The following is a 68,802-nucleotide window of genomic DNA, read 5'->3' as shown; positions in this document are numbered from 1 at the left end:
GGACATTGGGATGGAGGGGTGAGGTCCCGCTGAGGAGTCAGTCGAGGTGTCCGATTATCCGCCTCACGAACTGGGATGTGTTTTGAAATGAGAATGAGAAATGATGAGAAAAGATTCTAAAACAATGAGAAATGATGAGAAACGATTCTAAAACAATGAGAAATGATGAGAAACTATTCTAAAACAATGAGAAATGATGAGAAATGATTCTGGCTCAAGACAGGATCTAATCAAAACAACTGTTTGGTTAACAAAAATTACCAAAAAAAAGCATCTCTTACCAGCCTGGTTGACAGCTTTATGAGTCATTTCCTGATGTTTGTCCAATGATACATTTACATTTACATCATTTAGCAGACGCTCTTATCCAGAGCGACTTACAAATTGGTGCATTCAACTTATTTTTTAGGGGGGGTATAAGGATTACTTTTATACTTTTCCAGGTATTCCTTAAAGAGGTAGGGTTTCAAGTGTGGTCCTCTGTAGCTCAATTGGTAGAGCACGGCGCTTGTAACGCCAAGGTAGTGGGTTCGATCCCCGGGACCACCCATACACAAAAAAAAATGTATGCACGCATGACTGTAAGTCGCTTTGGATAAAAGCGTCTGCTAAATGGCATATTATTATTATTATTATATTATTATTATTATTATAAGTGTCTCCGGAAGGTGGTCAGTGACTCCGCTGTCCTGGCGTCGTGGGGGAGCTTGTTCCACCATTGGGGTGCCAGAGCAGCGAATAGCTTTGACTGGGCTGAGCGGGAACTGTGCTTCCGTAGAGGTAGGGGAGCTAGCAGGCCAGAGGTGGATGAACGTAGTGCCCTCGTTTCGGTGTAGGGTCTGATCAGAGCCTGAAGGTAAAGAGGTGCCGTTCCCCTCACAGCTCCGTAGGCAAGCACCATGGTCTTGTAGTAGATGCAAGCCTCAACTGGAAGCCAGTGGAGTGTGCGGAGGAGCGGGGTGACATGAGAGAACTTGGGAAGGTTGAACACCAGACGGGCTGCAGCGTTCTGGATAAGTTGTAGGGGTTTAATGGCACAGGCAGGGAGCCCAGCCAACAGCGAGTTGCAGTAATCTAGACGGGAGATGACAAGTGCCTGGATTAGGACCTGTGCAGCTTTCTGTGTAAGGTAGGGTCGTACTCTGCAAATGTTGTAGAGCATGAACCTGCAGGATCGGATCACCGCTTTGATGTTAGCGGAGAACGACAGGGTGTTGTCCAGGGTCACGCCAAGGTTATTTGCACTCTGGGAGGAGGACACAATGGAGTTGTCAACCGTGATGGCGAGATCATGGAGCGGGCAGTCCTTCACCGGGAGGAAGAGCAGCTCCGTCTTGCCGAGGTTCAGCTTGAGGTGGGGATCCGACATCCACACTGATATGTCTGCCAGACATGCAGAGATGCGATTTGCCACCTGGTTATCAGAAGGGGGAAAGGAGAAAATGAATACAGCATAGTATCAGCAGTACAGTACATACTGTATAAAATAGTTAGAATTCCAGTCAGAGGTCTTAGTCATTGATGATGAGGTAATTGATGTATCATTGTTGTGAGGAGTGTGAATAGGAGTTAGCCATAGCTGACAATACTGCCTGGAGGGCCTGGCTCATAGCTGCACCCTTCTCTTCCTGTTTGACTCAGCCCTGACTATAGACACTGGTTCAGGTGTAAGAGATAAGTCAAATTACTCAACAGTTGATTGACCAATCATTTACGAATGGTCGCTTGGATTACATACACTGTACACAATGTACATTTATCCGGCTATAACTGCCACTTAGGAATGTGTTGACCAAGAAATTGTGTGATGATACATCAAATGTTGTGCAATGGCAGTTGGAAGATAGAAAAACAATATGTCAAGATATCCTGTAACTGAATAGCCATACTGTATGTAGTACATGTGAGCCTGATTTATGAAATGTTTGGCCTTTATCCATAATGCCTTGGGGTCCTATCCAATAAAAAGAGGCTACCAGGTTTGTGGTTCAAAGTTAAGCTCACTTGTGAGAGAGCATACATGTATACTGTATACATGGATTTTGTTGTTGTATGGATTTGTAGAGTACATATGGATTTTTTCAAACATAACACAAATGGTGTCAATTACTTATTCTTAAAACCATGTTTGACAGAGTAGTCTAACCATTTAAAAGTATAATGTATACATTGAATAACCTAGCAGGCAAATTTGACACGTTTTCAATCGCATGTTCTGCGCTATAGTCTTGAAGAACCACTGATGTGTCATCAGTCGTCTGTGACTGTTACCTGAGAACCGCTTCAGTTCAAAGGAGCTCCTGGTGCAGGTGTGGGATCAGAGCCCTGACTGTACCCCACCCCAGCCCCTCCAGCCTTCCTACTTCACAGGCTCTCTCTCTTCAAATGGGCCTGGGGATCAGACAACAGGTTGGAGTGGTGAATGGGAGCTTTCCTAGAAGTTCACTCCTTGTCTTCTAAGAGTTTGAATGATCTGCCATGAGATATATGATCTGAATACCAATATTCTGTCCTCAGGTATACAGGTGCACTTCTGACTTATTCTATTTGAATAATTCAAGTCTTTGACTCACCTCTGAACTCCCAGGTTGGTTTACTTCCCACACTGTAAATCTTGTAAGGCTCACTCATCTGAGTCTGTTCTTCCACTTCCTGTCTTGTCATACAGTTTCATTGGGTCGTGGCAGGTGTGTCCTACTGTCTTGCCGTGTGATTCAGGAGGATATCATCGCTTGAGAACAACCAGCTGTGAACCGACTGAATCTGGCTTCTCTCACTCTCATTTGTTTGTCTCTGAAGCCGAGGGCGGCCCGCTGGTGACTTTGATAGACTGGAATGCTGCTCACCCACACACACACACACACGTTCACACTGTCACACACTCCCACGCACATACACTCATCACACACACACACTGTCTGTCACACACACATCTGATATCCAATGTGAAATGTTTACGATCCACCCACTACTCCATACATGCTCTCTTGTCAATAAACTATTTCCTGTCCATAAGTATGTGAGAAGTTGCCATATAGTAAATACTGTATACGTCTGTTAATAGGCCTACACGTGGTTATCCTACCATAGAATATCTGTATGGCTGTGTTGCTATGATCTTATAATCTATATGTTAATGTTTGCAAAGGGTCATGGCACAGCCGTAAGAGATAAGGTAGACTGCATCAATGAAAATATATCACTCCCTCTGAAAAATGCCCGCTTCTCAGCCAATATATTTTTTTGCCTCCTGAGTGTAGGACAGGCTGTTTGTCTGATTATGAAAACCTGTTTCTTACTGTCCTGCAAACACTGTGGACAACCAGCATATGGATAGGTAGCCTATAGCCTCAGATCTTCAATAGGATCAGCGTTTCGCCATTGTGTGTGTGTGTGTGTGTGTGTGTTTGTTCAGTGACGTAAATGTCTTCTGTCTGTTATCTCTCCCAGACTCCTCCACACTGTAAAAAATATACAGTGCATTCGGAAAGTATTCAGACCCCTTGACTTTTTCCACATTTTGTTACATTACAGCCTTATTCTAAAATTGATTAAATAATTTTTTCCCTCATCAATCTACACACAATACCTCATAATAACAAAGCGAAAACAGGTTTTTAGAAATGTTTGCAAATGTATTAAAAATTAAAAACAGAAATACCTTACTTACATAAGTATTCAGACCCTTTGCTATGAGACTCGAAATTGAGCTCGGGTGCATCCTGTTTCCATTGATCATCCTTGAGATGTTTCTACAACTTGATTGGAGTCCACTTGTGGTAAATTCAATTGATTGGACATGATTTGGAAAGGCACACACCTGTCTATATAAGGTCCCACAGTTGACAGTGCATGTCAGAGCAAAAACCCAGCCATGAGGTCGAAGGAATTGTCCGTAGAGCTCTGAGACAGGATTGTGTCGAGGCACAGATCTGGGAAAGGGTACAAAAAAATTTCTGCAGCATTGAAGGTCCCCAAAAACACAGTGGCCTCCATCATTCTTAAATGGAAAAAAGTTTGGAACCACCAAGACTCTTCCTAGTGCTGGCCACCCGGCCAAACTGAGCAATCGGGGGAGAAGGGCCTTGATCAGGGAGGTGACCAAGAACCTGATGGTCACTCAGACAGAGCTCCAGAGTTCCTCTGTGGAGATGGTAGAACCTTCCACAAGGACAACCATCTCTGCAGCACTCCACCAATCAGGCATTTATGGTAAAGTGGCCAGACGGAAGCCGCTCCTCAGTAAAATGCACATGACAGCCCCTATTGGAGTTTGCCAAAAGCCACCGAAAGGACTCTCAGACCATGAGAAACAAGATTCTCTGGTCTGATGAAACCAAGATTGAACTCTTTGGCCTGAATGCGTCATGTCTGGAGGAAACCTGGTACCATCCCTACGGTTAAGCATGGTGGTGATGTTTTTTAGTGGCAGGGACTGGGAGACTAGTCAGGATCGAGGGAAAGATGAACGAAGCAAAGTACAGAGAGATCCTTGATGAAAACCTGCTCCAGAGCGCACAGGACCTCAGACTGGGGTGAAGGTTCACCTTCCAACAGGACAACGACCCTAAGCTCACAGCCAAGACAACACAGGAGTGGCTTCGAGACAAGCCTCTGAATGTCCTTGAGTGGCCCAGCCAGTGCCCGGACTTGAACCTGATCGAACATCTCTGGAGAGACCTGAAAATAGCTGTGCAGCGACGCTCCCATCCAACCTGACAGAGCTTGAGAGGATCTGGAGGGAAGAATGGGAGAAAATCCCCAAATACAGGTGTGCCAAGCATGTAGTGTCATACCCAAGAAGACTAGAGGCTGTAATCGCTGCCAAAGTACTGAGTAAAGGGTCTGAATACTTCTGTAAATGTGATATTTCCGTTTTGTTTTGTTTATTTACAACATTTTCTAAAAACCAGTTTTTGCTTTGTCATTATGGGGTATTGTGTGTAGATTGATGAGGGAATCAATTTTAGAATAAGGCTGTAACATAATAAAATGTGGAAAAAGCCAAGGAGTTTGAATACTTTCCGAATGCACTGTATATTTGTTTACTCAGCTATTCGGTCCAAGTGTTACCTGAACAAAAAGTTGTTGGCCCAAACTTAGGCAAAATTCAGTCAACTTGTTCAGTCAACTTGTCATATGTTAATCATATGAGATTGGGATTTGAACTCACAACCTTTTGGTTCACTGCATTCTAATCTTCCTGCTACGCCACCATGTCTGCGTCAATGACTGATTTCACCTGTACTGCTACACTTTGCACTTCAAAGTAAATCTCAGCTCTGTTAAAAGTACACTCAAGAAAAACGATTTGATTTATCATAGTGATTAAGGAATAACATTAAAACAGAGTAATATGCCCCACCAACATTAGACAGCTATACAGAAAAACCAAAAATTGCTGAAATAAGTCAATCAAATCAATGATGAGAGAATAGTCTGATTAATTGATCATTGACACAGACATGGTGCCATAACAGGAAGATCGGAATCCCATGAACCTGTCACGAACGTCAGGGAGAGACCAAGGCGCAGCGTTGAATGCGTACATATTTATTAATAGAATGATCACACGATCAAAACAACGGACGATAACGTGATGTCTACGGTTTAACACAAACCAAACAAGAACAAGAAACCACAAACACAAAGTGAAAGACAGACAGTTAAATATGGCTCCCAATCAGAGACAACCAGCTGACACTCGTTGCCTCTGATTGGGAGTCACTCAGGCCAACATAGAAATACAAACATAGAATTACACACCCTGGCTCAACATAACAGTGTCCCCAGAGCCAGGGCGTGACAGAACCAAGAGGTTGTGAGGACATGTTGAATTATAATTACTGTATAAATGAACATGCACAACATAATAATGTATGTCAACCTGTGTCAAATATTTACATTGAAAACATTGTAAGTTAAAATCAATATTTGTGTGTGTGTAACCAGTTGCACAGCCTTTTTTAGTTAAGATGCCCAAATAATAATTTATAGTTAAATGAACATACACTACATGACCAGAAGTATGTGGAAACCTGCTTGTCGAACATCTCATTCCAAAATCATGGGCATTAATGTGGATTTGGTCCCCCCTTTGCTGCTATAATAGCCTCCACTCTTATGGGAAGGCTTTCCACTAGCTGTTGGAACATTGCTGCAGGGATTTGCTTCCATTCAGCCACAAGAGCATTAGTGAGGTCGGGCACTGATGTTGGGCAATTAGGCCTGGCTTGCAGTCGGCATTCCAATTCCTCCCAAAGGTGTTTGATGGGGTTGAGGTCAGGGCTCTGTGCAGGCCAGTCAAGTTCTTCCACATTGGTCTCGACAAACCATTTCTGTATGGACCTCGCTTTGTGCACGGGGGCATTGTCATGCTGAAACAGGAAAGGTCCTTCCCCAAACTGTTGCCACAAAGTTGGAAGCACAGAATCGCCTAGAATGTAATTGTATGCTGTAGTGTTAAGATTTCCCTTCACTGGAACTAAGGGGCCTAGCCCGAACCATGAAAAACAGCCCCAGACCATTATTCCTCCTCCACCAAACTTTACAGTTGGCACTATGCATTGGGGCAGGTAGCGTTCTCCTGGCATCCGACAAACCCAGATTCGTCCGTCGGACTCCCAGATGGTGAAGCGTGATTCATCACTCCAGAGAACGCATTTCCACTGCTCCAGAGTCCAATGGCGGCGTGCTTTACACCCCTCCAGCCGATGCTTGGCATTGCGCATGGTGATCTTACATGACCAGAAGACACGGCCATGGAAACCCATTTAATTGCTTCCAGAGGCAGTTTAGAACTCGTTAGTGAGTGTTGCAACCGAGGACAGACAATTTTTACGCGCTACACACTTCAGCAATCGGCGGTCCCGATGAAATGTATTTGTCAACTGATGCTATCTGCCATCTGCAAACAGTAACAGTGGTGGTTATCACTGACCTATAGGATAGCTGATGACAGCACACATTATGTAATTATAAGCCGGCAACACAACCTACCTCTCTTTATAGACGTCAAGCACAGTCTGTGATATGATATCATTAGGCTACCTCAACTGTCAGTCAGCTGTAGCTATACTCAGAGGGTTTTTGCCTAAGTTTTCTCAAATTGGAGCTAGGTTTGGGCCAACTATTTTTTGGTTTGTTCAGGTAACACTTGGACCGAAAAGTTGAGTAAAAACAAAAAAGGCTGTGGAACCAGTTACTTAATAATAATTAGTTGTAACAACTAGATTTTATTTTACAGTGCAGCAGACAGTGGTGCTTGTCTCTCATCCTCCCCTCTCTCTCTCAGCCCCCCTCTCTGGGCCAGGAATAGGCTGACTCAGCATGCTGTGATGTGACTGAGTCGTGATGTTAAGGACTGCACCTGTGGGTACAGGTTCATATTAAAACGCTTCGGCCTCAACAAGACTAGTGAGTATAATTACAACACCCTGTTTTTAAGAAAATAAGGGGCATCGGGTTTATTGAATCACACAATTGTGTTTCAAACAACATTGGAATTTTCTTTTTTACAGTGTGCTCCCATACTTTATTGTTTTCATGTAAAGTGTGTTGCGATATTAGATAGGCCTACACTTTAAATAAAGTTTGATTGGATTTGATTTGATACTTATACAACACATGAATGAATATAAATAAGTATTTAGCCTAATGTATACTGACTACACTGCAACTTACTGCATCAAATCTACTTATGGACTTCATGTAAGGGTTTATTGACAAGTTTGCACACAAACTGACATCTACACATACCACATGAACAATGAGGCACTTGTATGCATGTATAATGATTATTTTGCCAAATAACCTTTTCTTTATTTGTATTCAGGTGAGCTTGTAACCATGCACTGTGTTTTCCTGCACTGGTTGCCAAGAGATGTTTTCCTCTTTGAATGTTTTTTTCTTGTCGTCAGAGGAAGGTTACACCCCTGAAATCTCTATACTTCATTTACTTTTTTTAAAGGTCGTAACTCAGTTGAATATGATTTATAATGTCCGTGTTCTTAAAGGGATAAAAGTCCTTACCCTTGTTTAGACTACCATAGAGGCACTCCCACAGAGACCCTACCAATCCCGTGCAGCAATTTAAACCTTTGCGCAAGCACATTCTTTCCGATAGTGGAGAACGAATTAGGCAGCAGGTCTGGGAAAGGAACTCGCATGTGAGGAGGAATTCCGCGGCTACCTTAAATCACATGCTGACATATCAAGAACCATACTCTCCACCCATATCCGAGAGGGCTAGGATAAGAGGTGTCTCATCTCCCGGTGCGCAAACATCACACGGGCATTTTAAGACACTCAAGTGGTAAGCAAGAGGAGTAGGCTACAGAGCGGTCCTTACTACAGTGAAGACTCACAGATTTGTCTGAGAATTTACTGTCACAGTGGATGCTAGCATATCTTTACTGGATATACCTCAGTGTTTCTCAGTTTGGGAAGATTTACATTCCATATCTGTGGAAACGTATTAGAAAAACAAAAGCTTTATCGCGAAGCTTTAAAGTTCTCTCCACAATAATTGGTAAGTTCCTTTCCAACTTTGGAATCATGTCAAACCTATAGTCATAATTCATATTTGTACAATGTGGTAAATGATGATTCTAGAGTTTTAATAACTTTGACTTTAAAGGGGCAATCTGTAGTTGCTACATCAATTTTTTTTATGTATAAATTAATGATATGTACCCATTGGTTCTTGAGGAATATAACTTATAAATGCCCCATGAGCTCAGTTCAACGGTCCTACCCCATCAGAACCCAAAATATAAGATTGTTTTTCTTCAATGTCTTTAAACACAGTAAATGTAAACAAACACTATATAGCTTCAAAACATAGTTCAAACTAGAATTGTGACATCATGGATGGTCAGTCCTTGAATCCAGAGCTCTGTCTATGAATTTAAAATTGGTTATATTTCTCCAGCCTCGTCACTCAGCTTTTTACCGCAACAGGTGCTGGGATTGGCTTTGTTAATGTTTCAACTGCTGATTGCCTCTTTAAGGTTAGGTTAGAAATTTGAGGTAGGTTACCTTTGGAAATGTATAAGCAAAACAAGTATTTTTGTTATGGTTATAAAAGGCCACCTGAAGCACACTTTTGTTCTGCCAGATTTCAAGAGTTTCGAAATTATACAACTACATGTAGGCTATGCAAGATTAAATTGATACGTCACCTGATGTTATCTGCCATCTGCAGACAGGAACAGTGGTGGTTATCCCTGACCTACAGGATAGCTGATGACAGCACCCATTATGTCATTATAAGCAACACAACCTACCTTTCTTTATAGACGTCAAGCGCAGAGTCTGTGATATGATATCATTTGGCTACACCGACTCTCAGTCAGCTGTAGCTATACTCAGAGGGTCATTGCGGGTAGGCTATCTTACTTTATTCTCATTATAAATGTGTTATAAACACCTTCAACAATAAATAGACATGGTGTGCAATGTGTGCTTCAACATTTCTTAAACACATGTAGCATTGAAAACATAATCAGATCAATATTCAGTGCTTGTGGATTAGATGTTCTAACCAGATTATAGCGCCAACAACCTGTTAGAGCAGATGTATAGGCCGTCTAGGCCATATGAGTCAACAGGGTTGGGATTCACCTGTCAAATTCAGGCTCCCAAAGTGTCCACATTGACCACTGGAGGGCGAGCGAGTATCTGGTTTTATTCAACGCCAATAATACGTTTTGTCGACATTTGCCCTACATAGAATACATATTTCTCCCTTTACTATGTAAGTTACGGTATGTAAGTAGTCAAAGCGGCCCGTTTGAACCTTTTCTCTTATGGCCATGTAGCCCAAGACTCCGCCAAAGTTAGATTTTCGAGGAGGATAAATGGAGAACGCACTTCTCTGAAGTAACCTGATGTCTGTGATATTTAGCAGTTGACATGCAAAACTGTCGCCCAAGTAGGGTATGTGAATTTATGTTGCAGAAAAAATGGCATGGGCTTTCAGAGAAGTCCATGGATTAACATATGGATAGTTTCTAAACAGTTGGCAATGCGCAATTACCGGTAGACCTATGCACCGAATATCTGGTGGATCTGAGTAGCCAATATGGGCTCTTTTTCTTGTAAAGCTGATTGTAGGGAATGCATGACGTAGTAGGCGAGCCCTGTATGCCACCAATGTCCATATTCTTTCCCGAGAACATCTGAAATATCTGATGACAAACCGCACAACCGCACTTCCTGAAGAGAATACCCCGTCTAATGTGTTATTTGCATACCGCGGGCGATTACCTCCTAATGGATTTGGATGCAGCAGAGGTTAGAAGGAAGGAGATGACGTCAGCACTGTACTATTAATGATGACGATGATAGCCAACATGTGAAACCTGAGATTGCGCAACATTGAATGTACATAACATAGTTATAGGATATGGACAACGTGGCAATTTACATGCATTGTGCAACCTACATGCATTGTTGCCATTGTAGTCTGCATAACCTATAATAAAACATAATCTTACATTTAAAGTCCTACCCACATAAAGCATCTATGTAAGAACATTACGTAGTATATTTTCATTACAGCAGTCTTTGGTATTGGATTTTTAATTCCACCACATATAGGGCTATATTTTGACTGTAATATATTATGAATGGCCTAAAGTTGCCTGAGTGGGCTGGAACTATCATATTATTGCGTGACGCTACAAGGCCTAGCCCCCTTCAATCCGATTGGTTTTTGTGACCAAAATGGTGTGGGAGAGTTAAAACGAGGCATCTGTCCTCCACGTGGGTGTGTATCTACTTTTGCCATTGGTTTAGATCAACAGCGTCCTAAATGACTTCTCTTGTGATTGGGTAGAATGTCTGCTGAATGTAGGCGTGTTTTTGTCGTGGTGGAAGTGAGCTACTTTGTGACAATGCTCAGTGTAGATGTTTCGTTGGAGCTGCCGGGGTCATGGGTGCGCAACAGAGAGCTTTACTGTATTAATCTTCTGAGGCTTTTTTTTTATTCTGTAGGTCTTGTGTTTGGCTTCAATGCAGTTTTCATTCCCATGCATTTAAAACAATAAGGACAGAAAGGCATAGCCTATATTGCGCATTTTCTCTCAGAAAGGCAATAGTTCTAATTGATGGTCCTTGGCATATTTCCTGTGATACTTGTATCGCTGCCTGGCAATCATCCACCTCTGTAGCATTTAAAAATCTGGAACATTTGGAGTGGAAGTTGGAACCTCTCTTGAGCAAGCCGCATACACAAGAAAAGCGCAACAAAGCCTTTCTCTATTAGACTCGTTCTGGGAATATTATCATGATATAATCAGAAGAGGGAAGACTGGTTTATTCAGAGTCGGTATACAGTGAAAGAAAGACACCAGGAGAGAGATCCTCTTTCTCTCTTTTGAATGCAAGCAGTTTCTCTCTCTGAAAACAAGGGACACTGCGTAAAGGGTCTGCTCTTTCTCTCCAACCCCGCTCCACTCGCCTTGTCTCCCCCCTGACCACAGGCTATCGAATGGACCAACATCCTAGCGCCCGGAGCTGCACCAGCCGCGGGGCTCCGTCCTGCGAGGCCGTCCCGAGTGAACCCTCCATGAATTTGTACATCCATTCCACAACCGGCACACGCTTCGAGCTCTCTCTTCCCCTGGAGGAGACTGTGGAAGGACTGAAGAGAAGACTTTCTCAGAGACTCAAAGTACCAAAAGAAAGACTCACCCTTCTACATAAAGAAACGTGAGTACATCTATAAACATCAGTATATCCTACGGTCAAATGTTATGTGCATGCATGCTATAGTAGACTACATTGTACATACATTTGCTCTGTACAAATAACTGATTTCTATTGATTTCTATATTTTGCATTTGTTTAAACTGTAACACATTGTGGAGATCAAGAATGACATAGGTTGCATATCAGCACTATATTCAAGCTAAGTAGTTATTGACCATTAAACCCGGCCAGTGCGGCAAGTATGGATTTACGCATGGGAGACGCACATCGGTCAGTCAAGGTTTGGAGCAGTATTAATGAGGGAGTCGTGGGGGACATTGCATTGACTCCTTCAGCGTTCATTATACATACCATACCATTTAATGATTCAATATATTATACAAATGATTAACAGCTGAGATGGATGCATTTAATGACTGAAATGCATACGAGCAACGGTGCATGTTTACTTTATTTATCCAGCTGCCGTCTGTCGGAACATTGGATTTGATCTTAAATATATACTCAATTATATAGAGGCTTTGGGTTTAGAATCGAATTGATGTTATACGTAAGTGGGGTGCACAATTGTATTCCATGGTTGGGGTTATGGGAAGATTAGGTGAGGGCGAAGCATAAGGAATCCCTTGAATTCCTCCTCTTTCATGATCTATGGTTACACCCAGCTTTATACAATCTCCTCTCATACTAGGGAACGCACTTTAATCATGTTTACATATCTTGCACTACTCATCTGATATGTATATACTGTATTCTATAATATTCTACTGTATCTTAGTCCATGCCGCTCTGTCATTGCTTGTCCAGATATGTATATATTCTTAAATTCCATTCATTGCTTAGATTTGTGTGTATTGGGTATATGTTGTGAAATTGTTAGATATTACTTGTTAGATATTACTGCACTGTCGGAGCTAGAAGCACAATCATTTCGCTACACCCGCAATAACATCTGCTAAATACGTGTATGTGACAAATAGCATTTGATTTGATATGTATTGGTTTCTGCTCAAGTTGTATTATAAGGAACTCCCCTGGAGACAATTGGGAGAGAACGTATTTGCCATTTTGAATAGGGGAGTGCTCGAGAACAATGGGGATAGTTTAACAATGCTTTACAGTCGTGTGTTGCACTGTAATTTGTTTTTTATTTGAAGCAAACTGAAACTGTAATAGCCGGTTTTCAATTGAGTCGGATTTTCGTGCGTTAAATGACAATGGGGGGAGGGGAGTTGGTATGTTAAGGGTGTCTTTGTACTTCCAAATCAACCAGTCGCATTGTTTTTTTCTTTTAAATAACAACCATCCCACGGCTCCCCGTGTAATCGCCTCCAAATCACATCATCCCTTAAAACCCGAGAACCTTTTTTTAATCCTCTCTCCAAATGCCTGACGTTAGGCGCTGCTGACTGCCTTTGTTCAGCTGGAGGTTTGATATTTAGTTCACACTGTACAGTACAGTAGGTTTCTCACAACGCTTCCACTAGCTTCGCGTTTTTTCCACCTCTCTTTTTTAACATGATGAGGTCATGAAAATTACCATTCAGAATGACAAATGACATGGCTATCCAGTAAATAGGCGTAGGCCTACAAGTTCCTAAACGCATTAGTTGTATCAAAAGAAACAAATACCATGTTATGTCGAAACATTTAAATGCAAATGAGCACTTTACGGTTACATACCATTTCAATGTGTTGGAAAGTCTTTCCAGTAACCGTCATCAGAGAGCACACATAAACGGGTCGCATTGCCGCATTGCATGCTCATGGTTCTCCAATAGTGAAAATGAATGGACCAAACCATGCTTTTTAGGGGAGTCAAATAGCAGGCTATTAATTAAAAGATTTTGAACAAATGAAACACTTAGGCCTGTTTCATGTGAATAAACACACATTATTCATAATTTCAAATGGAACATGCAATGTTTATGGAGAGGTCATAACCCTCAACTGTCAGATTTTGTTGTCCTCGAAAAAGTTGTCATGACCTCCTGTCCAACATTATGAGAGAAAATAGTACTCTCCTTCAGGCAATGGCAGTGGTGCCAAATATCCACTGTAAACAGTTGTCAAGCCCCACTTCCTGAAATTGAAATAATGTATGACAGCAGATCAATATGTGAGCTCTCCTTCAAGCAGACTTTCATACAGATTGTTTTTCTAAATACATTTGGAAGTCTCCCCTAACTGTAAAAAGGTTGGAGCTTCTGAAATGTGAATAGACTAATGTCAGTTAGTCAGTTAAAATGTCAGTTTGACTGTGAACTAATATGGTTAATTGTTTCTCCCGTTCAGGCGTTTGAGTTCAGGAAAACTCCAGGACCTAGGGATCTCTGATGGGAGCAAGTTAACCCTTGTACCTACAGTTGAAGCAGGCTTAATGGTAAGGATAATCATACACCTCATCTGTGTGTGTTTTGTTATACGCCCTGGGGGGTTGTTTGGGTTCAAGATAATAAGTGTTAATAGCATCAGACAGATTAATGTAGGTAATTAAGTCTGTGTTGATCTCCTCTCAGTCATCTTTGAATGCACAAGGCTCAGCCTTTCTCCTTTGTCTACTAAGGCTTACCAGTAAATAAGGTTTTTCTTCTTCCCCTTTCTTTGAAGTCTCAAGCATCAAGACCAGAACAGTCAGTGATGCAAGCTTTGGAGAGTTTAACAGAAACTCAGGTAAGAACTCTCTCAAATAATGGTATTTAAGTGACCTTCATGAGAAGACCGTTCAGTATACCTGCTTTGGAGATCATCCAATTATTATATAATTGCTTTGACATACCCCTGGTTTACCTTAAACAGGGTTGCCCCTGAAAAGAAGAAGTGCATGAGACCTGTTTGCATGTGAAGCTGGAGCAGTTTAGAGAAGAGCTCAGATAAGAGACAGGCTGCTGCTACACCAGCCTCTTACCATTTTTAATATTAGCCTCTTAAGCAAGCAAGCCCAGGCAAACTCCACCCAACATGGGCCTGATTGAGAGTGATGTCAGACCCCCCCCTCTGTGCAAAGCCCTGACTGGCTCTCCCTATTGGCTCTCCCCTCACCACAGAGACTCAGAGAGCTGTTTCCAGGAAGCCAACACAGATACACTCAATTCATAAATAGAGATTAAATTGACAGATAAGCATTTCGGTCAATATTAGCCTATAGTTCTTGGAAGCATAGAATGGATACATGAGAACAAAGTGGCCAAGAACTCGATGTACCTCTCTGGAACTGTTGAAATACAGTATGAATATGAGTCACTGGGTTGGTCTGAGTCACTGATATGATCAATACTGAAAGTAAAGTGATAAGATCTGATCTCACCTCCTCAACCTCAGAGAGAGAGAGAGTCGATGGCACTAACAACAGCGATGACGTATTGACTCAGCAGCTGACTGACTCAAGGTGTGCTATGTCTCTGTGATGCACGTAATAGTTGCCGTAAAAATATGTCACTGATGTTAGATACGACCTTAATAAAATGGACTAGTTGCACACTTATATTTTTGAGGTTTTGTGTGACATTGAAGTAGCAAGTTTTCTCAAGTAACATCAAGATGATAAAGATTGAGAACATAAAGTCTTCTAGCAGGACTGCTGGTAAAATAAAAAAATTCAAACACGTCAAAACCTCAGTGTGGCTTCTCTCCCGATTCTATTTTTACACTGGAAATCCTGGCGTTATTGTGCGTGTGATCTCAGCGCCTAGCCTGCCTGCGCACAGCACAGCGGTGACGACAGATGAGTGAGTGTGTTTGTGTGTGTGCGTGGGGGTTGGTTGGGCTGGAAGCAAGCCTTTATCATCATGCGTTACGACTTTGCCGGGTGGCCCACACTGACTGCTGTTTCCACTAGGCAAGGCTTTCTCATACTTCAACAGTGCCAACCTCAAACAGTCTGTGCCCTGACTTCCCACAGCTCTTTATTCAAGGGCTGTTGGCCTCGCCTCTCACGGGGCAGGCAGGAAGCAGGAAAGGGCATGTACAGTAGTTAGGCCCTACCATAATTACGAGTCACATTGGTAGGACTTCCTTCTTCATCAAGCCTGCCTCTTGTTTCTCAAGACTTTACTATAAGAACGTGAGATGGTGGAACAATTCATGTCTCCTGGTGAGTCATTCAATGGGCTCATATGCACAGCCAACAGTAAAAGAAAAAACCCAGTATAAAACAGATTTAATGTGTTTTTTTTATCTGGGAGAATTGATTCCCACTTTATAATTCATGAGGTGGAATGGGACGATATAGATTGGGGCGAGATTACAGACACCGGGTAAGATTAGAAAATAGGAACATAAGACCTTTCCTATTTGTTTCCTCCTCCAACTTGGAGGCTATCAAAAATCAATCAATGCACTTAGCTCTTAAATGTGTCTGATAGGTTAACAGATACCCTATGATTCCCAAAATAGCCATAGCAATAAGATGTGGTGGCTAGTGGCTGGCTAGTAACATTAGGAAAAGTGGTAGGTTAAACATCCCCCTCCCTCGCCCTCCTCCCTACCCCCAAATATGTGTAGTCTGGTCGGGATTGGAGATCAGGTTTTGTACCAGGAAGTTCAGTGTGTTCATAGAAGCCCAGCTAATAACGGTTTCTAGTATTCTCCTGCTTCATACTGGGATTCAGAGGAGTACTCCGCACCCTGGCTTCCAGGGAGAGATCTATTTCGGACTTTAATGGAGTGGGAGAGAAAGTGTTTCATGGAAAGGGAGGACCGGCAATTATACTTTTTTCCCCTGTTCTCTCTCTCTCTCTCTCTCTCTCTCTCTCTCTCTCTCTCTCTCTCTCTCTCTCTCTCTCTCTCTCTCTCTCTCTCTCTCTCTCTCTCTCTCTCTCTCTCTCTCTCTCTCTCTCTCTCTCTCTCTCTCTCTCTCTCTCTCTCTCCTTTCTGTTTAACAACTTGTCCACAGCCCTATCATTTGAATCTGCTGTGGTTTGCAAGTCTTGTTCTCTGCCTAATGCCTGCCCGCTGCCTGCGGTAGGCTCCTGCTGTATTCAGACCATGATAGAATATGCTGGCCTCTATCAAGGGCACTGGCTCCCTTAATTCCTCTGCTTGGCTTTCCCAGGCGAATTTTCTCCTGACATCTAAGCTGCATTAAGCCACCACCTCCTGACAGTCCATCAAGACTGGGCTGGTTTTCTCCCTCTGTCTGCCAGAGATAGGTTTAGGTTTAGGTTGAGCCTGAGAGTGTGTTTGTCTGTGCAGCAGGCTGTATTTAAGAGGCTTGCTTCTGATGATGGAAGAATGAAATCCCCTTTCGAGCTTGGACTCAGAGGGATGTAGCTACTGGTCTATTCGTGAGAAATATGGTAGCTAGCTAGGGAGATGAAGAGGGATGCTTACCGTGGTTGAGTATAATCAATATCGTCAACTGTTATTGAATGATGATGTTTTGATTTGAAAAAGACAGATTATCCATTGTACATAGCTCATGGATGCTTGTGTGAAACCAAGCCACCTAACCTAACCATCCCCCATGCACTGCACTGCCCTCCCCTTCCCCCACCTCTCCCTTTGTTCCACATTTTAAAGAATAAACCCCAGTCCAATCCACAAAACCTACCTAGCTGACCAACCCTCCAATACAAAACAATGACTGAGAGTCAATCTTTAGGTTAAGGTCTCCCCAATGACTGTTTTCCACATCGGCTGGAGCCAATTAAGTGAAACAGCGCTATGACGCCGTTTCAAAATCAATGTATAGCCCAGCTGGAAGGATAGAGGAAGGACAGCAGGGAGGAGAAGATTGACATATTTTCCAGGAGGAAGAACACAGATTGTATTTGGGGAGGCTGTATGTTGGCCAGGTCCCTGAGGAGTACACTGTTACATTTCTGTTGGACCTTTTCTCACTTCCTTCCCTCCTTCTCCCAACACCCTCCTCCACCAGCCTCCGCTGGGCTCTGAATAAGACTCAGCATTGTCATTGTGTCTGAAAACAGACAGATGCTAATAGTGGGATCTAACAATCTGTAGAGGATCACCTCTGGGTCACCCCTCTTGTCATTTCCACCAGCTCCCCTCCTCCAGGGAGCTTGGCGGGCCAGGCCAGGCAGGGGGGATGCAGGGACGGAAAGGCAGGGAGAGGAGGGAGCCATAGATGGCTTTGGTGAGTCACTGCGATTCGTTTTAAAGGCGTTGCGGCGTGTTGTGTACAGGTTGTTCTGAACCACTGAGGGAGGATGTTTGGAAGGACAGGCGTGACTCAAAGATGAGGGGAAGAGTAGAGGGAGGGAGGGATGGAGGGAGGGGGAGAGGAGAAAAGGTCACCTCTGAGGTAGAGGAGTAGAGAAGTGTTGTGAGTGCTGGGGGTGGCGCTCTGATAAGGCTTTGTCTTGTCATAGGGTTGTAACTATATGGTCCGTTCATGGTCATGTGCTTAGCTGCACCTGCACCATATAGTCATATTTTCCAAGTTATTTTCTAGATAAGGTATTCTGTTCATGTGTTAGAAGTACATCATAAACTGTGTGTGTGTGAAGCATCCGTCCGTGTGTGCCTGGCACACTGCTCAAAGCGATTGGTCAATATGTTTCTTTTTCCAGAAAACTGCACTATACCCACCTTATCAAGATGGTAGTTAATCAGCCAGTCAGCCACTACTGGAAATCATTGTTCTGTAATTGTTTTGGGAGTGGAAGGAATTGAAAAATGACTGACTCGCCATGTCAATATGAGAGCATCTCCCCATCTATAAAACCTGCTATCTCCCTACTTCAAATCAAAGCGTTTTGCATACAGGCAGGAGTCTTGCCTTTTTGTAAATGAAGGCTACAGAAATAAATAATTTCGGAGCTGAATGTGTAAATGGAATTGTATATTGAAAGACTGAAATACAATAGTGAATAGAGGGACTATTTGTTTCCGTTCCCTATAAATCCTAGCCTGGGAACGCATGAATAAACTGGTGGAGTGTTTCTGCACCTTTGTAATCTCTTTCTGATACAGACAGGCACATAGAGGAGGGGTGCCAAGTTGTGTTTGAGAAACGGGGGAGATGGATTTGCAGATATTTTCTTTGTCCTATTGTTTCTGTGTGTGTTTGTATTTGAGAGTGAGAGACAGAGAGTGTGTGAGAGTGTGTGTGTCCTTCCAGTGAAAATAGAGTGTGTGTGTATTGTGTCGTGACTGTCATTGTTTTTCATCCGCTGGCCTCCTTTGTGCTTCAAGTGCTCCTGCAGCATGGTGATCGTGACTGACTGGGCTAGCGTGTGGGTGGCGGTGGAAGCCAGGAATATCACATCAGATAGAAAAATAGCCCAATGTCTAATGTAGGCTATTAGCACAACACGACTCTACAGGAGGTGTGGGTGGGTTTTGTTTTCTCACACCGCTCAAAGGCATCAGGCCTGCGGACTATGTTATGACCGCCTCGGCCTCAGCCTCCGCACCCCGCCCCCCGCCCCCCGCCCCCTTATGTACCCATTCTAAATGAGATGGGTTGAGATCAGTTGGGACTAGTGTAATTGTGATGTCATTTGCTATAATGGCATCACATATAGCTCCCGTTTTGTACTCACTCTGTGTAAATAGTACACACAAACTCTACCGGCTACTGCATCTCAGCACTGTGGAATAATAATGAACGGGGGATCCAATCTACTCCAAGTGTTGTTTTATTAATCTACGTTCCTTTAAATTTGGTGTCCTGTTGTAGAGCCAGCATGTGGTTAAGCCTGGCCCTCGTTCTCTCTCCCCCGCCCCCCTTATCACAGAGACTAGTCAGAACCTATTGATTCAGTTGCAATCAAAGACCTTGTGCATTGGTGTTGCACCATCTTTGATCGCCTAGAGAATGGAGAGTGTGTATGAGAGAGGGCCGCATCCGTGATAGCAGCAGGAGCTGTGATACGGCAAGGCGAGCGAATAGACTGGATTGCTTTGCCTCTGATGCCTTAGATCCTTCAAAGCCATTGTGCTTGGCTGGAAGCAGAGGTATTGTAGAGGGATGGAGGGATGGAGGGATGGAGAGGGGGATGGAGGGCTGGAACCAGGAACCATATCATTATGAACTTTGCCATTCTGTCTCTTTTTTTTTTTCACCCAGCTGATCAAATTCGCTGATGGCCAGCTGGCTGACGGTTTCTCATTCACCCTCTTCGCTTTATGTTTCCTATCGGGCACTATTACAGACGGTTATCTCTCCAATGATGGGTCCTTTGAAGACGGGGCTTGCTTTTATGATTTGTGGCATGATGCAAGTGCCATTGATTTTTTCTCCTCTTTTGAGAATCATGTTATTGCATCTTTACCCAGCGCCTGTCTGCACAAAGAACGTATCAATAGTTTCCCGGTGCGATCAAAACATTTGGGTCGATAGGCAGGTTAATAAGCTGGTTTCTGAACTCCACTTCTCGCCTTCACGTGTTTGTTTGATGGGTTGACCAGGAGCTACTCAGCTGCAATGCAGCTGAAGGAGAAGGGCGATTCCTTCGCTTGAACCCTCCCACAGATCCCTATCCTCTCTGGGCTCCGACGCAAATGCTGCTCAGTTGTTCATGAATGTCAGCTCAGTCCTGTTCCCAGCTCCCTCACTCACTCTCTCCCTCCTTTCCTCCGTCTCTCCTTCTCTCTCTCAGTACGCTTAGTGTGCAAAGGAAGAACGCCTGCAAATGAGTTCCTTGAACCACAGGGACCCCAATAAATAAAACTGTCAACCGCAGAGTTGAAAAAGAGAAAAGAAGCCAGAGTCACACTCACTGAATATTTCATCACCATCCACCACCACCACCATCTCCTCTCTGACACCCTACCCCCATCCCCCTTTCTCTACATCCTCTCTTTCTCCCTCATCCCTCATCCCCCCTCCCACCTCCCCGGTCTCTGCTTATCATATCCTCCTGTCACTGCATAGCAACCGAAGCCTGCTGCTACAGCTACACAAAATGACACCCCGGCCGCTACTCCCCCAACAACAAAAACAAAATGGCAGCTGGAGGTCAGGTTGAACTGAACAGAGAACCGGGTGTCGTTCATTGTTAAACACCCAGTTAGCGGATAGGCTATCATTGCCTTATCACAGCACTGTCTACGAAATGTACAGATCAGACGACGCTTTTGTCAGACAAATGTACACCTTGTTCTTATGGTTTGTCCTCGCTCTTCACTTCTGCATACCACTCTCACTGAGTCAGGATGATAGGAACAATGAAAAGGCCATTCCTGTCTGTTTAAACGTAACCCAGGCTCACTGCCATCCTCCACTACTAGAGTGGCTGTCTTCCAAGGGCTTTGGAATTTGTAAAGACACCAAGGACGAAGGACGGTGGAGGTTGAAGACTTAAAAACTCTGATAGATGCTCTTTGTCTGCTTGGTTCTAGAAACCCTATCTTTTTTTCGTCCCTGACATCAACATCATATGGACTTGTCTCCGGAGAGCAGCAAGGCCTGTACGGACAGGGATGTGCGGTAACCACTGAGGTTTTCTAGGTAGTGAAACTCTATCTGAGACATGGCTGCTTTTACATGATGGTTTCAACAGCCTCTCCTGCAGTATGTACCCCCTGGCTATAGCTGTTAGTGTTACCTCCCATCTCTCAGGAGACTGACCAATTTCAGGTGTTCCAGTCCACAGCCCCCGGCTCCACCCCTGGCTCCATCCCCGGCTCCTAACTGCCGCCTGTCCCATCTGTCTTCCCCTTTCAATCTGACACGGAGGGCAGAATGACTGATCAAACCCAGGCTGGAATTCCAAGCCCAGGGGCTTATTTGGGTTCCTCGCTTATTTCTGGAGGGGAAGAAAAGGCAGGGACCACAAAGATCTAAGAGTGAGAGATTTAAAGGGCAGGCTGAAAGTTCTGTAGTTCCTGCCATTGCTTAGGTCGTTTTAGTTTTGACCTAATGGGAACATTGTGGTGGGCGGTTGGCTGTGTGTGTGTGTGTGTAAGCAAATGTTTACAGAGGGGAGGTCGCCACACACACACTGTTACGTGTGTGAGACACACAGGCTGGGTCATGGGGTTTGGGTGAGAACTTCAGAATTTGCTTTATGAGTCAACCACTAAGACGCCAGAGCCAGGAGTGAGAAATGTACCGAGGGAGTGAGGGAGTGAGGGAAGGAGAAAAAAAATAGAGACTAAACAGGAGAGGGGAGATTGCATATCTGACTAATTTGAGGTTTGCCATGCAGGGTTGGGAGCTCAGTATGAATGCATCATGAATCTCATCTTGGTGTGTTTTTTTAATCATCCACACTAGTCTTTAAAGGGAGATGGAATGCCTCTCTATTCCTCACTCGTTCTCTATCCTTCCCTCCTCTCTCTCAACACAGCCACACTGATGTGTCATCCCCCCCCCATAGACAAGGCCATCTCTGCCCCCGCTTCACTCTACCCCTACCCCCACCCTAATCAAACACAGCTCTGTGACTCCCTCAAGGCCTTTGGCTTTGTGTGTGTGTGTGTTTCGTTCTCTTTTGTGTGCGTGACAGGGTTTTGAAAACTGCCTAGTCATTCTCCTGACAGCTGTCAGTGAGGGACACAATCAACCACCCCTCCTTCCGCTCAATCCCAATCTCCTCACTTCCCTCTCTCTTTTCGCCCTGTCCCCCTTGGTTGACTCACAGGTGACCTTTGTCCTCTGCTTTTCTATACCTGCCTTTACCAAGAACAGCACCATTATGGTTCAGTGCTTGTATTTATTTTAGGCGTCATCACCGTCATAGTCAGTCACTGTATTAACATGGCATGTGGTTAGGACTTGTGAATAATCTTGGGTTCATATTCCTATGTCAGTTCAATAGTCGTGCTGGTTCATTGTGAGATGCTGAGAGATCGAGGTGTTGTGTTGGCTGACGTCCCCCCACCCCCTTCGTCCTCCCTCCTCCCCCCTTCCTCGCTCCTTTCCTCCAATGTGTGTCAAAACCAACGTGCAAAGGTCACCGTGGCTGCAGAGAACCGGCGGTCGATAGAAAAATAAATAAGCAAAAGAAAGAGGGGGAAATGATGGAGGGCAGACCCTGGTGATTCAGAGGGTTAACAACAGGTCAGCACACACAAGCACACCCCAAAGGCTTATGGGTCTGGAGGGAGCGCTCTCTCTGTTCTCTGTTCTCTGTTCTCCCCTCTCCCTCTCCCTCTCCCTCTCCCTCTCCCTCTCCCTCTCCCTCTCCCTCTCCCTCTCCCTCTCCCTCTCCCTCTCCCTCTCCCTCTCCCTCTCCCTCTCACATAAGTGTCACATTGGGCTGAGAGCCTCTGGTACTCCAGTTTCTATTTGGGAGAACCTGAGACGTCATTACCTCAGTGTTCTGAGTGGCGAGTGGAGCTCTATGACCGTCAATGCTCTCCCTTCACCACCACCACTACCCCCCATGAGTGGCCAGAGCAATAGCATGGCCCTGGGCATGGGAGGGTGGGAGGGTGAGACAACAGGGAGATTGTTGCAGCAGTGTGGGACTAATGTGTCCTCCGTGCCAAGTGGTGACAAGTCTCTCTGTGGTGTGTGTCCTGGAGTGAGTGGGTCAGGGCCTCCATGCTTGGCTCCGGGGCCCATTCTCGGCGCTCCTAAAATGGGCAGCCCTTCCAGATCCGCTGAGGACCCCCGAACAATCGGGTATTATGAGTGTGTTAGGCTGCGGGGTGGGTGGGTCTGCATCCTGTATCGAAGGTCTGATTTTTCAGGCCCGGGGCCAGACAGAAGGGTGGCCTTTGTATGTCTGGTGAATAGTAATGATGTTCAGACTCTGGATTATAAGGATAGTGGGAACAGGAGTGTGTGTGGGGGGGGTGGGGGGGGGGGGTGCATGCCTGCGTGTGTGTGTGTGCCTGCGTCTGTCCGTGTGTGTTCTGTGAGTTTTCCAAAGGCTCCCTTCATCCCCTCCCAGCAAATGTAAATAGCCCAGTGTTTCAGTGTTCAGGGCAGTGATTGATTACAGGATGGGATAGTGTGTTGTATCAGCCTCTCTGCAGGGGGAATTCAATGCAGCTCAATGCACTGTTCTGTCTATTTGCTCTCACATCCATACATGTGCTTTTGTTAAACTGATTAACAAAGCCCCAAGCCTGGAAAACAATGATAAAGACCTTCTCTTTTGTCAGTTGGTGTGCACATGTACCTATATAAGGTATACTGGTATATATTTAGTTAGTATGCATTTCATGTACTGTATGTTGCATTAGCATTCGATGTATAATGTTTTTGTTGTCTATATTGTGAACTAGGTGACTCAACTCTCTTCTCCTCTTCCTCTCCAGGTCAGTGACTTCCTGTCCGGCCGCTCTCCTCTGACCCTGGCGCTGCGAGTGGGTGATCACATGATGTTCGTCCAGCTGCAGTTGGCAGCCCAGCAGTCTGGAGGGCAGCAGTTACAGCACAGGCACCTCATCGCCCGCGGGGGCGCAGAGGGCACCATGGGACAGTCCACAGGAGCGTCTGGAGGGTCCAGCAGCGGGCATCACCCCCGCGTCCCCACCCCCCACCACCACCACCCTCACCCCCATCCACATCCCCACCCCCAATCCCACTCCCATCTTCACCCCCACCTGTCCCGGCCCCACCCAGTGCCCTCCCCCTCCACCAGCTCAGCGGCCTTCCCCCCTGCCCCCACACACCAGCCCTCTCCTCCCATGTACCCCTCCTCCTCTTCCCCCTCTTCAAGTCACTGCAGCACCCCTCCTCCAGCTCCTCGTCCATCCCAGCTGCCCGGCAGTATGTTTAGTCACTCCCACCAGCCCTTCCTGGGCCGACCCAGCCCCAGCCCTGGCTCCGCCCCCCAAAGCACCCCCACTGCAGTCCCCTGCCCCGAGGTAAGATCCTTACCTACCAATCAACCTACCCACTGCTTTCTTAACATTGTCTTACTCACAGCATACCACGGTTACACAAAGGAGGGCCAGAACACAGCAGGAGAGATGAAATGATGAAAGAAAGAGATGGAATAAAGAGAGAGAGGAGTTAATGAGTTAGTCCTCATAGGTTGTTGTCTTGTTGCTCATCAGCCCCCTCGCTGGTAAGCAGGCCTCTCACTGCAGCCTGGAGCTAGGCTATCTATCAGTCTTTTTTTTAATGGCAGTTGATTTCCACCAACTTGGTTTGTTTTTTCTTCTTTCTCTCTTCGCCTGAACTCAACTCTGTGAGTTTTCATAAACAAAACCTGATGTGGGTTGGTGTAGTTTAGTTTGAGAGGCCACAGAGAACAGTGAAAAAAGGAAACGGTCATTTTTCTTCTTCACTCTGACATTTCTCCCTTCCTCTCCCTCTTCCTCCTCCTCCTCCTCCTCCTCCTCCTGTGGGTTCGACTGTCACTTTCCCAGTTTCACTTTCCCAGTTTCACTTTCCCAGTTTCACTTTCCCGGTTCACAGAGCAGAGAAGGGCATATAAAAGATCAGGGACAGGGTCTGATGTCAGGGACAGTAACACGAGCTCTCAGGACACAGCTCAGGTTCTTCTGATGTGTCTCTATACGAGGAACAACATGGTGTATATTAGGGTCCATAACATAGATGTTACAACACGAGTTTCAAGTCACTGCCTCATCATCACAATAACATAAACGGTGATAAACTGTTGTATTTCAGTAGCATGTTTTATATGACCCTGTATTACATGCATACATCTTACGGTCATAATTGAACTAATCACAATTGCTGTCGAGTGGCTTTATATTTCTTATCACTCACTGAAGGCAGAGTGTTGGTGTGTTTAAGGTTTGTCTCTAACGTTAGACTGTCTCCTCTCCTCTCCTCTCCTCTCCTCTCCTCTCCTCTCCTCTCCTCTCCTCTCCTCTCCTCTCCTCTCCTCTCCTCTCCTCTCCTCTCCTCTCCTCTCCTCTCCTCTCCTCTCCTCTCCTCTCCTCTCCTCTCCTCCACAGGCTAACTGCAGTGCTAAGAGCCCCAGTAATGGTACCAGTGCTTCAGCACGCTCCTCCTCCTCCTCCCGCAAACCAGGTGCCATTATCGAAAGCTTCGTCAACCACGCTCCTGGGGTCTTCTCAGGGACTTTTTCAGGTGAGTGAGGCCCAATGGCATTACACTAAGACTAAGGCACTAACTCTAAGACTATGGCTTAGCACTCTCAGTGGCTCAGCTTACTATTGTGTCTTACTGGGCTTGGTCTGGGGATGTTACATGTGGTTAGATTGGAGCTGAGGGGCGTTGTAACACTCTCTCCATCTCTCTCTTTCTCTCTCTCTCTCTCTCTCTCTCTCTCTCTCTCTCTCTCTCTCTCTCTCTCTCTCTCTCTATCTCTCGCTCTTTCTCGCTCTCTCTCTCTCTCGCTCTCTCTCTCTCCTTCCCTCCCTCCCTCCCTCCCTCCCTCTTTCCCTCCCTCAGGCACTTTGCATCCTAACTGTCAGGACGGCACCGGGCGGCCCAGGCGAGACATCGGCACCATCCTGCAGATCCTCAACGACCTCCTGAGTGCCACGCGCCACTACCAGGGTGTGCCCCCTTCCCTGACCCAGCTACGCTACCAGACCCAGTGTGGCTCGCCCTCGCCTGCCTCCCCATCACCTTCACCCCCTCCCTCACCCCCAGCCACCACCGCTGGCATTGCCGGCATCTCTGCCAAAGCTACCTCGGTGCCTGCCAGCAGCCCCATCTTACCCCCCCTCCACCCGATGGTGCAGTGTCAAAGCCAGATCCGCATGTGTAAGCCCCCTGGTGAGTAGTGATATCTGTCCCACACACTCATACACACACACATACACGCATGCTCATACACACACACACACACACACACAGACACACACACAAGGCCCTTCACTGTATTTGAGCCCCCGTGCAGCAGAGCAACAGATGTTGCTGCAGTTGTTGTTGTTGTTGTGGATGAGAGTGATTGAAATGACTATAGTCAAGAGCTTGTGAAGGAATTTAGATGAATCTCTTGTCTATTGTAGAGCCCATAAGAGGATTCATCAACAACTTTGTTTCTGCCGTTGTGTTTATATTAAAATACTGTTCAACCTATTATCCCATCATTTTTTGCCGGACTCGATAATTGTGGTCCTCTGTAGCTCAGCTGGTAGAGCACGGCGCTTGTAACGCCAAGGTAGTGGGTTCGATCCCCGGGACCACCCATACACAAAAATGTATGCACGCATGACTGTAAGTCGCTTTGGATAAAAGCGTCTGCTAAATGGCATATTATTATTATTATTACAATTGGATCAGATCCCAGTTCTGATCAACACGCTTATGATAAACAAGCTTTTTCTGCCTTGTGGTCAGATGAAGGCAACTCTCAGAATGACTTTTCAGATGCTTGCTCAAAAGGAAAGAGAACGAAAGGGAATACAGAGGTTGGCTAAGAGGTTCTTGTGCGGGTTGGAAGGGTGAAGGAGAGGAGTATGAGGGGGAGGAGAGGGAGACGTGGGGCCCTCCTTGGGAATGCAGCAGTTCCTCTCTAGGCCTGTTCCATAAGGCTCAGATTGTCAGGCAGACCCAGCAGCAGCAGTAGACCTAGTCTTTGTCTTTGTCTCTGTGCTGAGGGGATAGGTTTACCCCTCGGAGGGCTGGACTGGGGATTACTGCCCTCCACACAGAGGCTAGGAGAGATCCTCACCACTGATAACATTCACATGCGTGTGTCAGGTAGTCTTTGTGCGGAAACACATTGTCCCCACTCTGTTTTTGAAACCTTGCCAGAGGAAATTGAACTATTCTTCCATGAGCTGCTCTTGTTGCATGTTGAATAGTGTTGGATAGTGGGGGAGGATCTCTGAATGACCCTGATTAAAGTTTTATGGCGCCTCTTTGTTTGAAATAAAAACATGAATTCCATTGTCCATGGTAGACAAAGACTCATATCAGCACATGTATTGTAACTTGGCATTGCAATAGAATGGAGCACTTCATCGAAGCATGGACCGAAAGTTCACCCAACGTCCAGGGGACTCTGCAGTATCCAGTGAGCCCTTTTAAAATAAGTTGAAATAATAAGAGCTTATTTTCTTAACCCAGGAAGCCCCTTTCCCTCGTTCCTCCCCCCTCCCATTCCTCTACTCAGCCGTCATCCCCTGCTTTTTTTCTCTTTCTTTGTCCCATTCTCCCCGTCTCTCCCGTCAATGGACCGTCCCACTGCTTCCTCCATCGCTGTCCAAAACTAGCCTCATCTGTAAAAGCCATCTCTCTCTGGTCTCTTCCAAGCCTGCTCGCCATCAATGGCCGCCTGTGTCCACTCAGTCTTTAAATAGATAGATTTATACAGAAATGTGAGCGCTGAAAGAATGTGCATTGTGTTTGGAGGGCAGCGGGAGGATGAAAAAACAACACACACACTAAGCCTCCATTCATAAGATTGTTTTTTATATCCGGCAGTCTGCTAACTGCCCACAGATTAATTTGTGCCGTCACTGGAAAAACAGAAAGGCAAAATAAATGCCTTTTGAGTCTGACCGGCAACCAGCCGAACTTCCTTACCAATTAATGAGTTGGGGGTTTTCTGTATGGACGGAAGCTGTCTGTCTGTCTGGTTGGCTGGCTGTGTGACTGTGGAATGCTTGGTGAGGAACATTTTAGAAGGCAGGTGACTAAGTGTTCCGGTAAAACCCTGAGACAACGTATCTTATCAGCTGACACCTGGTGAAAGACTTGACAGCTTTTCTCTTCGCAGAAGCCCGCTTCCATTGGACTACAGGAATAACCTATGCTTACTTCTTAGTGCCTTCCCAGTCTGCTGTCTGTGTTACATTACCTTAGGTTGAGACAGCCTCATGAAAATGTCACATAGCTCTGCTATCTCCAGAGAGCCTTTACCCTTTCCCCTGCAAGTTCATGTGGAGAGAGGGGAGGAGAGGGTAGGAGAAGGCAGGGAATAAAAAGAGCTTCGAGCCATCCGGAGATAGCTGGAAAAGTCAGCCTAGCAAGCTGGTTTTGGTTGTGGCGTGGCAGCGTGGCTGGTTTTGGTGGTGGTGGTGACTGCTCAGTGCAGGGCTTTGTTAGGCCCAGGGGCCAGTGCCTTTTGTCTGAGGGCAGGGCTTAAGAAGGGGGTGTTAGGCTAATTGTTAGCTGAATTCCTTTGCTCAGTGGGACCCCGTAGACCCCCCCCCCCCCACCCCCCCAGGCTGTGCCATTGTAGGGCTGAGAGAGTAAGAAGGAGAGAAGGAAAAATAAAAATTGTGAAGGAAAGAGGGAGTGAGAGAGCCCTCCATGCCTTAGGATTAGACCTAGCTTTAAGACCCACTCCCACTGCAGCTGCTTGGTTCAACAGAGGGAGAAAATGAACAAAATGAGTCCTGAAAGAAGGAAAGGAGGGGGTAGATATCCTCTCCTCCCCCCCTGTCTCTTCCTCCCTCCGATCTACTCAGTATCTGTCAGGTCGGGTTAGTCTAGCTCAGACTCTGGCTGCGGGAGGTAGGGTGGAGCTGTGTGTGCACAGAGAGAAAGAGAGAGAGAGAGAGTGAAAGAGAGAAAGAGAGAGAGCGGGATTGGGTGGGAATGGCAAAATTCCTCTCCCAGCTTGTTTAATCCAGCCCAGAGCGAATGACCTTTGCGGTTGGTGTATTCTACTGGAAGACAAATCTGTGTTGAAATGTTAACGCTCTTTAGTCTGCCACTGCCTCACGTTAGAGTTGTCAACATGGCTAATTCTGAACACTGTTCTACTGTGGTAGCCCTTCATCAGGTCCTCCCCTAGTCTTTAACCTCTGTCTCAGTCTCTGGACTATGTCTCCTCTCCTCGTTTCTGACCTGTGTGTGTCAGTGTCAGCCTGACAGGTGCCCTGAGCCCTCCCCTGCTCCCCCTGTCTGTCGTGCTTCAGCGTGGTTGACCCACCAGGCCAGGGCACCAGGCTGCTATACATAATTCATTGGCCAGCGTTGCCCGCCTGTCAGCAAGCATGTAAGCAGCCACCCGGCGGCCAGTGACACACAGACACACTGCTGAGCAACAGTAACCGAGCCATCTAACCCCAGCCCCAGCCTATCTGCCGTGACCTATAGCAAAGCCAGCCAATCAACCACGTCAGGTGCCCTTTCATTGTCAAACGACAAGAAAGAGAGAGAGAGGGGGGGGGAATAAGAGAAAATGCAAATTGCGTCTAAAAGTAATTTAAGACCTCATTCCCCTGCAGGGTTGTCGATGCCCTTTCAACGCCTGTCATAACGGGGATGTTCGTTCGCTCCCTTTCACTGGTCTGACTCCTTCAGTTTGGCCCCTTCTTTTCCATTGGGTTGCCTTTCTACCTCTCTCTCTGTCTTCTTCCCTGGGCTCCAGATGGTTAGGATGGATGGCAGGACAAAGGCATGGCTGTGTGCTGTCTGTGTTTCCCAGGCCTGTGTTTACCCTCTGGGCTGTTCTCTGCTCTGCTGCTGGCCCAGGGCCCAGGACAACCAGGAAAGACATGTGGCTGTGTTGGATGATGGGCCTGTAGCTGCAGTGATTTATGGATGCCACAGGGATAAGGAGAGTAGAGGAGCACGGGGAAACTGCAAGGCCTCAGGGGGTTGGCTCTGTGTCACGCTTTGGAAAATGACTTTGGCTTTACTCAGAGAAGTAGGCCTGTATGAACAAAGTATTTTTTCAGTGTTACGCAAAATTATGTTTAATTGACTCTAGCATAGGTGGGGCTCCATATCACTGCATAGAAATGGAGGACAAGTATCAAGCCCCCTTCAGCTACTGCAGATCTTGGTGGGAGACCTTAAAAAGCACGGTTTTCCTGTATTTAAACCCAGGTTGTTTTCACTGTAGTTTGAGCCCTCACCCACTCCGCCTGATCCCCTGATGCTCAGAAAACACAGCTCTCCTTCCTTGAGATCACAATAATTATCAAGGCAAACAAACAAACAACAACAAACAACAACACTTGGACAACTGTTAATGAAGCAGAATCTTTAAGGGATCAATAGAGGAGAAGCTCCTTTAATCTCTTCTGCATCTTTCCTACCACTGCCCTCGTCCTTCTCTGCCTCCCTCGTTCCCTCCCTCTTTCCTCTCCCTCTTTGGCCGGGCTCTAGAACGCATTGATTATTCATAGATCAGTCTCTCTCTCTCTCTCTCTCTCTCTCTCTCTCTCTCTCTGCCTTGCAACATGGTGGTCAGTAGCTACTGAACCCAGCTGATATACCACCCCACCCCAACCTGCATGCAGTACTGTATGTAAAATAGCTTGTGTGTTTGTGGGGTGTTTGCAGTCATTCTCAGGCACAGTGGAGGGTGAGGAGTAGGGGGAGCCTCTCCGGTTGTTTGCCTGCTGGGTGGAGTTCAGGGATTCCTCAGGGGCTTTTGGGGGTAATCTCCATACCTTCACCCTATACACACATGCCAACACCCTCACACCCCTCCCTCTGTGGTTTGTTGGGGTTTGTCCACACAGAGTGCGATTAGAGGACAGGAGAAGGTTCAGAGAGAAGGAAATATTTGACTATGTACAGACTCAGTGAGCATAGCCTTGCTATTGAGAAAGGCCGCCGAAGGCAGACCTGGCTCTCAAGAGAAGACAGGCTATGTGCACACTGCCCACAAAATGAGGTGGAAACTGAGCTGCACTTCCTAACCTCCTGCCAAATGTATGACCATATTAGAGACACATATTTCCATCAGATTACACAGACCCACAAAGAATTCGAAAACAAATCCAATTTCGATTAACTCCCATATCTATTGGGGGAAATACCACAGTGTGCCATCACAGCAGCAAGATTTGCGACCTATTGCCACAAGAAAAGGGCAACCAGTGAAGAACAAACACCATTGTAAATGGGGGTGAGAAGAGGGAGAGAGGTAGAGAGAGAGGGAGGGTAAAGGGAGTAGTGTGATGCCAGGTGTACGTGGTTCTCATTGGTCTGCCCTGAGCAGCTGCACAGCAGGGGGGGGAGTTGGAGAGGGTTTTGTCCTCATGGCTCAGTCAGCTACGGCTCTGTGTCTGTGGTTCACTCCTGTCAATGCCTTTAGTCTTTGTAGGCTTTAACTGGGCCTGTGAAAGCCCTGAGTGTGTACTGAGGACACACTCCAGGGGAGGACGGGGACAGACAATAAAGTGCTGATGGAGGAGCAGCACAGGGTGCAGGAGGGTTGCGTGACTGGAGAGAGAGAGAGTACATGGAAAGAGAGAGGGAGGGAGGGAGGGAGTAAGAAAGAGAGGGAGGGACTACCCTCTGTCGTGTGTTCCTTGTTCTCTCTGCCCCTGACCTGTCCCTTGCCTAATATTTGCCTCTGGTGGTTTCCAAGAAAAGATGTGTTGTTACTTCCTCCTCTCTTTCATAGTGTGTCAGAGAGCAGTGTGTAAGGCCATAGAGGGACAGTAAGGAAGATGTGATTCCCCCTGCTCCCTGTTTGTGTTTCCTTCCTCCACCTCTATCTTTCTATCTCTCCATCCCTCCTTCCTTCCCTCCAGTGCTACTGCTCACATCAGCTCCAGCATCTATACAAGCAGGCTCGAAGCCAGGGCGCGCGTCTTTGTGTCCTAATAATAGTGCTGCTGTGTGGTTAATGACTGGCCAAACGCAAATGCGCACGCGCACACACACAGGTTAGGTCCTGCATCAAAAACATTCCCAGGGCCCCAGCCAAGCCAAAGGCCAGACGAATGCATCCAGGACCCCACACCACACTGCCCACCGCGAGTGTGTGTGTCTTAACGTGTGTGTGAGACTGGGTTAAAGTCAGTGCGCGCGGCAGCCAAACTCACATATACTTGACATTTAAAAGCAGGGAAAATGGCTGTAGTTTTTACACTCCACAGTATTAAAGTGTTGGAGACAGAGAGACGGTTGTGTGCCTGATGACTTGTAAAGAACCTCCGGAGTGTGTGTCACTGCATGGGCACATTGTAGGGCATGCGGGTCTGACTGTGTGTGTGTTTGTGTGTGTGTCCTATAATGAGGCCATGCCCCAGGCTCCAGTCCTTCCTCATTCAGCAGGGCTGGAGCTGTGTGACCCATGCCTGACCAGCTTTGAGGTGCAGGAGACAACCCCACTCTTGTCTGTGGCTTTAGACTAGAGAGAGAGGGAGAGAGATGTAGAGAGAGAGAGAGATGCAGAGAGATAAATAAAGGGCAGCGGAAGGAGAGCGAAATCCCCTTTCTCTCATAGAAAGAGAGCGAACGAGAGAGAGAGAACATAGAGGGGTTTCTTTCCTGTGTAGGGAGAGGAGGGGAGAGGAGGAGGGGCGCAGGGGGAACAAAGCCCCTGGCAGAATGTATAGCCGTTACATACAGGCAGCTGAACAATGCCCCTAATGCACAAGAACCCCCTTGTTACCCCCTATACACTAGGCAGGAGATATAGTCCTGTGGCATACGACCTCATATAGACACACGCTCTTATCTAGTGTGGAAAACATTGACTAACGTGCTGAATAGCCTAATCCTTGTTCTGTTTAATGCAGTTAGTTAGTATGCACTGCCAGGACTAGTGAATATTTATAGCCAGAGAATCGCTCTGCTCAATCCGATAAGCAAATGAAGGGAAGAGGTAAATTAAGCCCACACAGAGTCCGGAATTCATTCCGATGTGGGAAGCGGAGGAGGAGGAGGAGGAGGAGGAGGAGGAGAAGGAGGGAGGGCACAATCGATTTGTAAAAACGTCCACCTACATCAGATCCCTTACCCTCTCCTCCCCCATTCCCTTCCCCATCACCCGTAGGGTGGAATTCCACAGGCCGCGCCCCTCCCCTCCACCCTCCACCTCGCCTAGCCCTCTCTGGGGAGACTGGCCCATGAAGGGGGGAGGGGCTGGGGTTAGAGGGGTAGGGGGAGGCAGTGGGGGGTCGAGGGGGGTGCTGGGTCAATGAGCTGGAAGCAGGAAACTGAAGCCATAAAGAAGGAGAAGAAAAAGAAAAAAGCCCAGGCTCTCTTCGCTTACCATTTCCATTCGCTTGCATTTTCTATTGAAAGCCAATAGCAGTGTCCTCAGCTGGAGATGGATGGCTGCACTAGAGCTAAAGTTTAATCAATAGGTATTTTTAATTTGCCATCGATCCATGTTAAAAGCTACTGCTTCTGCTGCGGCTGCTCTGTGTGTTTGTGTGTCAGTGTGTACGTGCTTGTGTGTTTGTGTGTGTGTGTGTGTGTGTTTTCGAGAAAGAGGGAGAGATGGGCTGTGCCTTGGGTTATTGACATTCTAGCCCATTATTTCATTATTTCATTCCGAGACAGATACTAATGGAGCTAGCTAATTGATTGTGGTTGCCTTCCCTTCCTCCCCAGCTCCTGAATATATTTATAAATGAAATTAAGGTTGAGTTGGGTGGTGTGGGCAGGCATTCACAATGGAACCAAAGGCCTCTCCCTGGAGATCAGCCTCTGCTATAGGCACATCAACAGCTAGAAATGCACTTAGTCGCACAGCTCTGACAAAGACACTCATTTGGAATGCCAGCCGTAGTTATGTATCTACATATGATAGGCAGAAATTAGAAGGTATGTGCAGTAGTGTGTGTGTGTGTTCTCTCTGTGATTGTGAGAATTCAAGGAGACTGTCTGAATAGTTTTCTCCCAGACAGTGATAAGGGGATTGAGAAGAAGGACACAGGGCTAATATGACACAGTGGGTCATTTCATTACACACCCCAGACACTAACAAAAGTATGTGTGTACAGGAGTGTGTGTGTGTGTGTGTGTGTGTATGTCTCAGAGCCTTAGGAATGATCACAGCAGCATGTCTGTTTATCTCTCTCTGAATCCCAGCATCGTCACCACATCAGCCTGAGTTTATTTGTCCTCTGCTTGGCCTTAGATAACACAAAAAAAAAACACTAAACACACTGAACACAACTCTCTGTTCCCTCTCCTCCATAAAAATACAACCTTCTCTAATAACCTACCAAGGATGTATTTATGATTTCTTATTTTGACTGTGCTCTGTACGTCTTGCAAAGCAGGGTGTATAAAAAGGTCATGGAAAAATACGACTGTTTGAAAAATGCTGGTTTGATCGGTCTGTTCATTGACCTTCTGTTTTCCTCTCCTCCCTCCAGGTGACCGTGTGCGTCAGACAGAGAACCGTGCGACGCGCTGCAAGGTGGAGCGTCTGCAGCTCCTGATGCAGCAGAAGCGCCTTCGCAGGAAGGCGAGGCGGGACTCCAGAGCGCCCTACCACTGGCTGCCCAACCGCAAGGCGGGACGCAGCAACAGCAACAGCAGCGTGTCCAGCGAGGGATCCATGGACCTCGACTTCGACGACTCGGTGTGGAAGCCCGACGTAAAGGCCGACATGAAGACCGAGTTCGTCATGGCGTAAAGACAAAGACGAGGACACCGATTGGCTGGATAATGAAGAGGCAGCAGAGGACTCGGGTTAAGGAAGTTGGGGATGGTTTCAGAGGTGTAGAAACAGGGGAGTGTGGAGCATGAAAAACAAGAGAGAGGGAAGAAAGCTAGTCATCCTCTTCTCTCGCTGTGACAACCAACTGTCACACCAAAAGGCTCCCCGTTGACTTTCATCTTGTCATGTCCTCAACAGCCTCCTACCATTAGAAATAGAAAACAAAAACAACAACAGATCTTTGACGTTTGGACTGGGAACGGATATGTATGGACTTACAAGACTACAGTTATGCATATAGACTGCAAATATGTACTTCCTATGAGGAAAAACTAAAACCGAACTGAGCATAGCAGACTTGGATGGTGGTGGGGGTGGTGTTTTGGTCTTTTTTCTATTTTATTTTTCCAAGGAGAACTCTGGAGAGAGATTCACACTGGACTTGTGAGCAGGATTGTCGGTGGCTGGGACCGTGGTGTAACTACACACAGGACAAACAGACAGACAGACAACCCCTGGCCCCAGAGCCATCCCTGGACTACTCCAATGGACATTCTAGGTCTCCACTTCACCGACCAGAGTCGACTTTTACCTATAGGGTTATCTTTTTATTTTCATTTTGAAACGATTTATTATTTTATTTTTTCTAAACAAATATGTAGCATTGTTCAAAAAGCATTCAGGTTTTCATAAACAGTTTAAAAAGTAGTCGTTGATTTGCACATTTTTCATGGTTTTGGAACAACAGGTCAGAGTGTGCAGGAAGTGGGATATGAGGAGCAATGACTCATGGGAAATGGGGTTTTGACTAAAGTTCGTACTATTACATAAACAGCAACCTCAGTGACATACAGTAGGGTATTAATAGGAATGAATTAATGAATAAACAAAATAAATATTAATGGAGTGCTTCAGAAGATTTTAAATATATATGGAAACAAATCTATTTTTATTTCACTTTTTATCTGCTGTTTTTAAAAAACAGTAGCCAAGTATGGCTTGGGTCAAGCCATTCGTTAAATTGATTACTAACAAACATATTTATCCAATAATTCAGCATCTCATTCACTCATTAGGGTCATATAGCCACAAACAAATCATGGAGAAAAATCACATTGAACCCAACTACAGGCCTATTTCACTTAGGTGGGGATCTCACATTTGTGTGATATTTGGCAGGGGTTTATAAGCGTGTGCGTATGGGTGTTTGTGTGTGACAGTGTATATTCATTAAGATGGCTGATTCACCCCTTTCGTCACTCAAATAATCGAGGTTCAGTACAGAGAATACTCTCCATTTCTTACCATTCAGATGCTCTAGACATCTTTCCCATGTATTCCTTTTTGAACCAACATCACACTTTAACCAAGGCGTTTGTTCGAAAAATTTGATTATGTCAAGCTACTTTCTAATAATGGAAAAGAGTGGTGGAAGAAAGCTAAGAAATCCCAAGCAGGGAACCTGTCTCCAGTTTCATCAACCAGTGCCTCCACCAGTGGATTCCCTCACATATCAGATTAGGCCATTTACAGACTTACTAAAAGATTTGCTGCTACATGGGACTTTGATAGACAGGGGGAGAAAAGTGACTTTTCTTTGCATGCAAAAAGTGTGAATTATCCTGACCTTTTTATTGTTGGAAGAAAAAATATATACAAGAAACTGGTGCTTTGGAGAGGAGGTAAAAACATGAATTTGTGGAGAAATAATGCTTTTGTTGGTTAGGTTATTATTTTCTTAGAACAGCAGCACTGTCCTGCTCCAAGTATTCTCAAAGCAAACCAAAACAGAAAAAAATATGAATGGACTCATATCTTGCTCACCCTGAACTGAACATTCCCTGGACAGTGATGATCATGAGCAAAGAGCAACTGACTTTCCTCCCTGAACGCTGGTTCAACCAACACCGTTCTCCTCAACATGGAGACAAGGACCCAGGCAGCAACCAACCCTTAGCCCTCTCAGCCTAACTCAATAACATAGTGTTCAACAAGGTGCATGTTTGGGACTAACTAACAGAGAAAATCATTGGACCAGCGTACACATCATCACCGAACCCAAACTTCTATGTAAAACACACAACAATGTCTGACCCTACCCTACCATGATTGCACTCACAGAGTTTGCAGTGAGAGATTACCTGTTTGGTAAACCTTGTCTTTTTGTCAGTGGCCTTACCTTTCACTAAACGAGACACGTGGGGACTGGGGGACATGGTGGGGATGTTTCTTTCTTTCTTTACCTGTGTTTTGTCAAGACGCCATTGTCACTGAGGATTTGGGCATCTCTTGTTTGTGCTTTTAGCGGGTGGAGTCTCTATTATGTCAAGGCTTCTGTGCCTTAAAACGTTGCCCTTGCAGTGTGTGTCAGATTTAAGATGAACAAATTATTTCCATTGATGAATTAATTAATTAATATAAGAGGCTGTAACCACATGGGCGCTGTAGTTTTTAGGGGTAAGCAAGTTGAGGGAATTAATATCGATGTGTTTGTAATCTGTGTTTGTTCCTCAATCGGTCTTCCCATTTTCTCTCCATTGTGTTGCCATGTTTGTCGGTCTTCTTTGTCCAAACCCTCCACTCTGTCCTTCCTACCAACATTGACAAAGCAAAGTACCTGAGGTGGAAGTTTTGATTGCAGTGTGCTACTATGGCAACAAAGTGCCCTGACTCTGACTGGACAGGTGTCTTCTGAGGACGTGAGACCACATGACATGCACTTCCTGTCTCCTTGGACAAGACATTTCAAAGGACAATTTACCCCCCCCCCCCCCCTAAATTTAATTAGATTTTTTATATATGTATGAACTATACTCTGTGTGTGCCTCACTTATGTGTGAAATTAAATATAAAAAAAACATAAAAAGATGACATGGGATGAGATGATGGGACAAAAGAGGGTGTGGTGAGGGCATTTACAAAACAGTTTGTAGGTGGAGTTCTGATCACATCATTTAAGTTGCCTGTTCTTTCTTGTAGCCAACCATTGAAAAATAATAACAAGAGTCAAGAATACAATTTACAATGTCTAGCTATAGACCGGTGTAGCACATGTGTGACTGTATTAATTTATGAAACCAAAATGGTAACTGTGAATTATGTATTTCTTTGTGCATTTTTTTAAGTGGGAGAAGGTGGTTGAGACATAGCAACGACTAATGCATATGTCCTATTTAGTTTTTGGTGGAATATAACGGAAATCATGTTTCCCCTAAAAAACTTAAAAATATATACATATATTTTTTTTCTTAAGCAATACATTTCAGTGTGACTTGTGATAGAACATTTTTCTTTTTTAGGTAATAAATAAAAAACAAAATGAGTACACCCAATTGTCTGTGTCGGTGTTGTTCAAATCCATATAGAAGAATATTGAGTTTTAAGTATTGAGTGAAATGTACCGAATACGAGTTGTGTTTCATATGAAAGTCTATTTCATAAGGTTATCAGATACGAGTTACATTATGAAAAAGAAGAAGAGCTAGGAAGTGCATTGATAAAGTATTACTTTACCCATCATATACAATGGCAAAGATTTTAGCTAGAATACCAGCTGGCTCACTCTGCCACTTGGGAGAACGATAGACGAGAGAGAGCGAGGGGGGGAGAGAGAGAGAGAACCTCCCAAGTTCAGAGCTGAAAGAACAGACAGATGAGATCTCCTGGGCTGAGGATGAGAGGGAGAAGAAAAAAGAGAAAGGGGTGACAGATTGGAGAGAGATAAGGTAGAGCAGAGCAGTTGGTAAGCAAGTAGTACATGCGAAACGAGCTAGCTTTCTAATTCCTGCAGTTACAGTGTCAGGTTCTGAAGCACACACTCAGACTGGGGAAGGAAGGCTGCTCAGAACAGAACAGAACAGCATGTCTTGGATATGAGGAAATGCCTGAAAGACTTGCACTTGAAAGGACAAAGTTACTGTATGTCAAGGCATTGCTGCTCAGAATGTGTCAGGCTAATACTGCGTCACAGTCCCTGGATGGATGTTATTTACAGGCGAAAGCAGCAAAGCTGGGAAAATAGAAAACAGCTGTTTTGGAAGTGGTGTGTTGCTATAGTGATCTTGTAACGAGGTCTGCTAAATAATGGAAGAGAACAATTTAGAGCTACTAAAGTCTGTGGTGTACATATGTCGGATCTTCATTTGATCCAATTTGCTACGGCAGGAAAATAATCCTGCAGCAACAGGAAATGTGAATTATTGTGCGGACTATAATTCATGGACATTTTTCTAGGGGTTGATCGTTTTTTTGTAAGTGAAAATTACGTTTGAAATTTCAAAGTGGATATCAAATTCATTTTCAACGGGTGATCAAATTAAGATCCTACACCTGTACAGAAAAGAAGATAAGGGTAACATTTACAAGGAAGAAGCAATTTGTTTCATTTTAGCATTAAGTGGTAACGTGCTGTGTTTTCCTAGGAAGTTCTGAGTCCTTTAGCAATCACTAATAATCCACTTTGACCAAATATGTGGTCCTTCCTTCCGTAGGATTTAGGCCTTGGATGATCCACACACTTGTATCTCTGACGTGGTATCAGAGCGTGGGGCTTTTGTTATCCGATTAGAATGCAATAAATACCATCTGTGCCAACCTCCAGCCAGCAGATGTATAGCCTTGTTTACACCTTGATGTTGATCGTGAAGGTGGCTATGGACTAAGACTGTAGAGGTGAAACTCCTCACCCCTTTCTTTCCCCATGATGATAGATGCACCTAATCAAACCCTCCCACTCGCTGCCCTTCTCTACACAAGCATATACACAGCCTACAGCAGGAAATAAATCATTGACATGCCACTTTAATAAGGAATCCCACATGAAGGCAGAATATCGATGAAACTAAAGATTAGCCATTGATCAACCATTCGATTTAGGAATCAGTTCCCAGAACTAAACTCTCGATGGACCCTTTTAGTTGAGAGTAGGGATAGAACTTAGAAGATATTGTGAGGGAAACCTCTATCATATTCATAGAAGTAATTATTCCGATGATAGATATGCGAGTCCATTTGGGGAAGAAATGTAAGGAGACCCAGTAATGAACCCTGGGGTACTCCGGAGTTATTGATTTGGAATGTATGGATGATATTGTAATCCGGTAGAGTAGAATTGGAAGGATCAAACCTCTAGCAGGCAGACATTCCTTGATGCAGGTGTGTAAGACATTAGGTTTGCCTGTTACCATAACTGTTATAACTGTCTGTCTGTTCTGGCTTTTGATCAGTTAGAAGAAACCCATAGCTGTAAATGAACAAAAACACAGCTGAGAAAAAAGACGTTGACATACATTTGCTGAAAATATTGCAAACCCAATTGCACCCCCTGTACGTTTTATGTCTTTGCAGTTTGTGTATTCACCTGCCACTGTAGCTGTCTATTACCCTACTGTGTGTTGTACTAAATTAACCGAGAGAGAGCGAGAGCCGAGAGAGAGCGGAGATAGAGATAACTATTGGGTTCACACACTGGGTGCACAGTAATATTACAACCATGGGTTGATGAATTTCCCAGAAGAGGCCCTCTGTTTCTACTCTGACTTGGTAAACTTCTCTGCCTCCACACTGTGATGGCAGGCCTGGTGTCACTATCTGTGAGCGTGTGATTGTGAGTGTGTGAGTTGCTACTCTAGCGTGAAACTGAGCAGGAGGGAAGAGATAGAAAAGATTGTCTGTGTTCACTGAGACCACAAACTGAAAATCCTGTGGTTCAGGGATACAAGAGACTCTGTTTTGGGGTTTTCACGTTGTCTCAGATCAGTCAGCCTCAGCTGTATACCCAACATGTGACAGAGAAGAGCGCACCAACGGAAAAACATTGACATCTCACTTAACAACTATGCCCTTTTGTCGTTCAAGTGTAAAATGATAGGACATTACGTTACATCCTCTACACCATGTTGATAACTTTCTGTTTACGAAACCAGGCTTACTTTGAGATGATTGGATACATTTAGATGATAACCAAAATCATTTGATTCAACTCAACTGTTTACGAAGTCTTCCTTTGTGTCCGATGGTTACACAACTCTGTGAATATCGTGTTGCATAAGAATCATGTCCACGATCACAAAACTCTTGTGATCAGAGTCTGGGTAATGGACTGAACACATTGAAAGAGCGCTCTCCTGGACACAAACACACATTAGAGCGGAACTAAAATCCTCTCAGGCTGTAGTTCTCATGACTGCTGTCTGATGCTGCTGGGACTTAGTTGCCTTTTGTCCAGTTCTGTTGCCTTTTGTCCCCTGCCCACTTAAAAGAGAAGAATGGCGATCTGTTAGAAATATTACCTGGTGGATATTTATGCAGCTGTGAGCTGAGGGGACCTTTGATATCTTTCAGGCTCTCTTCCTGCAGTCATCCGTGATGCGCTGCACAGAACAGCACATGGAGAGTCAGTCGAACTGCGGGGGCAGCTGACCATTCACATCAACGAAGACTGACCCCTCAGAGCTGACCTTAACGCATGCCCTCCTGACCAGTGGGAAGTGACACAGGGGTCATGGTTAGAGTAGACCTAGTGTAAACAGGATGTTGACCAACACAACCATGTAGCGGCCGCTAGTCAACTGTCAATTGTCCATGGTGACAGGAGTGGTAAGGGAACATTGTACAGATATGTCCCTATGTCAGATTTCTAAGGATAGAAAGATAAAGGAAAGTTCAAACATTTCTGAGAAGGATCCACATCCGATTGTGCCATTGTCACTTTAAAAAATGGTATAGGAGCAATATACTGTGGGGGCCTTTTGTTTAATTATGCAATGTTCAAAAGTACCACAAAGTGAAGGTGAGCTTCTTATGATAATTTAGGTTAACATTTAGGTTTGACATTCTGGTCTGTGTGAATTCATCCAAGTCCCCACCTGCTAAAGGTGTTGTGGTCGCTCACAGCAGAAGTAGCTGGTGGCCTCTTCTGTGTGTCATGTGCTGAACACTGTATTTTGACGTGTTTCTTTCTCTTCTTCTTTCTAGTAAAGAGCAGGGATTGGCTTACAGTTGCTCCGGTGACCTTTAGCAGCTGTGGTGAGAAAGATGGCGAGCTGAGCTGAGCTTGTTTCACCTCGACTGGCCCTGATCTCATCCGCCCTCCTCTACGCTCCGCTCGCCTGGCTGCTACCACCTCTCGCCTACAAAGCCACAGCCAGTCACAGGGCGCATTTACAAATGAATAATCAGTGGCTAGCTGGCTGGCTGCTTGCCTATTGCTCATCATCACATTTACTGGCTGTGACTCGGGCCCTAACATGACCTACACACTAGCCCTCGACACTCCCACCACAGCGTGTTCAGTGTAGTCTGAACCTCCGTTAGACACTCAGGCTCCGTGCCTATTTAGGAAGCTGTCTAACTTAATGGTGATGTGTACTGCTGCTCCGAGCTGACCAGGTCTGCTGTACAAACCATGTGATTAATAGTGTGCTGCTCTTCTTAAAGGGCAGAGTGATGCAGGTGGCGTTTTGGTTGCCTTCCAACAGGTGCTATAGGGCAGCCAGAGTACAGTACTTTAGGCCGGCCTCGTTCACATAGTTCTTTCCCAGAAAGTACCCACCTCTTTCTCACCCCCATCATCAGTAAATGTGGCACTATGAGTTATGGAATGGCATTACAGTAGGGAGAAACAGCTGAGGTCATTAATACAGAGTGCAGCAGGGGGCTGGATGTAAAGGAACTGGCATGATTCCAACTTCCTGTCTGCCCCTCCCTCTCTGACGCCAGGGCAGGGATTCTGCAAACCAACCCAAAATACGTGGGATGGTCGGCCTAATAAAACAGCATACAGCTGCAAGAATACAATATCACAGCTTCTGCATTCTTAGATGCAGCATTGCCTCTTTACCAGGGTGTCTACCTCAAGGTAGTCTCTCAACAGAGCTCTTTGCTGTGTATACACTGCTTTCACATTCTCAAGGCTCGCCTCAGTGGAAAATATGATAAACCAACACATAGCTAAATCTCTGCACCCTGCTCAAAGGTCTTGCTTTAGGCGTTGGAGTACGAGAGAGAGAGAGAGAGAGAGAGAGAGAGAGAGAGAGAGAGAGAGAGAGAGAGAGAGAGAGAGGCAGAGAGAGAGCGAGAGAGAGGCAGAGAGAGAGAGAGAGAGAGAGAGAGAGAGAGAGAGAGAGAGAGAGAGAGAGAGAAGAGAGAGAGAGGCAGAAAGAGAGAGAGGCAGAGAGGCAGAGAGAGAGCGAGAACAGAGAGAGAGGACAGAGAGAGAGAACAGAGAGAGAGAGAGAGAGAGAGAGAGAGAGAGAGAGAGAGAGAGAGAGAGAGAGAGAGGCAGAAAGAGAGAGAGGCAGAGAGGCAGAGAGAGAGCGAGAACAGAGAGAGAGCGAGAACAGAGAGAGAGAACAGAGAGAGAGAGAGAGAGAGAGAGAGAGAGAGGCCTGTGTTAATGACATAATAGTTGTCTGCTCAGCAGTATCATGTTACCAGAGGAAGAGGAGGTGGCTGGGAAGACATATGGCCGTACGTAGTAGTCGAGTTGACGCAGATCTCTGGTGAACGTCACAGACAGGCACAGGGAATCTCACAACATTTAAGACACACACACCTACAGTGGGGAGAACAAGTATTTACTTACAAAGCATGTAGAGGTCTGTAATTTTTATCATAGGTACACTTCAACTGTGAGAGACGGAATCTAAAACAAAAATCCAGAAAATCATATTGTATGATTTTAAAGTAATTAATTTGCATTTTATTGCATGACATAAGTATTTGATACATCAGAAAAGCAGAACTTAATATTTGGTACAGAAACCTTTGTTTGCAATTACAGAGATCATACGTTTCCTGTAGGTCTTGACCAGGTTTGCACACACTGCAGGAGGGATTTTGGCCCACTCCAAAATGTTTCCGACATTTTCAGACAACTAAACAACTATTGATTTAGAACACCGGAGAGTTACCGCAAGTCGCAAAATGAACAGGAGCTGCCTCTACTATTCCAACACCATTACAACTTCAACATTTCAACATCATCAAATCACCTATGCGTAGTCTATTACAGTGACAACTAAAAGATTCCAAAAACTATTTAGTCCAATCATAGTAAGCTAATGTGACTGTCCATGGTCCTGATTTCTCTCTGTCTGTCTGTGTGTGTGTGTGTGTGTGCGTGCGTGCATGCATAAGTAGAAAAAACATGTTGACTCACCCTACTTGTAGAGAAACGCCAATGCCATCCTCCTCTCTTTCATGTTCCCGAAACAGTCTATGACGCTCTCATACAGTACACACTTTTCATTTTTGTTGTCCTAGGCTACCTGGCTAAAACGCATGCTCGCTAGCCTAACTTCATGGGCAACAATTAGCGAGCTAGTTAACATTAGCCTACTACATCTAGCTACATATTGAACTTCTATCCTCTCAGGACAGAGGCACAATGTATGAATTTATGGTTGGATCAGAATCACCGTTATAATCATTAGCCAGTACGGAGAATTAGGTAAGTCCAAATCCCTATCCACACCCTTTTAGGAAAGGGACAATTTGAGCTAGCTAGCTAGCCACCGGAAGACAACGACACAATTTTATTTTCTGTCAGTGATGTTTGGCTTTTGATGTGATGTGATTGGTGTGAAGCCAAATCCAAACTGGCTTCCCTTGACACTTTTTTTTTGGGAGTGCCAGTATCATTCACAGTTGTGCTCACTCAGTTTAGCTCAACGCTGATTGGCTATTATTGTATTTATAAAAATATAAAGGGAGGCCAAATGCTCACTGGCTTCCCTTGCATTGAACGCTACGGGTGGCAACAATATCATACTCTTTTTGACCAGACAGCATCAGATAGATGGGCTACACATGTAGAGACAGAGGGGGCGCTGTTTCGCTCGCTCGGATGCTTTCCCTGGTGAGATACATTCAGCCTCTTGCAAATTGAAGGACAATTATGAAACACAGAGAGACGAAAGATACATTATTTTATGTTTTTGTATTTTTTTCTTGGTACATGTTTTGGGGAAGCCTGTGGCATCCATGAATACACGTCACTGGTATGTACAGTTGAAGTCGGAAGTTTACATACACCTTAGCCAAATACATTTAAACTCAGATTTTCACAATGCCTGACATTTAATCCTAGTAAGAATTCCCTGTCCTAGGTCAGTTAGGATCACCACTTTATTTTAAGAATGTGAAATGTCAGAATAATAGTAGAGAGAATGATTTATTTCAGCTTTTATTTATTTCATCACATTCCCAGTGGGTCAGAAGTTTACAAACACTCAATTAGTATTTGGTAGCATTGCCTTTAAATTGTTTACCTTGGGTCAAATGTTTCAGGTAACCTTCCACAAGCTTCCCACAATAAGTTGGGTGAATTTTGGCCCATTCCTCCTGACAGAGCTGGTGTAACTGAGTCAGGTTTGTAGGCCTCCTTGCTCGCACATGCTTTTTCAATTTTGCTCCACAAATGTTCTATAGGTGTCACGAACGTTGAGAGACGGGTCGGACCAAGGTGCAGCGTGAAAAGCGTACATGTTTATTAACTCAAATAAACATACAACAAAACAAGAAAACAACGTAACGTGAAGTCCAAAGGGCTATACACATACCAGCCTAACAGGAACAAGATCCCACAATACACAGTAGGAAATGGGCTACATAAGTATCAGAGACAACGAGCGACAGCTGTCTCTGATTGGGAATCACACCCGGCCAAACCTAGAAACACAACCTAGCACTGCAACATAGAAAAATACTAACTAGAACATAAACATAGAATATATAACATAGAAACTCACGCCCTGACCAAACCAACTAAAGACAACAGGCCTCTCAAGGCCAGGGCGTGACAGCTGCTCTGGCTCCGGAGTGGAGCCGCTGACCGGAGCTGGACTGGGCACCAGTGGAGCGGACTAATCTGGCTCCGGAATGGAGCCGCTGACCGGAGCTGGACTGGACACCGGTGGAGCGGATTGCTCTGGCTCCGGAGTGGAGCCGCTGACCGGAGCTGGACTAGGCACCGGTGGAGCGGACTGCTCTGACTCCGGAGTGGAACGGATGGTGTTCTACGGCTTGCAAGCAACCCCCTTTTTCCTCCAAACATAACGATGGTCATTATGGCCAAACAATTCTATTTTTGTTTCATCAGACCAGAGGACATTTCTCCAAAAAGTATGATCTTTGTCCCCATGTGCAGTTGCAAACCGTAGTCTGGCTTTTTTTATGGCGGTTTTGGAGCAGTGTCTTCAGGTTATGTCGATATAGGACTCGTTTACTGTGGATATAGATAATTTTGTACCTGTTTCCTCCAGCATCTTCACAAGGTCCTTTGCTGTTGTTCTAGGATTGATTTGATCTAAGAGACAGAACGCGTCTCCTTCCTGAGCGGTATGACGGCTGTGTGGTCCCATGGTGTTTATACTTGCATACTATTGATTGTACAGATGTATGTGGATATCCATGACTACGTGTACGTATGTACTGTATGTGCATATATAAATACGATATTTTGTTGTTTTTGTTTGGCTACAGCAAATATAGTGTATTATAAGCCCATGTGGGCTGTGCATCCTGAAGATTCTTGACACCATAATAATCAAATTAAATTAAAAATCTAAAATCATATACTGTATCCTCACGGGTATGAAAGGAATTCATGTTCACCAGGAAGACAGACAGGGTTACGATAACCACAGCTATGTCCTTAACCTCGTTGATATAATTTAAGGAAAGCCCTGAGCTCATTGTTCATAAAACCCCTCATATTGTACTGTAAACACGTCTTAGTATCTCCTCTGGAGTGCACACACAAAAAATGTATGAACACAGGAAGCCCTACTCTGGCAGGAAGTGGGGAGTGCTGCCATGGCAACAAACTGAAACCGTAAGCAGCGAGGAAGGCTCGCCTTTCTCGCTTGCTTGACGTCATTTCTAGTACAGAGAGACTAAGAGGGAGCAGCTGCGGGAGACATAAAACAAACAAAGACTCTGAGGAACTTTTGAATGCTTACAGAAAATGATGAGAGCGCTGCCAAATGTTTTGACAGCTTTGTCCTTTAAGAAAATGGCTCTCTTGGCAAAGGCCATATGTTCACTATGTACTGTATGCAATCAGGACAGTGTTTAAGTACTGCAGTCTAAATAATGACAGCTATTGCTTAAGTGTAACAAATAGAAACATGTTCTTGTGTAAACACCATGATAGCAGAGAAATAATAACAATGCATTGTGATTTTCTCATGTCATTGTTTCAATGTATTGTTCAAGTAACCTCATAACTTTGTAACCCTGTTTTGATTTTGTCTTGTGATCTGTATTGAAAACACATATCCAGTCAGCCATTATTAAAATGGCTTGGATTCTAATTGTGTCAGTGACGCTGGATATAAGTTAGTGACACTATTCCCTTAGCCTACCTCCCATCTCATTTTACATAGCAAAAACAACTATGCTGTATTCATTTGCATCATATATGTACTGAGGAAAATAAGTAACTGAGCCGTCTCAGAGAAGTGCTGGTCTCGGATCAGGTCCCCCCGTCCATATAATCTTATTCATTATGATCTAAAAGGCAAAACTGATTCTATATCAGCACTCCTACCCTAACTATGTGAATAAATGCCCAAAACTGCCTCGGTAGAATCACTTGTCATGAATGCATATTATTTTGGTTAATTAAATGTTGTCTGTGTAACACAAATCATCCCCCCCCCAAAAAAAACTGAACATCTCCATTAGAGCAGATGTACAGTACCAGTCAAAAGTTTGGACACACCTACTCATTCAAGGGTTTTTCTTTATTTTTACTATGTTCTACATTGTAGAATAATAGTGAAGACATCAAAACTATGAAATAACACATATGGAATCATGTAGTAACCAAAAAAGTGTTAAACACATAAATATATATATTTTATTTTAGATTCTTCAAAGTAGCCACCCTTTGCCTTGATGACAGCTTTGCACACTCTTGGTTGGCATTCTCTCAACCAGCTTGATGAGGAATGCTTTTCCAACAGTCTTGAAGGAGTTCCCACATATGCTGAGCACTTGTTGGATGCTTTTCCTTCACTCTGTGGTCCAACTCATCCCAAACCATCTCAACTGGGTTGAGGTCGGGTGGTTTTGGAGGCCAGGTCATCTGATGCAGCAATCCATCACTCTCCTTCTTGGTCAAATAGCCCTTACACAGCCTGGAGGTGTGTTTTGGGTCACTGTCCTGTTGAAAAACAAATGATAGTCCGACTAAGCGCAAACCAGATGGGATGGCGTATTGCTGCAGAATGCTGTGGTAGCCATGCTGGTTAAGTCTGCCTTGAATTCTAAATAAATCACAGACAGTGTCACCAGCAAAGCACCTCCACAGCGTAACACCTCCTTCTCCATGCTTCACGGTGGGAACTACACATGCGGAGATCATCCGTTCACCCACACAGCGGTTGGAACCAAAAATCTCAAGTTTGGACTCATCAGACCAAAGGACAGATTTCCACCGGTCTAATGTCCATTGCTCGTGTTTCTTGACCCAAGCAAGTCTCTTCTTATTATTGGTGTCCTTTTGTAGTGGTTTCTTTGCAGCAATTCGACCATGAAGGCCTGATTCCCACAGTCTCCTCTGAACAGTTGATGCTGAGATGTGTCTGTTACTTGAACTCTGTCAAGCATTAACTGCAATCTGAGGTGCAGTTAACGCTAATGAACATATCCTCTGCAGCAGAGGTAACTCTGGGTCTTCCTTTCCTGTGGCGGTCCTCATGAGAGCCAGTTTCATCATAGCGCTTGATGGTTTTTGCGACTGCGCTTGAAGAAACTTTCAAAGTTCTTGAAATTTTCCAGATTGACTGACCTTCATGTCTCAAAGTAATGATGGACTGTCGTTTCTCTTTGCTTATTTGAGCTGTTATTGCCATAATATGGACTTGGTCTTTTACCAAATAGGGCTATCTTCTGTATACCTCCCCTAACTTGTCACAACACAACTGATTGGCTGAAATGCATTAAGAAGGAAAGAAATTCCACAAATTAACTTTTAACAAGGCACACCTATTAATTGAAATGCATTCCAGGTGTCTACCTCATGAAGCTGGTTGAGAGAATTCCAAGAGTGTGCAAAGCTGTCATCAAGGCAAAGGGTGACTACTTTGAAGAATCTAAAATCTAAAATATATTTTCATTTGTTTAACACTTTTTTGGTTACTACATGATTCCATATGTGTTATTTCATAGTTTTCATGTCTTCACTATTATTCTACAATGTAGAACATAGTAAAAATAAAGAAAAAACCTTGAATGAGTAGGTTTGTCCAATATTTTGACTGGTACTGTATGCTGCATGACCCTGAGTGGTTGAGCATCCTCTGAGGGTGATGCTCCCTCTTGTCTCTGCTCCCCTCGCCCTGACCTCCCTCCCCACTGGCTCATTAAACCACAGCATTCGCACCAACGCTACAACAATCCCTCACTAATTATGGCTTTACTGATGGTAATTAGACCCGGGCTAATGCTGATGGGGCTACTGGTCTATTAGCATGGAGGCTTGGAGGTGGGGCTTAGACTATATCCATAAAGGCCTCCTGTAGCTCAGTTGGTAGAGCATGGCGCTTGCAACTCCAGGGTTGTGAGTTCGATTCCCACGGGGGGCCAGTATGAAAAATGTATGCACTCACTAACTGTAAGTCGTTCTGTATAAGAGCGTCTGCTAAATGACATAAATGTAAAGCAGGCCCTACTTAGAATGGGTGTTAGGCGAAGGGCGGGGGGTGGCATTGGTGGGGGGATGGGGTATAGTGGGGGAACTGATAGTGCTTTGGGTAGGTGGGGGGGTGCAGAGGGCGACTGGTTGGGGGGTCTGGGGTGCGTGGGAGGTGATGGGGGGAGGATTTAACCCTGAGCCAGCCATTCTGAGCCTTCGCTGAAATGCCACCTAAATCTGTGGGCTTGGTGGGGGGAGAGGGGGGTAGCATCTCAGCTTGGGTTACTAACCCCCCCCCCCCCCCACACACACACACACACACATGCATGCACACATGGACACACACAAACACTTACAGTATGCACACACCCACACCCTCCCCCTCCCCCTCACCCACTCACCGTCTGCTTGTTTGCCCCCTATAATCATCCAGACAGATTTGTTCTCCACCCCACCCTGCCTTCTCTCATTCCCTCCCTCCCTCCCCTCACTCCTTCTTTCTCCTGAAACAGCCAGTTGAAAGACGGGTGACAGGTGCTGGGGCGGCCTGGGTTTCACTCCTCTCAGAACGTGCCTTATACTCATTAGGCTGTGCTCCAACCCGGATAGCTAACCCCCTCCCCCCCACTGAGGAACCAGATACTCTGGGATTCCACCAGGAAGTGATGTAAGTCAGTAGTACCAGAGTGTTACAATGACTGGCCGATGACTGTCAGTTATGATGATCCAACCAAGAACTTAAATCCACTCAGAAGACCAATCCTCAGAAAACATCTGTGGGTTCTGTTCAGCATGGTCTTATGTTTCAGAGCTGGAACTGCCAAATTGTGATTAGAACTAGTCCACGTCATCAGGTTACACAGGCCCACTTATCTTCAAAGGGCCAGCGGTTCTGCAACACTGATGTTGTTAAGGCCTTTTAATGCACAACAGTCATCATGACTTATCGTAGGAATCCTGACATAATGATTTTTATGAGTAATATCTGTATTCAATTTCATTCTATCATAGCTGAGGTATGCTCTGGGAATTGGTCAACAATAGACAAAGCATTGCCCCTAGTGACACATCTACTAACCCATCAAATAAATACCTCTCGGTATGATCCAATTGTCCATGGTGGGATCAGTCAGGACCCCCGGTGAGCTGTGCCTCCAACAGTATGTAGCGTCTTAGAGGAGGGGTAGGTGCCCCCGCTGATCAATGGGGATTGTGTGGTGGGGCAGGTGCAGAATGGGAAGAGGTCCTCTGGATCGGGCCGATAGTTATGACTGATGAGGTGCCAGGCCCCGTGCACATGGCATGGTGGACCCGGGGGTCTCCGGGGAATAGGTGTGTATTGGCGGACTCTGCAGAGAGGCTTTTTGTTACATCGATCTGCAAACGTCAATTAGATGGACTCAAATAAATGTGCCCTACCCTGGCGTATGCAGAAACTGGCCATGTAAATGATACCAACACATTGGCCTTGTCAGAAGAGCTGTGTTGCTGGGTGGAATTGACGAGAGCTTTTTGCCACAGATTGTTTTTCACTTTGACCCCATGAAGGCTGTCAGATACACAGATATCCTAGTTTACTGCTTTAACAGATGCCGGTTCTGTAAAAACAAACATAGTCATCTGTCGTTAGAAAAACTAAACTGGCCAAATAAACTGCTAAGGAGTGTTTTTGTTCCTGGTATGATTAGCCTACTGCACTCATTTCTGGTAAACAACTTTCAGCAGGGCTTCAAATAACTGTGTGCCCTGTCATAGCAGTAGTGGAAATAGGATAAGAGGTGAAATCTTCATGTAAACGTTAACGTTCAGTAAGTGACCTTTATTTTACAAACTGTCTGTTGAGGAATAGAGAACTACATATTGCAATGAATGTATGTTATGTTGCATCAGATAGATATCACATTAGGAAAGGACCAAAAGGAACCAAACTGCCTTTGTATTATCTTGACTGAAAGAGATTGGTACATACAGCAAAGCCAAACAAACCTTGCTTAGAAAAATAAGAAGAGAAGCTTTGTTCAAACACATATTTATACTGAACAAAAATATAAACGCAACATGTAAAGTGTTGGACCCATGTTTCACGAGCTGAAATAAAAGATCCCTGAAATGTTCCGTATGCACAAAAAGCTTATTTGTCTCAAATGTTGTGCACAAATTTGTTAACATCCCTGTTAGTGAGCACTTCTTATTTTCCAAGATAAACCATCCACCTGACAGGTGTGGCATATCAAGAAGCTGATTAAACAGCATGATCATTACACAGGTGCACCTTGTGCTGGGGACAATAAAAGTCCACTCTAAAATGTTCAGTTTTGTCATACAACACAATACCACAGATGTCTAAAAGTTTGAGGGAGCGTGGAATTGGCATGCTAACTGCAGAAATGTCCACCAGAGCTGTTGCCAGAGAATTTAATGTTCATTTCTCTACCATAAGCCGCCTCCAACTTAGTTTTAGAGAATTTGACATTACGTCCAACTGGCATCACAACCGCAGACCATGTGTATGGCGTCGTGTGGGCGAGTGGTTTGCTGATGTCAACGTGGTTATGGTTATGGTATGGGCAGGCATAAGCTACAGACAACGAACACAATTGCATTTTACCGATGGCAATTTGAATGCACAGAGATACAGTGACTAGCTCCTGAGGCCCATTTTTATGCCATTCATCCGCCGCCATCACCCCATGTTTCAGCATGATAATGCACGGCCCCATTCCATGGCCTGCATACTCATCAGACATGTCACCCTCTGAGCATGTTTTGGATGCTCTGGATCAACGTGTACGACAGCGTGTTACAGTTCCCTCCCATATCCAGCAACTTCGGACAGCCATTGAAGAGGAGTGGGAGAACATTCTACAGGCCACAATCAACAGCCTGATCAACTCTACGCGAACGAGATGTGTCACGCTGCATGAGGCAAAAGGTGGTCACACCAGATACTGACTGGTGTTCTGATCCACGCCCCTTCCTTTCTTTTAAGGTATCTGTGACCAACAGATGCATATCTGTATTCCCAGTCATGTGAAATCCATAGATTAGGGCCTAATTAATTTATTTCAATTGACTGATTTTCTTATATGAGCTGTAAGTCAGTAAAATCTTTGAAATTGTTGCACGTTGCGTTTATATTTTTGTTCAGTGTAATTGGATAAGATGGAAAAACAACTAACCTTCCAATTTCTATTCATTTATGTGGAATTACTGCTCTATGTACATACAGTTGAAGTCGGAAGTTTACATACACCTTAGCCAAATACATTTCAACTCAGTTTTTCACAATTCCTGACATTTAATCCTAGTAAAAATTACCAGTTTATTTTAAGAATGTGAAATGTCCGAATAATAGTAGAGAGAATGATTTATTTCAGCTTTAATTTCTTTCATCACATTCCCAGTGGGTCAGAAGTTTACATACACTCAATTAGTATTTGGTAGCATTGCCTTTAAATTGTTTCGTGTGTCCTTCCACAAGCTTCCCACAATAAGTTGGATGAATTTTGGCCCATTCTTCCTGACAGATCTGGTGTAACTGAGTCAGGTTTGTAGGTCTCCTTGCTCGCACACACTTTTTCAGTTCTGCCCACACATTTTCTATAGGATTGAGGTCAGGGCTTTGTGATGGCCACTCCAATACCTTGACTTTGTTGTCCTTAAGCCATTTTGCCACAACTTTGGAAGTATGCTTGGGGTCATTGTCCATTTGGAAGACCCATTTGCGACCAAGCTTTAACTTCCTGACTGATGTCTTGAGATGTTGCTTCAATATATCCACATCATTTTCCTTCCTCATGATGCCATCTATTTTGTGAAGTGCACCAGTCCCTCCTGAACCCAAGCACCCCCACAGCATGATGCTGCCACCCCCATGCTTCACGGTTGGGATGGTGTTCTTCGGCTTGCAAGCAACCCCCTTTTTCCTCCAAACATAACGATGGTCATTATGGCCAAACAGTTCTATTTTTGTTTCATCAGACCAGAGGACATTTCTATAAAAAGTATGATCTCTGTCCCCATATGCAGTTGCAAAACGTAGTCTGGCTTTTTTATGGCGGTTTTGGAGTTGTGGCTTCTTCCTTGCTGAGCAGCCTTTCAGGTTATGTCGATATAGGACTTGTTTTACTGTATATATAGATACTTTTGCACCTGTTTCCTCCAGTTTCTTCACAAGGTCCTTTGCTGTTGTTCTGGGATTGATTTGCACTTTTCGCACCAAAGTACGTTAATCTCTAGGAGACAGAATGCGTCTCCTTCCTGAGCGGAATGACGGCTGTGTGGTCCCATGGTGTTTATACTTGCGTACTATTGTTTGTACAGATGAACGTGGTACCTTCAGGCGTTTGGAATTTGCTCCCAAGGATGAACCAGACTTGTGGAGGTCTACAATTCAGAATCAGAAGCTTTTTTTTCTGGAATTTTCCAATCTGTTTAAAGGCACAGTCAACTTAGTGTATGTAAACTTCTGGCCCACTGGAATTGTGATACAGTGAATTATAAGTGAAATAATCTGTCTGTAAACAATTGTTGGAAAGAATTACTTGTGTCATGCACAAAGTAGATGTCCTAACCGACTTGACAAAACTATAGTTTGTTAACAAGACATTTGTGAAGTGGTTGAAAAACGAGTTTTAATGACTCCAACCTAAGTGTATGTAAACTTCCGACTTCAACTGTATAAAGATACCATGCCAGAGGCTGAAAGCACTGGGGGCCTGTTTGAAAAGCATAAGATTACAACTGACCCCGTCAGCTATTTCCAGTAGACATGGGGGTAAAACAAACACACATGAACACACACACGCACGTACGCACACACACTTGCGCACACAAATATTTCCCTGCTGAAGAATAGACAGAGACTATAAAATGGACAATGTCCAAACAAGAACACTATTATGGAGATAAATGTTGAGGTGAAAACCTTTTGAAGGTAATGATAGGGGAATCTGTCTGACCCCGTGGCTTGATGTGACAAACTGATACCGCACCCTCCCATCCCCCCTATGTCCCCATCCTCTGCCCACCCAAACCCCTCTCCTCTCCTCTCCTCTCCTCAACCCCCACCTCTCTTCTCCCCCTCAGCACAGACATCCCCCCCCCCCCCCCCTTGACCCCCCAGCCACCACCACTCACCCCCTACCCCATGCTGATCATTAGTGTTTACTGTGCACTCGCCCACAGATCGCAGCCAGCCGCCCTCTGGGTCGATCCAGGTCGAATTCAATTAGTAAGATATTATGTATTGATTTGTGTGCGTTGGCCCCCATGCAGGACGGACGATCCTTAACCCGCCAGTGTGACTGCCCTGATCATCACAGAAGGGTCTCAGTCTCTGTCTGAGCTCCAGATCAGTGGTGTTCCTTCTGCTACATTATTATTGTACAGCTGTTGTTGATGACAAGTAGAGGGACAGACAGGGTACTAACCAAGACCCAGTTATGTTAACCTTTTTCATCTGACAGAATATAACTTATGTGTGGATTCATATTGTTGTGTTTGAACAGGCAGGATCTGGAACATAATGAGTGGTCTGGATTGGATCTCTTGCTTGTCAGAAACCGATGAATACGACTATTTTAAATGTCCCTTTTCTGTCAATATGTCTGAAATGTCAACCGGTGACTTCTGGTTGCAGATTTCTTCGTTTCCAGTTTTTTATGTCACGTGCTCAAGTACAGTGTAATGCCTTTCTTGCAAGCTCAAAACCCAACAATGCAGTAATCAATAACAATGTAGTACTAAAAATAACAAGATAGAATAAAAACACATGAGAAATAGAAATAAGAAATAAGACGAACACGAGAAAGTAAGAAGGTATATACAAGGCCAGTTCAATTACCATATTTACCGTAATAACAGTCAGATGAGATTGTATTTAATGTAGAAATGACTGACCTTTCCCTGTGTATCCAATCTTATGTTTTGTCTGCTCAGTTTCTTCGTGTTTTTTGTCTTTGGGGTGGGAGATAGCCAGACCTCCCTACATTGACATTCCCATTTAAGTATCCCAGTATGCCATTTAGCCATGCAGCAGGTCCTAAATCTGTGTAATCAATATTTCTCCCTGAGGCACTCCATCACACTCGCAAGTAAATAATTAAAATGAGATAAGCTCCTTTGCAATATAAAATGTGGAAACATTTCTCATTGTGAGTTGGACATGCTATTTACGGTTCAACCATTCATCCTTTAGCCCTCCAGAAACCGGAAGAAAAGTTCAAAAAATGTGCAGATTAAATCAATGATCGGTTGACACGATAAATTGAGATTTGAAAAGCTTTCATGACTTCCTATTACATTAACATCAAAAATTCAGGGGCACCAAATCACTTCACCATTAAGCAGATCTGCAGTTTTACAACGTTATCAAAACAAATGATGCAACCTCCGTATGTGAATGCAATTCAGACTCCCAATTCTCCTCAAATGCAATTTTCATGCTTGAGAAATTATTTTGAATTATAAACGCGTGAACAGAGGTCTCACATGGACGGCATAGATAAGAAAATATAAGGTCACCATCTAAGTGACGACAGTGCGCTGTGCGGAGGTAAGCAATGACTATGACATTTCCCAAACTAGGCTAATCCCCCAGAACATTCACAAAGGGCACCATGGTTGCAAACCATTGCATCATGGTGATATGTTCACCTCCTTTCTCTCATAGTCATGTTGCTCTTCATGTACAGATGTAGAATCTTAATTTAATCCTCCAGCAACATGTGGTTTATAATTAAAAGGCTTTCTTGTAGGGGTTGATACATTTTTCTTAAGGGAAAATCAAGTCTGAAATTTCAAAGTCGAAATTAAAAACTTCAGTAGCCTTTTTTAAACCTCAAATACACTACACGTTTGAAATGTCCTTCATTGCAGGAATGTTCTCCTGCAACAGGGTGATCAAATTAAGATCCTACATCTGTATCTGTCATCGTTCTTCAATGCCGTCCGTTTTTCAAAGAATTGACACAAATCACAACAAAGGGCCCACAAATAATAACCCTGAACCGGCGGAAATACAGTGAAACTGATTTCTCTTTGTTGTGTTGTCTTTGTTGTGATTGAAAGTTTCATAGGATGGTATAAGGAAAAACTTTGGGCTTAATTCAATCAAACTTGCATTAGAATATTGACACCATAGCTCTTTTCTCAAGTAGGCCTACAAGTAGTTTGTAAACAGCATATACGTTTCTATGGTTTGATTGGAATTCAACATCTGAATACAACAGAAGGGTTAAATCACCATCTCTGCCTCTCATTGGCTGAGCCCGGCCGGACAGACAGACTCACAGACTTCCTTTGTCATGCCAAAAGGCCAGGGTACAGGGATCCCTCTGTGGAAACTATTGTGAAATTTCTGTGCTGGTTAGTGACGGCAGGGGTGGGATTCCCTCTGTTTACCCTCCACTTCCTGTCTCTGCAGGGAACCATGAGACACCTCCTCGCTCCTCAACAGGAAACAGGAAACACCGCCTGCCAAACACTCCCATGACTTCTGACTAACTACTGCCCAAACACCCAACCCTCAGCTCCAGCCCCAGCTCCTCAGAACCATGATGCTTCAGTAGTTTGTTAGGGGAAATACATAGAAGTAGGTATTAGGTAGTAGTAGGTGTGTGAATGTGAATTGTATATGATTCGTAGCTTGACCATTTGGGTTACTGGAGTTTTGTGTCCTTCGTTTTTATGTCCTTATTTCACAGGTCAACAGTTTAACCTTTTACTGCAGTGGGCTAAATCAGGGTCACACAGAGTGTTTCTTGGCAGTCTTAAACAAATCTACTTTGAAACAAAAGTATACACCTCACACATCACACACATGGTTATGGGCTTTAAAAAAAGAAGACACATGTACCATGTCTGATATAGAGTTGAAATGTATTCAATTTTGAGTTTCCATCCCAATATGACACTTTATACACACAACAGAAGACTGAAATATAACCAAACAGTTGGATATAGAAACAACAGATTTTTGGCAGATTTGAAAATAAGAATGTTTATTAATTATGAAATGATAAAAAATATGAAGAACTTTCCACCCATGAGGCCACTAGTCATTTGACTGCAGGAAAGGGCTACCCAGGAGTTTATTTTAGTTGACTCTCCTATTTCCGAACCATTTCCTCTTCTGGAAGCCTGTGAAAGCAGAACAAACCCCTTGAACTGTTGACTAGTGTGTGCCGGCTGCTGGACGGCCATTTGGCTGGTGGCTGAGTGGACTCTGAGATGCACTTCCTTCCTTCCTTCTTGTTGGTGTCTGTCTGTGTCTAGTGTCACAGGGCTGAGTATGAGGCACACACACCACACGGCAGAGTCTGGACTGCATCAAACACAGACCAGAGCTAGCAGCCGGCCGGAAGACAAGCAGAAACAATAGAGCAGAGTCTGACTGGCTGTGACCCTGTCTACCATCACCTCATAGAGGCCTCACGCCGCTGGATGGGATTCTAAGCTGTTAAGTTCTATCTGGTTTATTTCAGTGTGCCAGGGTCTTCTGTTGTGCTTTGTTTGAACCTGAGAGAATACATTTTATTTTTTTGATACAGTGTTGATCTGAGTGTCAAAGTGCTTGATAAGGAACAAGGTTCTGATACCAAGTCACAGTAAATCATATAGATCAATACATGATGTAATATAGGATTTTAGCATACGCTCTCATCCAGAACAATAAGGGCACATCAACAGATTTTTCACCCAGTCGGCTCGGGGATTCAAACCAGCAACCTTTCGGTTACTGGCCCAACGCTCTTAACCGTTAGGCTACCTGCCACCAAGGATAACAGCACAATAAATACATCAGATGAAAGACTCTTATATAGTAATTTGGCTATTTGGCAAAGATAAGAATACTCCCTACCTACATGTTTATAAGGTACTGTGCACAGTCTCACATGCTAAGAAAGCACAACAACAAAGAGAGGTTTCCATCTTGTGGTTTCCCCCTCCAGCATGGTGACATTTCCCAAACTGGCTGTTGACTTAATGAATCATGAACATTGAGGAGTGACAGTCAGTCAGGTAAGTAGGTAGTAGTGTTGACTGGATCCATTCTTCCTCCATCTATCTCACTCATGCCCCCTGTTGAGAGAATACAGTCAGTGAGTGACACTACATGACATGGGCCCTTCCCCATCCCCTCTCTCCTCCCCAGTCCCCTATTCACAGTCAGTCAGCCCACACCTTTCACCCCGCATCAGTCTGGAGCTATTGATCCTCTCTGATTGATCCAGGGCCCTGTCTATCTGCCCAGAGACTGTGGCCATGGTAAAACCCAGAGAGGGAGGGAGGGAAGAAGGGAATGAAGGAGGGAGGGATAGAGAGAGAGAGAGAGAGAGAAAGAGAGAGCGAGAGAAAGAGAGCCAGAGAGCCAGAGAGAGAGAGAGAGAGAGAGAGTGAGAGAGTGAGAGAGAGAGTGACAGAGAGACAGAGAGAGAGAGAGAGAGAGAGAGAGAGAGAGAGAGCGAGAGAGAGAGAGAGAGAGAGAGAGAGAGAGAGAGAGAGAGAGAGAGAGAGAGAGAGAGAGAGAGAGAGAGGAGGCCAGTCTGGACTAGACAGCTGGCCCTGATAACTAATCTGCCTCTCCCTGGCTTTTTGTAAAACATGAACTGGTCAACCTGATAGCATTCATTAATAAATGAAAAATGTATCCTATTTCTCCTCTTACACTGAGCTCCTCTGTTCCATTGGGGTTTACTTACACAGTCACAATGGCTGTTCAGGAGCCCACAGGGGTAGTCTTACACTGAAGAGCAGCACAGACCTCTGGATAAGAGGCACTTGAACACCATACACGTCTGGACCATTGAGAATAAGGTCAGATAGTGACAATGCCATTGATCATACCCCCTCTAAACGTACTGTGGGTATGAGACGTGGTGATCTGCCATGCGGGTTGGGGAGCGACTCAGTCTCTTTATCATTCCGCATTATTTTCTTTGAATAGCTATAGAAGTGGGGGAGGTGGGGGTGGTGAATTTGGAGCCATAGCTATACCTCAATAGCCCAATGAACCCTTCCACCCCTCCCCACCCTGCTATTCTCTTAGCCTGGGAACACCTGCGGTAGGAGAGGCAGGAGTGGGGAGACGGTGGAAAGAGAGAGGCTGTATTGTGTGGTCTCGGAGGCTCTCAGTGGTTCTGGTGTATGGCGGGGCAGCTGCAGCAGGGGTCTCGGCTGAGGTAAGCTTGGCAGGCAGGCTAGCCAGGCAGAGAAGAGCAAGCATGTGAGAAATGTGATGATTATCTGGAAGAAAACACAGAGAGCGTCTGTTCCTCCACCCTGCCTGGGCAAGAGGCAAGGGGCTGGCTCCCATAGCAGGTGTGCAGGGCATGGAGGAGCGGAGGAACAGGGGAGGAGAGAAAAAAAGAGGATAGGAAGGGAGGGATAGACAGGGGAGGGATAGATAGGGGCCTGGTGACAGCCCCCACATGGCTGCAGGCTACAGGTAGTCTGAGGAGAGGTCAGGGCGGGTGGAGTGGTGGAGGGCGGGTGGAGGGGTTGAGGGGTGAAGGGGAGAGGCATGCAGGCCTGCTGGCAACTGTCCTATAATCATTAACCCTTTCCCATACAGCTCAATAAGGAAATCTGACACACACGGATTGTGGGCCTCTGAGCATGAGTTTATATAGTTAGACGTTAGATTGCTAAACAACAGCATATAATAGAGAGTTTGTGGATGGCTGAATGGATCAATGGGAAGCCGTGTGGTGTGTAACCTGATCTGGCTGACCTTACACTGGCCCTCATCAGGACTCCCGCCATGTCACCTGTTTCCTCCACAAACACACACACACACACACACACACACACACACACACACACACACACACACACACACACACACACACACACACACACACGTGCACGCAAGCATAAACACACCACACACATGATTGTTTTACTATCCTAGTGGGGACCAAAGAATTGATTCCCATTCAAAATCCTATTTTCCATAACCCTAACCCAAACCTTAACCTAACCCTAATCTTAACCCCAAACCCTAACCCTAAATCTAACCCTAATTGTAACCGTAACCCTAAACCTAACCCCTAAGCCTAAAATAGCATTTTCGTTGTGGGGACCAGCGAAATGTCCCCACTTGTACTAATTTTCCTTGTTTTACTATCCTGAGGACTTCTCACAAGGATAGTAAAACCAAAAGCATACACACACACACACACACAGACACACACACACACACACACACACACACACACGGGCGTGCATGCACAGACATACACCAAACAATCTGCTCTCGCTCTCTCTCTCTCTGTAGTGGAGTTCAAAATTATTGACACCCTTGATAAAGATGAGCAAAAATGAGCAAACATTTTTCAAATACTGAGCTATATTGTATGCTAAAAAAAGGGGAAATTGTTTTACAATCACTTTGGCACTAATTTCAGAACCTTGACGTCATTTTTCAAAACTATAGACACAAAACTCAAAACCGTCATCACTTGTAACACAGGCTGTCCAATGTTCAAAACATTGCATTGTGCATTCATATCTTTAAAGAAATCTTGCACTTGCACAATCATTGGTTCAAATAACAAATGTATTGTGAAATACCAATGACCGATAGTTTCACTGTGTCATTGTTCGTACAATCATTAAATATTGTAGTACAAAATAGGTGATACATGTTTCATTATGGTACTACATGTAAATACATCCCTGTAAAAGTACTGCAGTAGTAGAGAGAATACTACAGACACAGTGGAATCATTGAACAAAATCTGAAATATATTGATGAAAAACAATACAGTACTGTAAAACATCAAATGCAGTGTTCCTCAACTTGCTTGCTTGTACTGTAAAAAGCAAAACATAGGAGTGATTACTGTACTTCTACATTTTAATCAACTCTGTCTTGTGGATTTGGCCACAGGTTCTCATCTACATCACAATGGATGTTTTCATTAGCCAAACATCTTGGAAAAAACCTTTGGCCATGGCGAATCCAGGCCTGACACTGGTCTGCCGTGATGTCATTGCATGCGTCATCCATGGCCTGGAGAAGAGTGACTTGTTCATGAGGGCGCCTATCATAAACCTTCCATCTCCATGTGGAGAAAAATTCCTCAATCGGGTTAAGGAAAGGAGAGTATGGGGGTAAATACAGGGTGGTAAATTGTGCATGGGCCTGAAACCATGCTTGCACCATATGAGCATGGTGGAACCTGACATTATCCCACACAATGACATAGGTCACGCCATCAGCTCTGCAGACCTGATCGATCTCATCAAGGAAGGTTACAAGGGGACCATAGAAACGGTGTCTGATAAAGAATGATGATGAAATATTACATCCATAGATAATGTAGTCTAATTGGTTCATGCTCCACGCTAATTGGTGACAATGAATCTCGTTACTTTGAAACTTTCATGATCTAAACATGGAATATTGTTTGTCTGTTTCCATACAACTATGCATTAAGAGCAATGCAACAGTTACTTATCATTTTGAGCAGTTGTATCAATTGATAGTTGGATAATTGTAATGAAATGAATAGACACTCATCTGAAATGTAATGTGTGAATTGCCTTTTGAAATATTTTTTTTAACATTTTTAGTCATTTAGCAGACGCTCTTATCCAGAGCGACTTACAGTTAGTGAATACATATTTTTTTTATACTGCCCCCCCGTGGGAATCGAACCCACAACCCTGGCGTTGCAAACGCCATGCTCTATCAACTGAGCTACATCCCTGCCGGCCATTCCCTCCCCTACCCTGGACGACGCTGGGCCAATTGTGCGCCGCCCATGAGTCTCCCGGTCGCGGCCGGCGGCGACAGAGCCTGGATTCGAACCAGGATCTCTAGTGACACAGTTAGCACTGCGATGCAGTGCCTTAGACCACTGCGCCACTCAGGAGAAATAGTAGTACTTTGATGTTAAGTTTTGTCATATTGAACAGGTGATTTTTGTTAAATGAACAAATGATCTTAGTTTTATGTGTATTGTATCCAAGCAATTGAAAAAAGTGTTAGAGTTTTGAAAAATTTGCATTTTGATCATTGGTTGTGAGTTTTGTGTCTAGAGTTTTGAAAAATGACGTCAAGGTTCTGAAATTAGTGCCAAAGTGATTGTAAAAAACTGTAATACACTTGCTCAGAGAAAGGTAATCCCTTTTTTCCTCAAAAAGTAGGGGTCAAAATTGTTCACACACCTGTTTTCAATACGTTTCAATACCTCACCTTGCGAGGATAACAGCACTGAGCCTTTTTATGAAATGTTTTATACACATTGGGAGGGATCTTAAACCTTTTTTTTCTTATCTTCTGTCAACAGAAAATCCATAGCTTACTGCATGTACTATATCAACAGTTTTGGTATCTATTCCTGTATCATTTTACAGTGAGCTACATGTATGTTGTTTGGCCAACATAGGACTGAATGTCGAGAACACCAAGGAGGGAGGGGTCCCATATTCACACAGGAGCAAGAGAGAGATCATAAACCTCGTTTTGGCCAATAATGCAATCAGACTTAGAGAAATTCAAGCCCATATTGTCAATGATCACCGAATTTTCAATAATGTCCAACAGGTCTCTCTGTCAACAATAGCCCGTATCCTTAAAAAAAACATCAAGTTCTGATGAAACAACTGTATAAAGTGCCATTTGAAAGAAATTCAGACAGGGTGAAAGGCCTGCAGCGTGAATATGTGGTGGTACGTTTTGTTCACTGACTGTAGTATTGTGTACTGCACACGTAACCTTTTTACTGTAAATGTAATTTTACTGTATAGCAGGCCTACAGTAAATTGATCGACACAATGTGATCTTTTGCTGTATTTCAGAGAGTTTTGCAAATGGATGCGGAGGAAGTCCCGCATGAGTTTATATACATTGATGAGGCTGGATTTAACCTGACAACAGTGAGAAGAAGGGGAAGAAACATCATTGGCCACAGGGCCATTGTCAATGTACCAGGGCAACGTGGGGGTAACATTACCCTTTGTGCTGCCATTAAACAGAATGGGGTCCTCCACCGCCATGCCATCTTGGGTCCTTACAACACTGACCTCATTCTTACATTTTTAGACAGATTACACAATATTATCACAGCAGCAAACCAAAGGGACCAGATGCAATACATTGTTGTCTGGGACAATGTAGCTTTCCATCGTTCTGCTCTGGTCCAAAACTGGTTTCATCAACACCCACAATTTACAGTTCAATACCTTCCACCATACTCCCCCTTCCTAAATCCCATCGAGGAGTTCTTCTCAGCATGGCGGTGGAAGGTTTATGATTTCCGGCCCTATGTCCAGATGGCCCTCATTCAAGCTATGGTGGAAGCATGTGATCAAATTGAAGCAGCATCCATGCAAGGGTGGATTCGTCACTCCAAAAGATTCTTCCCGCGTTGCCTTGCAAATGAAAATATAGCCTGTGATGTTGACGAGGCCCTGTGGCCAGATCCAGCTAGGCGGAGAGATGTTTAGGTTATTTTTCTTTTTTATTCGGTACTGAACTGGATATGTAATTTATGTTACAGTATTACTGTAAGCTTACAGTACAATGGTACGTTCAGTAATACTGTATGAAAACTGGAAAATGTTTTGTTATGAATGTTTTGTTGAAATGTTCAGTATTGACTGACTTGAGTACATGAAAATAAATACATATTTTCATTAGTCTGCACAATTGGTGTCATGTGGTGTTGGTGAATTTATTTTTACGCTTTCTCTATGTAAATGCTAAAAGTGTTTTAGGATGAGCACAGGAGTGTTTAACTGATTGAAACAGAATCAGACCATGATGGTTGGGTTTATGTTATGACAACAAAATAAGGTTTTTATAAGACATTGTATAGTTTTGACAAAAGTGTTCCATTTTGCAAATGATCTGAGGTGTTGTGCTACTTTGGTGTAGTGTTGTGCTAATTGTGTGAAGGGGTTTGAAAAACCGGGCCCTGTTTTCAAAATTGTGCTTAAGCAATTGAAAAAAACTGTAATTCCTCATACAGCTGAGTTTAAGAGAACCCTGGGACAACATGTCACTCCAGCCGAAGCTCTCTCAAAATAAGCACCTGAACAGATTATAAACCCAACCCCTTACTGGGATAATCCAAAGTGCATGCACTTAATCAGGTTATTCATAAATTAACATTATCTCACTTAATCAATCCTTTTCAGTAGTTTCAATATCAATGGCCAATACATAACACGTTTCAACATCTCAGGACATAATATCATATAAATAGTCAATGAACAACGATATTAGGAAAATACAGCTCAACATTCTGATTACTGACCGCACGCACCGGCTGGATAAATATGCTCACATGATAGACGCGCTCTCTCCAAAACAGTCTATAAAGCAGCCATATTCAACTGACGGACCGCAGTCCGGATCCAGACTTGGAACACGGTCAATACGGACCATGGGTCCCGACTTAAAAACAAACAAATATACAGTATATAGGTATTTTTATTTTGGAACATAGTCAGGCTTTCAATTTAATGCTGATAAGAGTTGTAATAGTATAATGCACAAGGTGCAATTTTGAAATTTGGTAGTGCATGTGCAGTATTTATAATCAGACATTTCCAGTTGATCAACTACTAGTCCACGTTAGGTAAATTATGCTAACCAGCTATCTAAATCTTGTAGTTATCATGGCCAGATTACGAGCTCAGGGGCCTCGACTCCCAGGGGGCCCCCATTGATTTTGTTGAGTCACTCAGGTATCATATGAACACACATAAGACATTGAAAAATGTCTAGATCCTCCTGATCTTGTGTGTTCTAGATGACAGCTGACAGAAGTGATTTCGGAACACAAAGTGAACAACACGAACAACATCCAAATTCAAAAGAAAAGGGGATTTTATTTTACAATGAAAATGGAATCAAATCAAAGTGTATTGGTCGCATACGCAGTTTAGCAGATGTTATAGCATGTGCAGCAAAATGCTTATGTTACTAGCTCCTAACAATGCAGTAAAATGTCAAATGTAAAATGTCAACAAGTGGATAGATGGCAGCATTCGCGCAAAACTGAAAGTGCGAACCACCGCATTTAAAGTGACAGGAAACATGGACGAGTACAAACAGACCACCTACGTCTCACTGCCAGACAAGCTAAACAACTTTTTTGACCGCTTCGAGGAAAACAACACAGAGCTACCGACGTGAGCCCCCGCTGCTCATGAGGACCGCGGGCTCCCGATCTCTATTGCCGAGGTGAGTAGGACCTTCAAGGGTGTTAACCCTTGCAAGGCTGCCAGCCCAGACGCATCCCAAGCCGCGTCCTCAGAGCATGCGTAGACCAGCTGGCTGGATTGTTTACAGACATTTTCAACCTCTCACTATCCCAGTCTGTCATCCCCACTTGCTTCAAGAGGGCCACCATTGTTCCTGTACCCAAGCAAGCCAAGGTAACTGAACTAAATGACTATCGCCCCGTAGCACTCACTTCTGTCATCATGAAGTGCTTTGTACCCGACACCCTTGAACCACTACAATTTGCATACCGCCCCAACAGATCCACAGATGATCCAATCGCCATTGCACTGCACACCGCCCTATCCCACCTGGACAAGCGGAATACCTGCCTACAGTATGTGAGAATGCTGTTCATCAACTACAGCTCAGCTTTTAACACCATACTGCCCTCCAAGCTCATCACTAAGCTCAAGGCAACTCCTCCCTGTGCAACTGGATCCTAGATTTCCTCATGGGCCAACCCCAGGTGGTGAGGGTAGGCAACAACACCTCCACTTTGCTGATCCTCAACACGGGGGAAAGGGGGATATCTAGTCAGTTGCACAACTGAATGCATTCAACCAAAATTTGTCTTCCGCATTTAACCCAACCCCTCTGAATCAGAGAGGTGTGGGGGGCTGCCTTAATCAACGTCCACGGCGCCCGGGGGGAGTTCAAGGGCAGAATGGCAGATTTTCCACCTTGCCGGCTCAGGGATACAAACCAGCGACCTTTCAATTACTGGCCCTACACTCTTAACCGCTAGGCTACCTGCCGCTCCCCTCACGCACTTTTACAGATGCACCAATGAGCAGGTTGAGAGTTTCAAGTTTAACTAAGGAATTATCATGGTACACACACGCCAACACAGTTGTGAAGAAGGCACGACAATGCTTCTTCCCCCTCAGGAGGCTGAAAAGATTTGGCATGGGCCTTTAGATCCTCAAAACGTTCCATAGCTGCACCGTTGAGAGCATCTTGACTGGCTGCATCACCGCTTGGTATGGCAACTGCTTGGCATCCAACCGCAAGGCGCTACAGAGGGTAGTGAGTGCGTATGGCCCAGTACATCAGGGGTCGAGCTCCTTGCCACCCTGGACCTCAATACCATATTTTTATATTATTTCTCTTTTTTTCTCTCTGCATTGTTGGGAAAATAAATAAGTAAGCATTTCACTGTTAGTCTACACCTGTTGTTTATGAAGCATGTGACAAATAACATTTGTTTTGATTTGATTCGAGAGCATTCTGTTGGGCTGCATCACCGCTTGCTACAGCAACTGCTTCGCCCTCAACCACATGCCTCTCCAGAGGGTGGTGCGGGCAGCCCAACGCATCACCGGGGGCACACTGCCTGCCCTCCAGGACATTTACAGCAACTGGTGTCAAAGGAAGGCCAAGAAGATCATTAAGGACCTCAACCACCTGAGCCACGGACTGTTCAATTGGCTACCGTCCGACAGACGGAGACAGTACAGGTGCATCAGAGCTAAGACAGAGAGAGTAAAAAAACAGCTTCTATTACCAGGCCATCAGACTGTTGAACAACCATCACTAGCAGTCTTCCACGTGATGCAAACTCACTCACACGAAACACACACACAAGCTATCACACAGACACACGCACATACACACACTCATATACACACTCTCACACACACAAATACACTCTCACACACACAAACACACACATACACACACACACACTCACACACACACAGCCAATGCTACTTTCCCAAGCTATAGAGACATTGAACCACTGGTCACTTCCCGTTTTACCATGTGTCTTTAAATACTGTATCGCCGACGTAGCTCATCATAATATTTATACTACTGTACATTGTATTTTAGTTACACTGTTTATACATACAGCATATTTATTTACACACTGGATTCTTGACATAGCTCACTCTAATATACTGTATCTACTGCTGTACATATCATTCTTAGCTGTTCTTGTGTAAATTCACCTGGTGTACAGTCGTGGTCAAAGGTTTTGAGAATGACACAAGTATTGGTCTTCACAAAGTTCGCTGCTTCAGTGTTATGAGATATTGTCAGATGTTACTATGGTATACTGAAGTATAATTACAAGCATTCCATAAGTGTCAAAGGCTTTTATTGACAATTACATTAAGTTTATGCAAAGAGTCAATATTTGCAGTGTTGACCCTTCTTTTTCAAGACCTCTGCAATCCGCCCTGGCATGCTGTCAATTAACTTCTGGGCCACATCCTGACTGATGGCAGCCCATTCTTGCATAATCAATGTTTGGAGATTGTCAGAATTTGTGGGTTTTTGTTTGTCCACCCGCCTCTTGAGGATCGACCACAAGTTCTCAATGGGATTAAGGTCTGGGGAGTTTCCTGGCCATGGACCCAAAATGTCAACGTTTTGTTCCCCGAGCCACTTAGTTATCACTTTTGCCTTATGGCAAGGTGCTCCATCATGCTGGAAAAGGCATTGGTCGTCACCAAACTGTTCTTGGATGGTTGGGAGAAGTTGCTCTCGGAGGATGTGTTGGTACCATTCTTTATTCATGGTTGTGTTCTTAGGCAAAATTGTGAGTGACCCCACTACCTTGGCTGAGAAGCAACCCCACACATGAATGGTCTCAGGATACTTTACTGTTGGCATGACACAGGACTGATGGCAGCGCTCACCTTGTCTTTTCCGGACAAGGTGTTTTCCGGATGCCCCAAACAATCGGAAAGGGGATTCATCAGAGAAAATGACTTTACCCCAGTCCTCAGCAGTCCAATCCCTGTACCTTTTGCAGAATATCAGTCTGTCCCTGATGTTTTTCCCGGAGAGAAGTGGCTTCTTTGCTGCCCTTCTTGACACCAGGCCATCCTCCAAAAGTCTTTGCCTCACTGTGTGTGCAGATGCACTCACACCTGCCTGCTGTTATTCCTGAGCAAGCTCTGCACTGGTGGTGCCCCGATCCCGCAGCTGAATCAACTTTAGGAGATGGTCCTGGCGCTTGCTGGACTTTCTTGGGCGCCCTGACGTCTTCTTCCCAACAATTGAACCTCTCTCCTTGAAGTTCTTGATGATCCAATAAATGGTTGATTTAGGTGCAATCT

The 68,802-nt window shown here is 44.6% G+C and overlaps 1 protein-coding gene and 1 long non-coding RNA gene across 3 annotated transcripts; one reads left to right on the top strand and one right to left on the bottom strand.

The window, feature by feature from the left end:
• Window positions 1-922: 922 nt before the first annotated feature.
• On the bottom strand, window positions 923-2,751 carry LOC311130692. Its single transcript, XR_014613378.1, has 3 exons — window positions 2,574-2,751; window positions 2,272-2,391; window positions 923-1,414 (listed from the first exon to the last, which is right to left on the bottom strand). It is a non-coding gene; the product is annotated as an uncharacterized lncRNA (long non-coding RNA).
• Window positions 2,752-8,280: 5,529 nt separating this feature from the next.
• Window positions 8,281-36,869, top strand: midn (midnolin). 2 transcript variants are annotated; one of them, XM_084163965.1, is made up of 8 exons: window positions 8,281-8,530; window positions 11,487-11,715; window positions 14,011-14,098; window positions 14,326-14,388; window positions 23,896-24,447; window positions 25,513-25,648; window positions 25,973-26,302; window positions 34,561-36,869. In XM_084163965.1, the coding sequence occupies exons 1-8, from the start codon at window positions 8,398-8,400 to the stop codon at window positions 34,821-34,823; spliced, it is 1,794 nt and encodes a 597-aa protein (XP_084020091.1). In that variant the 5' UTR covers window positions 8,281-8,397; the 3' UTR covers window positions 34,824-36,869. The 2 variants fall into 2 exon arrangements, with proteins under 2 accessions (XP_084020091.1, XP_084020092.1); XM_084163966.1 differs by lacking the exon at window positions 8,281-8,530 and adding an exon at window positions 9,367-9,385.
• Window positions 36,870-68,802: the final 31,933 nt, after the last annotated feature.

Source organism: Coregonus lavaretus, assembly GCF_964263955.1.
Source record: "Coregonus lavaretus genome assembly, chromosome: 6".
In the NCBI taxonomy this organism is placed as follows: Eukaryota; Metazoa; Chordata; class Actinopteri; order Salmoniformes; family Salmonidae; genus Coregonus; species Coregonus lavaretus.
Note: the sequence above shows the minus strand (reverse complement) of the source record. Positions and strands in the feature narration are given on the sequence as shown.

What these genes read in the sequence shown, in the direction of transcription:
- midn (XM_084163965.1), top strand. Translation starts at nt 8,398, where the DNA reads ATGCTAGCATATCTTTACTGGATATACCTCAGTGTTTCTCAGTTTGGG. An exon ending in AGTTCTCTCCACAATAATTG is followed by an intron (nt 8,531 to 11,486) that starts GTAAGTTCCTTT and finishes CCCTGACCACAG; the next exon opens with GCTATCGAATGGACCAACAT. An exon ending in CTTCTCAGGGACTTTTTCAG is followed by an intron (nt 25,649 to 25,972) that starts GTGAGTGAGGCC and finishes TCCCTCCCTCAG; the next exon opens with GCACTTTGCATCCTAACTGT.